This window comes from Neofelis nebulosa, chromosome X (genome assembly GCF_028018385.1).
Source record: "Neofelis nebulosa isolate mNeoNeb1 chromosome X, mNeoNeb1.pri, whole genome shotgun sequence".
Classification (NCBI taxonomy): Eukaryota; Metazoa; Chordata; class Mammalia; order Carnivora; family Felidae; genus Neofelis; species Neofelis nebulosa.
In genome coordinates this window covers 105400231-105472319 of record NC_080800.1, presented here as the reverse complement: position 1 = coordinate 105472319, position 72089 = coordinate 105400231, and the positions used below count along the sequence as shown (strand labels likewise).

The 72089-nt window shown below is 36.6% G+C and overlaps 1 pseudogene; it reads left to right on the top strand.

Moving 5' to 3' along the window:
• Window positions 1–44437: 44437 nt before the first annotated feature.
• LOC131502700 (coiled-coil domain-containing protein 50-like) lies at window positions 44438–44975 on the top strand (annotated as a pseudogene).
• The last annotated feature ends 27114 nt before the right edge of the window (window positions 44976–72089 follow it).

Genomic DNA, 72089 nt, shown 5'->3' with positions numbered 1-72089 from the left:
GAGGGGACAAAAGGACCAAAGTCAAGGTCTATTCCCCTGCCTTTTTCAGCAGTGCTCACATAAATGTTTTAGCAATGTGGATATCAATTTGTGGCATACAATGGGCTAAGTTTAGTAAAATGGCTCCCATGTATCTTAGTACAAGCCCTTCATATATCATCCATCCTTCATATGGCAGAGGCATCCATTGCTCTGTTAAACAGGAACAATATAAATGTGGAGGATTTTGGAGGCTGGCACGAAGAGTATTGCCATCTTTTTCCCAGCCTTTGGATCAAAGGAGGAGGAGTTTTAATCTTAACCCTGTGTACTTTTAAAATCCATTTATTTTAACCTTAGTCCATCCTGACCACACATAAAATTTATTTAAAAAAAAAATTTTTTTAACGTTTATTTATTTTTGAGACAAAGAGAGACAGAGCATTAACAGGGGAGGGGCAGAGAGAGAGGGAGACACAGAATCTGAAACAGGCTCCAGGCTCCGAGCTGTCAGCACAGAGCCCGACGCGGGGCTCGAACTCACGGACCGTGAGATCATGACCTGAGCCGAAGTCGGACGCTCAACCGACCAAGCCACCCAGGCGCCCCTAAAATTTATTTTTAAAGATTTTCTTTCATGAACCTTCTACAACTTTTCTTTGCATTTAGATTTTGTCCCAAACCATTTTTCTCCAACTAAACAGTCTCACTTAGGACAAAATTACTTTCTTTTACCTTTAATAAAAATATATTTCCATTTCTTATATCTTTCTTTCATATCTCCTACTTTTCTACATACAGACTTGCTATTCTTATTTTTTGTCAGTTTTAACTACATTTAGCAGAATTTTTAACTCTTAGAAACCTCTGTCTCCAGTGAAAACTAAGTAGTAACCAATTTTGAATTGTTTGTTACATCAGAAAAAAATTTAGGTGGTAGACTTATGTATCCATTAAGCATGAAGCATGTTTTTTTTTAATGGATTTAAATATTATTAGTTTTTTTTCATAAGAAGTCAGAAGCATAAATCTATGTTTAGTAAACAATGCTTCAGCATTCCATTTGATTTGGAAGAGGCCTAAATGTCCGAAGAACTTAATTTAATTTATCATTTAAGGAAAACGTTAAAGTTTTAGGTTACCAAAGACCCTGAAAGCTATCTTAACAATTACCCATGAAAACTATGAGGCAAAAAAAGTTAACCATTACTTTAAGTCATCCTTTTGCTAACAGATTGGAACAGAGATAAACATGAGCTTATTTGACCTTAAGTAAATCTTAGTAGAATGCAGTTTTATAATTTAAAAGACATGCCTATCTTAATAATGTTTCATCTGTGTTCCCTTAAAAATTTACCATTGTTAATTTTTTTTTCAAGGATCCAGTGAGGAAATCTGAAGTCCAAGAGAGTGGTTTTTGCCTTTTGATAGCGTCGGGAGGGGGAGCTGATGCTATCTGAGGCACTGAAGAGCTAGATATGCAGGCTGCACCCCAGGTGGTGTAGAAACAGGAGGGGGAAGGGAAGGCAGAAAAAGTGAGGTGCCTCAGACACAGTGAGTGTCTGAGGGCAGACAAAGGAGCAGAGGGTAGAGGAGGAGTTCACATAGTCCTAAAGCCTGTCAGCTCAGATAGATGAGCAGATACAGATTTTTGTTTTGTTATGTATTATTTGTTTTGTTTTGTTTTGTTTTCCACTAGTGGAATTAAGCAATCTATGTCAGGCCAAAGAAGACAGGGAAGTTCCCCAAAACAAAAAGAGTTTCAGCAGCTGCTTGGGAATATTCTTTAAAATCTCTATCCACAGGTAGACTAGGCAGTGACAAGTGGCTCTAAACATCATAGTTATGAATCCAGGAAATGAATGAGGGAGAAGCCTTCACATATAGTTAGAGTAACCGGAGTGCATAGGGAGAAACGGTGAGAGACAGAGAGAGAGAGAGAGAGAGAGAGAGTTAGAGTCCCCTATATTAAGGATAGACCGTGTAAAATACACCGCACTATTTTAATGCATTGTTTTACTGACAATGATTGGAAGCTGGACTCACTGCCTTGCTTGGGAATATTGCCCTGTACAAGACAGTTTTTCAAAAGACACCAGAATATCAGGAGCAAAGTTCTGCATAACACAAGCCATGCAATCATCATGAAACTCTTGGGCCCAGACAGCATACTGGGCTGGGGTCAGAATGATGTCCATAAGAGAACCCCAGTCTCAGGCACACATGGAATAAGTACCACAAATATATTTTTTTTAAAGCCGATTGTAAAAGGGCTATGATGCACATGTACCTGAACTGATTTTTGCATTTTTTTTTTTACTATTGCAAAGAGCAGGCCTTTATAAACATATTGCCCATTTTGCCTGACAACAGGCAACAACTGGAATTTACTGGCCCTGTGGGCTTCCTTTATGTACTTTTGCATTGTGGTGAGGACTTTATCAGAACTGTTCGGTGAGGTTTTTAGAGGCTGGATATCATCTCAGCCTTTTGGGGGAAGGGCAGTAACTTTTGGCTGTAAAGGCAACAAAGGCACAGTCTGACTATAGGGAGATCAAGGTTTCTCCTCCTTTTTATTTATTTTTTAATTTTATTTTTATTTTTTTAATATGAAATTTATTGTCAAATTGGTTTCCATACAACACCAAGTGCTCATCCCAAAAGGTGCCCTCCTCAATACCCATCACCCACCCTCCACTCCCTCCCACCCCCCATCAACCCTCAGTTTGTTCTCAGTTTTTAACAGTCTCTTATGCTTTGGCTCTCTCCCACTCTAACCTCCTTTTTTTTTCCTTCCCCTCCCTCATGGGTTTCTGTTAAGTTTCTCAGGATCCACATAAGAGTGAAAACATATGGTATCCGTCTTTCTCTGTATGGCTTATTTCACTTAGCATCACACTCTCCAGTTCCATCCATGTTGCTACAAAAGGCCATATTTCATTCTTTCTCATTGCCACGTAGTACTCCATTGTGTATATAAACCACAATTTCTTTATCCATTCGTCAGTTGATGGACATTTAACCTCTTTCCATAATTTGGCTACTGTTGAAAGTGCTGCTATAAAAATTGGGGTGCAAGTGCCCCTATGCATCAGCACTCCTGTATCCCTTGGGTAAATTCCTAGCAGTGCTATTGCTGGGTCATAGGGTAGATCTATTTTTAATTTTTTGAGGAACCTCCACACTTATTCTAGAGGAGCTGCACCAGTTTGCATTTCCACCAACAGTGCAAGAGGGTTCCCGTTTCTCCACATCCTCTCCAGCATCTATAGTCTCCTGACTTGTTCATTTTACATACTCTGACTGGCGTGAGGTGGTATCTCAGTGTGGTTTTGATTTGTATTTCCTGGGTAAGAAGCAACATTGAGCATCTTTTCATGTGCCTGTTGGCCGTCTGGATGTGTTCTTTAGAGAAGTGTCTATTCATGTTTTCTGCCCATTTCTTCACTGGATTATTTGTTTTTCAGGTGTGGAGTTTGGTGAGATTTTTATAGATTTTGGATACTAGCCCATTGTCCGATATGTCATTTGCAAATATCTTTTCCCATTCCGTTGGTTGCCTTTTAGTTTTGTTGATTGTTTCCTTGGCAGTGCAGAAGCTTTTTATCTTAATGAGCTACCAATAGTTCAATTTTGCTTTTAATTCCCTTGCCTTTGGGGATGTGTCAAGAAGAAATTGCTGTGGCTGAGGTCAGAGAGGTTTTCCCTGCTTTCTCCTGTAGGGTTTGGATGGTTTCCTGTCTCACATTCAGATCCTTCATCCATTTTGAGTTTCTTTTTGTGAATGGTGTAAGAAAGTGGTCTAGTTTCATCCTTCTGCATGTTGCTGTCCAGTTCTCCCAGCACCATTTGTTAGAGACTGTCTTTTTCCATTGGATATTATTTCCTGCTTTGTCAAAGATTAGTTGGCCATACTTTTGTGGGTCCAATTCTGGAGTTCCTATTGTATTCCATTAGTCTATGTGTCTGTTTTTGTGCCAATACCATGCTGTCTTGATGATTACAGCTTTGTAGTAAAGGCTAAAGCCAGGGATTGTGATACGTCCCGCTTTCGTCTTCTTCAATATTACTTTGGATATTCGGGGTCTTTTATGGTTCCTTGCAAATTTTAGGATTGCTTGTTCTGTCTTCGAGAAGAATGCTGGTGCAATTTTGATTGAGATTTCATCAAATGTGTAGATTGCTTTGAGTAGTATTGACATTTTAACAATATTTATTCTTCCAATCCATGAACACGGAATGTTTTTCCATTTATTTGTATCTTCTTCACTTTCCTTCATAAGCTTTCTATACTTTTCAGCATACAGATCTTTTACATCTTTGGTTAGATGTATTCCTAGGTATTTTATGATTCTTGGTGCAATTGTGAATGGGATCAGTTTCTTTATTTGCCTTTCTGTTGCTTCATTATTGGTGTATAAGAATGCAACTGATTTCTGTACATTGATTTTGTATCCTGCGACTTTGCTGAATTCATGTATCAGTTCTAGGAGACTTTTGGTGGAGTCTATTGGGTTTTCCATGTATAATATCATATCGTCTGCAAAAAGTGAAAGCTTGACTTCATTTCTGCCAATTTTGATGCCTTTGATTTCCTTTTGTTGTGTGATTGCTGGTGCTAGAACTTCCAACACTATGTTATCCAACAGTTGTGAGAGTGGACATGCCTGTCGTGTTCCAGATCTCACGGGGAAAGCTCTCAGTTGTTCCCAATTGAGGATGATGTTAGCTGTGGGCTTTTCATAAATGGCTTTTATGATCTTTAAGTATGTTCCTTCTATCCTGACTTTCTTGAGGGTTTTTATTAAGAAAGGATGCTGAATTTTGTCAAATGCTTTTTCTGCATCAATTGACAGGATAGTATGGTTCTTTTCTTTTCTTTTCTTTTCTTTTACTAATGTGATGTATCACGTTGATTGATTTGGGAATGTTGAACCAGCCCTGCAGCCCAGGAATAAATCCCAGTTGATCATGGTTAATAATTCTTTTTATATGCTGTTGAATTCGATTTGCTAGTATCTTCTTGAGAATTTTTGCATCCATATTCATCAGGGATATTGGCCTGTAGTTCTCTTTTTTTTTCTGGGTCTTTGTCTGGTTTAGGAATCAAAGTAATGCTGGCTTCATAGAATGAATCTGGAAGGCTTCCTTCTCTTTCTATTTTTTTTGGGACAGCTTGAGAAGGATAGGTATTATCTCCGCTTTAAACGTCTGGTAGAATTCCCCAGTGAGGCCATCTGGTCCTGGACACTTATTTGTTGGGAGATTTTTGATAACTGATTCAATTACTTTCCTGGTTATGGGTCTGTTAAAGTTTTCTGTTTCTTCCTATTTGAGTTTTGGAAGTGTGTGGGCACTTAGGAATTTGTCCACTTCTTCCAGGTTGTCCAGTTTGTTGGCATATAATTTTTCATAGTATTCCCTGATAATTGCTTGTATTTCTAATGGATTGGGTGGAATAGTTCCATTTTCATTCATGATTTTATCTATTAGGGTCATCTCCCTTTTCTTTTTGAGAAGCCTGGCTAGAGGTTTATCAATTTTATTTTTTCAAAAAAACAACTCTTGGTTTCTTTCATCTGATATATAGTTTTTTTTTTTTAGATTTTATATTGTATATTTATGCTCTGATATTTATTTCTCTTCTTCTGCTGGGTTTGGGGTGTCTTTGCTGTTCTGCTTCTAGTTCCCTTAGGTATGCTGTTAGATTTTATATTTGGGATTTTTCTAGTTTCTTGAAATAGGCCTGGATTACAATGTATTTTCCTTTCAAGACTGCCTTTGCTGCATCCCAAAGCATTGGATTGTTGTAGTTTCATTTTCATTTGTTTCCATATATTTTTTAATTTCTTCTCTAATTGCCTGTTTGACCCATTCATTCTTTAGTAGGGTGTTCTTTACCCTCCATGCTTTGAATGTATTCCAGAATTTTTTTCTGTGGCGATTTCAAGTTTCATAGCATTGTGATCTGAAAGTGTGCATGGTATGATCTCAATTATTTATAGTTATGAAGGGCTGTTTTGTGACACAGTGTGTGATCTATCTTGGAGAATGTTCCACGTGCACTCGAGAAGAAAATATATTCTGTTGCTTTGGGATGCAGAGTTCTAAATATATCTGTCAAGCCCATCTGATCCAATGTATCTTTCAAGGTCCTTGTTTCTTTATTGATCCTGTGTCTAGATGATCTATGTACCGTTGTAAGTGGAGTATTAAAGTCCCCTGCAATTACCACATTCTTATCAATAAAGTTGCTTATGTTTGTGATTAATTGTTTTATATATTTTGGGGCTTTCTTATTTGGTGCATAGACATTTATAATTGTTAGCTCTTCCTGATGGATAGACCCTGTAATTATCATAAAATGCCCCTCTTCATCTCTTGTTACAGCCTTCAATTTAAAGTCTAGTTTGTCTGATATAAGTATGGCTACTCCAGCTTTCTTTAAACTTCCAGTAGCATGACAGTTCTCCATCCCCTCGCTTTCAATATGAAGGTGTCGTCAGATCTAAATTGAGTCTCTTGTAGATAGAAAATAGATGGGTCTTTTTTTTTTTTAATCCATTCTGATAGCCTATGTCTTTTTGTTGGAGCATTTAGTCCATTTACATTCAGTGTTATTATTGAAAGATATGGATTTAGAGACATTGTGATGTCTGTAGGTTTCATGCTTGTAGTGATGTCTCTGGTACTTTGTGGTCCTCACATTTCACTCACAGAATCCCCCTTAGGATCTCTTGTAGGGCTGGTTTACTGGTGTTGAATTTCTTTAGTTTGTGTTTGTTTGGGAAGAACTTTATCTCTCCTATTCTGAATTACAGACTTGCTCGACAAAGGATTCTCAGCTGCATATTTTTTCTTTTCATCACATTGAAGATTTCCTGCCATTCCTTTCTGGCCTGCCAAGTGTCAGTAAATAGGTCTTCCACTAGTCTTATGTGTCTTCCTTTAGAAGTTAGAGCCTGTTTATCTCTAGCTGCTTTCAGAATTTTCTCTTTCTCCTGGTATTTTGCCAGTTTCACTATGATACATCATGCAGAAGATCGATTCAAGTTACGTCTGAAGGGAGTCTCTGTGCCTCTTGGATTTCAATGCCTTTTTCATTCCCCAGATCAGGGAAGTTCTCAGCTATGATTTGTTCAAGTACACCTTCAGCCCCTTTCTCTTTCTCTTCCTCTTCTGGTATTCCTATTATATGGATATTGTTCCGTTTGATTGCATCACTTAGTTCTCTAATTCTCCCCTCATACTCCTGGATTTTTTTATCTCTCTTTTTCTCAGCTTCCTCTTTTTCCAAAGTTTTATCTTCTAATTCACCTATTCTCTCCTCTGTCTCTTCAATCCTAGCTGTGGTCGCTTCCATTTTATTTTGCACCTCTTTTATAGCATTTTTTTAGTTCCTCATGACTACTTTTTACTACCTTGATCTCTGTAGCAATAGATTCTCTGCTATCTTCTATGCTTTTTTCAAGCCCAGCAATTAATTTTATTACTATTATTCTAAATTCTTCTTCCGTTATATTGCTTAAGTCGTTTTTGATCAATTCGTTAGCTGACACTACTTCCTATTGTTTCTTCTGAGGAGAGTTCTTCTGTTTCATCATTTTGGGTAGTGCCTCGGGTGGCGCCAAACTACAGGGCACTTCCCCTGTGCTGTCTTGAGTAACTTTTGTTGGTGGGCTGGCCACAGTCAGACCTGATGTCTGTCCCTAGCCCACTGCTGGGGCCATAGTCAGAGTGGTTTCTACCTTATCTTACCGTCTCCCAGGAGCAGGACTCACTGTGGAGTGGTGTTGCCCCTGTCTGGGCTACTTACACACTGCCAGGCTTGTGGTGCTGCTTTGATGGGATCTGGTGTATTAGCCAGAGTGGGTCCGCAAGGTGCACAGGGGTGGGAGGGGCAGCATTAGCTAGCTTTGTGTTGGTGGTCCCCTGGGGGAGGGGCCCTGCAGCACCAGGAGGGAGGCAGACCTGTTGGAGGGATGGATCCACAGAAGCACAGCGTTGGCTGTTTGCAAGGTGCAAGTTAGTGACAGGAACTGGTTCCCTTTGGGATTTCAGCTGGGGGATGGGAGAGGGAGATGCTGCTTGCCAGCGCCTTTGTTCCCCACCAAGCTGAGCTCTCTCTTCCAGAGCTCAACACCTCTCCCTCCCAGTGTCCTCTTGCCCTCCCACTCTCTGAGCAGAGCTGTTGACTTATAACATTCCAGATGTTAAGTCCCTCTGGCTGTCAGAACTCACAGAGTCTGGCCCCTCCACTTTTGCAAGCCAGACTCGGTGATTCTGCCTTGCTGGGTGGGCTGCCCCTCCACCACCCCGGCTCCCTGCCACCAGTCCATGTAGCATGCACTGCCTCTCCGGCCTTCCTACCCTCTTCTGTGGATCTCCTGTCTATGCTTGGCTCTGGAAAGTCCATTCTGCTAGTCTTCTGGTGGTTTTCTGGGTTATTTAGGCAGATGTGGGTGGAATCTAAGTGATCAGCAGGACGAGATGAGCCCAGCGTCCTCCTACACTGCCATCTTCTTTCCGCCCCTCTCCTCCTTTTTATATAACTCTATGTCTTCATGCACACCAGATGAGTGCAAGAGGAGACAGGCAGTGCAGACCATGGACGAGGTGAAGATTACCTCAGAGGGGACATTAGCTCCTTTATAATGTCTGTCCTTCAATGTTTTCTCTACTCATTCCCGCACGTCAAGATTATAAGTTCCTTGTTCTGGGAACCAAGGGCAATTTTGTTGGATGGCCAGTAATTTAAGGAGAGCCTTATTATTTAGAGTATTCCCTGCTGTCTCTCCTAGTGACTGAAGAATTCGAATACAGTGCTGTTGTTTAAGGGCTAGGGAGTTTCCCATGATAGATCTCTCAAAAAGTTCCATGGCAAAGAATCCTAATATAGTTTCACTTTATCCCTTACCTCATCAGGTAGAGACTATACCCAGTGCGTTTTCCTTCTTTTATTTTTTATTGAAGCTCATTAATCATTCTGTGGCATCCTGTAGTCTTTGTGTCGAACCTCCTGGCCACATCAGCTCCTTGTCCACGTCAGCCTGTAGTCCCTTTTCCTTCTATCATGTCGGGTCACCATCTGTCATAGACTGTGGGTCTAAAATTCTCTCTTGTCCAGCAAGAGAGCAGATTCAGGATTAAAATGTGAGAGGTGGCTAATGTCTGGGAGAGGACAAGAACTCTTAGTAAGAGTCCTTGATCTGTATTTATTAATATCAGAAGGCCTACAAACGTGGTGGGCATGCACAAAGAGACAATGAATCTGTGAACATTAACTCATGGGCATGAGGAAAAGGGGGTTTGGAGATACATGGTGTTAGTGGTTTGGGTCAATATAAACCAAAATCCTGGTGCCAGACAGATGAATGTTAAAGGCAGATATGAGGCACCATGTCTGTTTATCTCAGCCAGCCTAGGGGATAAGACAGATAGAGTGTGTAACCTCAGTGTCAAAGAGGCACCTTTCTTTTGCTAATCAGCTCTGCTGTGGGCAGCTCCCCACCACAGGGGACTATATCCCTATTTACCTGTTTACCTAATTTGGTCCTTCCTTCCTGTGAAAGCAGCTTTCTGCTATAGTACTAAATTGGGGGGTGTTTTCACCCTGAATATCTAATCTTGCTTATCTCATATAACTTTGTATTGTGGCCTTTGCCCCACCCTCTCTATTCTGGGGTTCTTTGCCTCCCCCTGCTATCCTGGGGGTCTTTGCCACCACCCCCCAACTCTATCCTTATATGCCTAATCTTGTTTACCCAAGCTTGGGTGTGAGCATCCTATGGCTTTGTAATTCTTTATGCCTTGTTAACCCATCAGTGCAATCTCAGGGAATTCCTAAGCTTATATCCCACATTAGGATAGTTCTATTTTTAACTTCATGAATAATCTCCATATTGTTTTCCAGAGTGCCTGCACCCATTTGCATTCCACCTACAGTGCAACATGGTTCCCCTTTCTCCACATCCTTGCCAACACTTGTTTCTTTTCTTGTTAATTTTAGCTATGCTGACAGGTGTGAGGTGGTATCTCATCATGGTTCTAATTCGCATTTCCTAATTATGGGTTATGTTAAGCACCTTTTCACGTGTCTGTTAGCCATCTGGAGGTGTTCTTTGGAAAAATGTTTACTTATGTCTTCTTCCCATTCCATAACTGGATTATTTGTTTCCTGAGTGTTGAGTTTGATAAGTTCTTTATAGATTTTACATACTAACCCTTAACCCATAGCCAAACTTATCAAAAAGAAAAGATAAAAGACCCAAATAAATAAAATCATGAATGGAAGAAAAGAGATCTCAACTAATACCATGGAAATACAAACAATTATAAGAGAATATTACAAAAGATTATATGCCAACAGACTGGGTGATTTGGAGGTAATGGACAAATTCCTTGAAACATACAAAGTACCAAATTGAAACAGGAATAAATAGATAATTTGAATAGATCCATACATGGTAGAGAAATTGAATCAATAATCAAAAATCTCCCAACAAACAAAAGTCTAGGGCCAGATGGCTTCCCAGGGGAATTCTACCAGATTTTTTTAAATTTTTTTTAATTTTATTTATTTTATTTATTTATTCATTTATTTTTTAATATATGAAATTTAGTGTCAAATTGGTTTCCATAGAACACCCAGTGCTCATCCCAAAAGGTGCCCTCCTCAATACCCATCACCCACCCTGCCCTCCCTCCCACCCCCCATCAACCCTCAGTTTGTTCTCAGTTTTTAACAGTCTCTTATGCTTTGGCTCCCTCCCTCTCTAACCTCTTTTTTTTTTCCTTCCCCTACCCCATGATCTTCTGTTAAATTTCTCATGATCCACATAAGAGTGAAAACATATGCTATCTGTCTTTCTCTCTATGACTTATTTCACTTAGCATTACACTCTCCAGTTCCATCCACGTTGCTACAAAAGGCCATATTTCATTTTTTCTCATTGCCACGTAGTATTCCATTGTGTATATAAACCACAATTTCTTTATCCATTCATCAGTTGATGGACATTTAGGCTCTTTCCATAATTTGGCTATTGTTCAGAGTGCTGCTATAAACATTGGGGTACAAGGGCCCCTATGCATCAGTACTCCTGTATGCCTTGGGTAAATTCCTAGCAGTGCTATTGCTGGGTCATAAGGTAGGTCTATTTTTAATTTTCTGAGGAACCTCCACACTGCTTTCCAGAGCGGCTGCACCAATTTGCATTCCCACCAACAGTGCAAGAGGGTTCCCGTTTCTCCACATCCTCTCCAGCATCTATAGTCTCCTGATTTGTTCATTTTGGCCACTCTGACTGGCGTGAGGTGATATCTGAGTGTGGTTTTGATTTGTATTTCCCTGATGAGGAGCAACGTTGAACATCTTTTCATGTGCCTGTTGGCCATCCGGATGTCTTCTTTAGAGAAGTGTCTATTCATGTTTTCTGCCCATTTCTTCACTGGGTTATTTGTTTTTCGGGTGTGGAGTTTGATGAGCTCTTTACAGATTTTGGATACTAGCCCTTTGTCCGATATGTCATTTGCAAATATCTTTTCCCATTCCGTTGGTTGCCTTTTAGTTTTGTTGGTTATTTCCTTTGCTGTGCAGAAGCTTTTTATCTTCATAAGGTCCCAGTAATTCACTTTTGCTTTTAATTCCCTTGCCTTTGGGGATGTGTCGAGTAAGAGATTGCTACGGCTTAGGTCAGAGAGGTCTTTTCCTGCTTTCTCCTCTAAGGTTTTGATGGTTTCCTGTCTCACATTCAGGTCCTTTATCCATTTTGAGTTTATTTTTGTGAATGGTGTGAGAAAGTGGTCTAGTTTCAACCTTCTGCATGTTGCTATCCAGTTCTCCCAGCACGATTTGTTAAAGAGACTGTCTTTTTTCCATTGGATGTTCTTTCCTGCTTTGTCAAAGATGAGTTGGCCATACGTTTGTGGGTCTAGCTCTGGGGTTTCTATTCTATTCCATTGGTCTATGTGTCTGTTTTTGTGCCAATACCATGCTGTCTTGATGATGACAGCTTTGTAGTAGAGGCTAAAGTCTGGGATTGTGATGCCTCCTGCTTTGGTCTTCTTCTTCAAAATTACTTTGGGGTCTCCGGAGCCAAGCGCAGACGAGAGGCCCACGGAAGAGGGTAGGAAGGGCGGCGAGGCGGTGCGCGCTCCACGGACTGGCGGGAGGGAGCCGGGGCGGAGGGGCGGCTCGCCGGCCAAGCAGAGCCCCCGAGTCGGGCTGGCAAAAGCGGAGGGGCCGGATGGACTGTGTTCTGACAGCAAGCGCGACTTAGCGTCTGGGAGGTCATAAGTTAACAGCTCTGCTCAGAAAGCAGGAAGGCTGGAGGACAAAGGGAGGGAGAGCTGCTGAGCCCCCAGACGGCAGAGCTCAGCTTGGTGGGGAACAAAGGCGCTCGCCAGCGCCATCTCCCCCGCCCATCCCCCAGGCAAAATCCCAAAGGGAACCAGTTCCTGCCAGGGAACTTGCTCCCTCCGCGCAAACACCCAACTCTGTGCTTCTGTGGAGCCAAACCTCCGGCAGCGGATCTGACTCCCTCCCGCTGCCACAGGGCCCCTCCTGAAGTGGATCACCTAAGGAGAAGCGAGCTAAGCCTGCCCCTCCCGCCCCCGTGCACCTTGCCTACCCACCCCAGCTAATACACCAGATCCCCAGCACCACAAGCCTGGCAGTGTGCAAGTAGCCCAGACGGGCCACGCCACCCCACAGTGAATCCCGCCCCTAGGAGAGGGGAAGAGAAGGCACTCACCAGTCTGACTGTGGCCCCAGCGGTGGGCTGGGGGCAGACATCAGGTCTGACTGCGGCCCCACCCACCAACTCCAGTTATACACCACAGCACGGGGGAAGTGCCCTGCAGGTCCTCACCACTCCAGGGACTATCCAAAATGACCAAACGGAAGAATTCCCCTCAGAAGAATCTCCAGGAAATAACAACAGCTAATGAACTGATCAAAAAGGATTTAAATAATATAACAGAAAGTGAATTTAGAATAATAGTCATAAAATTAATCGCTGGGCTTGAAAACAGTATACAGGACAGCAGAGAATCTCTTGCTACAGAGATCAAGGGACTAAGGAACAGTCACGAGGAGCTGAAAAACGCTTTAAACGAAATGCAAAACAAAATGGAAACCACCACGGCTCGGATTGAAGAGGCAGAGGAGAGAATAGGTGAACTAGAAGATAAAGTTATGGAGAAAGAGGAAGCTGAAAGAAAGAGAGATAAAAAAATCCAGGAGTATGAGGGGAAAATTAGAGAACTAAGTGATACACTAAAAAGAAATAATATACGCATAATTGGTATCCCAGAGGAGGAAGAGAGAGGGAAAGGTGCTGAAGGGGTACTTGAAGAAATTATAGGTGAGAACTTCCCTGAACTGGGGAAGGAAAAAGGCATTGAAATCCAAGAGGCACAGAGAACTCCCTTCAGACGTAACTTGAATCGATCTTCTGCATGACATATCATAGTGAAACTGGCAAAATACAAGGATAAAGAGAAAATTCTGAAAGCAGCAAGGGATAAACGTGCCCTCACATATAAAGGGAGACCTATAAGACTCGTGACTGATCTCTCCTTTGAAACTTGGCAGGCCAGAAAGGCTTGGCACGATATCTTCAGTGTGCTAAACAGAAAAAATATGCAGCTGAGAATCCTTTATCCAGCAAGTCTGTCATTTAGAATAGAAGGAGAGATAAAGGTCTTCCCAAATAAACAAAAACTGAAGGAATTTGTCACCACGAAACCAGCCCTACAAGAGATCCTAAGGGGGATCCTGTGAGACAAAGTACCAGAGACATCACTACAAGCATAAAACATACAGACATCACAATGACTCTAAACCCGTATCTTTCTATAATAACACTGAATGTAAATGGATTAAATGCGCCAACCAAAAGACATAGGGTATCAGAATGGATAAAAAAACAAGACCCATCTATTTGCTGTCTACAAGAGACTCATTTTAGATCTGAGGACACCTTTAGATTGAGAGTGAGGGGATGGAGAACTATTTATCATGCTACTGGAAGCCAAAAGAAAGCTGGAGTAGCCATGCTTATATCAGACAAACTAGACTTTAAATTAAAGGCTGTAACAAGAGATGAAGAAGGGCATTATATAATAATTACAGGGTCTATCCATCAGGAAGAGCTAACAATTATAAATGTCTATGCGCCAAATACCGGAGCCCCCAGATATATAAAACAGTTACTCATAAACATAAGCAACCTTATTGATAAGAATGTGGTCATTGCAGGGGACTTTAACACCCCACTTACAGAAATGGATAGATCATCTAGACACACAGTCAATAAAGAAACAAGGGCCCTGAATGATACATTGGATCAGATGGACTTGACAGATATATTTAGAACTCTGCATCCCAAAGAAACAGAATATACTTTCTTCTCGAGTGCACATGGAACATTCTCCAAGATAGATCATATACTGGGTCACAAAACAGCCCTTCATAAGTTTACAAGAATTGAAATTATACCATGCATACTTTCAGACCACAGTGCTATGAAGCTTGAAATCAACCACAGGAAAAAGTCTGGAAAACCTCCAAAAGCATGGAGGTTAAAGAACACCCTCCTAACGAATGAGTGGGTCAACCAGGCAATTAGAGAAGAAATTAAAAAATATATGGAAACAAACGAAAATGAAAATACAACAATCCAAACTCTTTGGGACGCAGCGAAGGCAGTCCTGAGAGGAAAATACATTGCAATCCAGGCCTATCTCAAGAAACAAGAAAAATCCCAAATACAAAATCTAACAGCACACCTAAAGGAAATAGAAGCAGAACAGCAAATACAGCCTAAACCCAGCAGAAGAAGAGAAATCATAAAGATCAGAGCAGAAATAAACAATATAGAATCTAAAAAAACTGTAGAGCAGATCAACGAAACCAAGAGTTGGTTTTTTGAAAAAATAAACAAAATTGACAAACCTCTAGCCAGGCTTCTCAAAAAGAAAAGGAAGATGACCCAAATAGATAAAATCATGAATGAAAATGGAATTATTACAACCAATCCCTCAGAGATACAAACAATTATCAGGGAATACTATGAAAAATTATATGCCAACAAATTGGACAACCTTGAAGAAATGGACAAATTCCTAAACACCCACACTCTTCCAAAACTCAATCAGGAGGAAATAGAAAGCTTGAACAGACCCATAACCAGTGAAGAAATTGAATCGGTTATCAAAAATCTCCCAAAAATAAGAGTCCAGGACCAGATGGCTTCCCAGGGGAGTTCTACCAGACGTTGAAAGCAGAGATAATACCTATCCTTCTCAAGCTATTCCAAGAAATAGAAAGGGAAGGAAAACTTCCAGACTCATTCTAGGAAGCCAGTATTACTTTGATTCCTAAACCAGACAGAGACCCAGTAAAAAAAGAGAACTACAGGCCAATATCCCTGATGAATATGGATGCAAAAATTCTCAGTAAGATACTAGCAAATCGAATTCAACAGCATATAAAAAGAATTATTCACCATGATCAAGTGGGATTCATTCCTGGGATGCAGGGCTGGTTCAACATTCGCAAATCGATCAACGTGATACATCACATTAACAAAAAAAAAAGAGAAGAACCATATGATCCTGTCAATCGATGCAGAAAAGGCCTTTGACAAAATCCAGCACCCTTTCTTAATAAAAACCCTTGAGAAAGTCGGGATAGAAGGAACATACTTAAAGATCATAAAAGCCATTTATGAAAAGCCCACAGCTAACATCATCCTCAATGGGGAAAAACTGAGAGCTTTTTCCCTGAGATCAGGAACACGACAGGGATGCCCACTCTCACCGCTGTTGTTTAATATAGTGCTGGAAGTTCTAGCATCAGCAATCAGACAACAAAAGGAAATCAAAGGCATCAAAATTGGCAAGGATGAAGTCAAGCTTTCGCTTTTTGCAGATGACATGATATTATCCATGGAAAATCCGATAGACTCCACCAAAAGTCTGCTAGAACTGATACATGAATTCAGCAAAGTTGCAGGATACAAAATCAATGTACAGAAATCAGTTGCATTCTTATACACTAACAATGAAGCAACAGAAAGACAAATAAAGAAACTGATCCCATTCACAATTGCACGAAGAAGCATAAAATACCTAGGAATAAATCTAACCAAAGATGTAAAAGATATGTATGCTGAAAACTATAGAAAGCTTATGCAGGTAATTGAAGAAGATATAAAGAAATGGAAAGACATTCCGTGCTCATGGATTGGAAGAATAAATATTGTCAAAATGTCAATACTACCCAAAGCTATCTACACATTCAATGCAATCCCAATCAAAATTGCACCAGCATTCTTCTTGAAACTAGAACAAGCAATCCTAAAATTCATATGGAACCACAAAAGGCCCCGAATAGCCAAAGTAATTTTGAAGAAGAAGACCAAAGCAGGAGGCATCACAATCCCAGACTTTAGCCTCTACTACAAAGCTGTCATCATCAAGACAGCATGGTATTGGCACAAAAACAGACACATAGACCAATGGAATAGAATAGAAACCCCAGAACTAGACCCACAAACGTATGGCCAACTCATTTTTGACAAAGCAGGAAAGAACATCCAATGGAAAAAAGACAGTCTCTTTAACAAATGGTGCTGGGAGAACTGGACAGCAACATGTAGAAGGTTGAAACTAGACCACTTTCTCACACCATTCACAAAAATAAACTCAAAATGGATAAAGGACCTGAATGTGAGACAGGAAACCATCAAAACCTTAGAGGAGAAAGCAGGAAAAGACCTCTCTGACCTCAGCCGTAGCAATCTCTTACTCGGCACATCCCCAAAGGCAAGGGAATTAAAAGCAAAAGTGAATTACTGGGACCTTATGAAGATAAAAAGCTTCTGCACAGCAAAGGAAACAACCAACAAAACTAAAAGGCAACCAACGGAATGGGAAAAGATATTTGCAAATGACACATTGGACAAAGGGCTAGTATCCAAAATCTATAAAGACCTCATCAAACTCCACACCCGAAAAACAAATAACCCAGTGAAGAAATGGGCAGAAAACATGAATAGACACTTCTCTAAAGAAGACATCCGGATGGCCAACAGGCACATGAAAAGATGTTCAACGTCGCTCCTCATCAGGGAAATACAAATCAAAACCACACTCAGATACCACCTCACGCCAGTCAGAGTGGCCAAAATGAAGAAATCAGGAGACTATAGATGCTGGAGAGGATGTGGAGAGACGGGAACCCTCTTGCACTGTTGGTGGGAATGCAAATTGGTGCAGCCGCTCTGGAAAGCAGTGTGGAGGTTCCTCAGAAAATTAAGAATAGACCTACCCTATGACCCAGCAATAGCACTGCTAGGAATTTATCCAAGGGATACAGGAGTACTGATGCATAGGGGCACTTGTACCCCAATGTTTATAGCAGCACTCTCAACAATAGCCAAATTATGGAAAGAGCCTAAATGTCCATCAACTGATGAATGGGTAAAGAAATTGTGGTTTATATACACAATGGAATACTACGTGGCAATGAGAAAAAATGAAATATGGCCTTTTGTAGCAACGTGGATGGAACTGGAGAGTGTGATGCTAAGTGAAATAAGCCATACAGAGAAAGACAGATACCATATGGTTTCACTCTTATGTGGATCCTGAGAAACGTAACAGAAACCCATGGGGGAGGGGAAGGGAAAAAAAAAAAAAAGAGGTTAGAGTGGGAGAGAGCCAAAGCATAAGAGACTGTTAAAAACTGAGAACAAACTGAGGGTTGATGGGGGGTGGGAGGGAGGGCAGGGTGGGTGATGGGTATTGAGGAGGGCACCTTTTGGGATGAGCACTGGGTGTTGTATGGAAACCAATTTGACAGTAAATTTCATATATTAAAAAATAAATAAATAAAAAATAAATAAAAAAAAACTTTACTGAAAAAAAAAAAACAAAATTACTTTGGCTATTCGGGGCCTTTTGTGGTTCCATATGAATTTTAGGATTGCTTGTTCTAGTTTCGAGAAGAATGCTGGTGCAGTTTTGATTGGGATTGCATTGAATATGTAGATAGCTTTGGGTAGTATTGACATTTTGACAATATTTATTCTTCCAATCCATGAGCAGGGAATGTCTTTCCATTTCTTTAAATCTTCTTCAATTACCTTCATAAGCTTTCTGTAGTTTTCAGCATACAGATCTTTTACATCTTTGGTTAGATTTATTCCTAGGTATTTTATGCTTCTTGGTGCAATTGTGAATGGGATCAGTTTCTTTATTTGTCTTTCTGTTGCTTCATTGTTAGTGTATAAGAATGCAACTGATTTCTGTACATTGATTTTGTATCCTGCCACTTTGCTGAATTCATGTATCAGTTCTAGCAGACTTTTGGTGGAGTCTATCGGATTTTCCATGGATAATATCATGTCATCTGCAAAAAGCGAAAGCTTGACTTCATCTTTGCCAATTTTGATGCCTTTGATTTCCTTTTGTTGTCTGATTGCTGATGCTAGAACTTCCAGCACTATATTAAACAACAGCGGTGAGAGTGGGCATCCCTGTTGTGTTCCTGATATCAGGGAAAAAGCTCTCAGTTTTTCCCCGTTGAGGATGATGTTAGCTATGGGCTTTTCATAAATGGCTTTTATGATGTGTAAGTATGTTCCTTCTATCCCGACTTTCTCAAGGGTTTTTATTAAGAAAGGGTGCTGGATTTTGTCAAAGGCCTTTTCTGCATCGATTGACAGGATCATATGGTTCTTCTCTTTTTTTTTGTTACTGTGATGTATCACGTTGATTGATTTGTGAATGTTGAACCAGCCCTGCATCCCAGGAATGAATCCCACTTGATCATGGTGAAGAATTCTTTGTATATGCCGTTGAATTCAATTTGCTAGTATCTTATTGAGAATTTTTGCATCCATATTCATCAGGGATATTGGCCTGTAGTTCTCCTTTTTTACTGGGTCTCTGTCTGGTTTAGGAATCAAAGTAATACTGGCTTCCTAGAATGAGTCTGGAAGTTTTCCTTCCCTTTCTATTTCTTGGAATAGCTTGAGAAGGATAGGTATTATCTCTGCTTTCAACGTCTGGTAGAACTCCCCTGGGAAGCCATCTGGTCCTGGACTCTTATTTGTTGGGAGATTTTTGATAACCGATTCAATTTCTTCGCTGGTTATGGGTCTGTTCAAGCTTTCTATTTCCTCCTGATTGAGTGTTGGAAGAGTGTGGGTGTTTAGGAATTTGTCCATTTCTTCAAGGTTGTCCAATTTGTTGGCATATAATTTTTCATAGTATTCCCTGATAATTGTTTGTATCTCTGAGGGATTGGTTGTAATAATTCCATTTTCATTCATGATCTTATCTATTTGGGTCATCTCCCTTTTCTTTTTGAGAAGCCTGGCTAGAGGTTTGTCAATTTTGTTTATTTTTTCAAAAAACCAACTCTTGGTTTCGTTGATCTGCTCTACAGTTTTTTTAGATTCTATATTGTTTATTTCTGCTCTGATCTTTATGATTTCTCTTCTTCTGCTGGGTTTGGGGTGTCTTTGCTGTTCTGCTTCTATTTCCTTTAGGTGTGCTATTAGATTTTGTATTTGGGATTTTTCTTGTTTCTTGAGATAGGCCTGGATTGCAATGTATTTTCCTCTCAGGACTGCCTTCACTGCGTCCCAAAGCGTTTGGATTGTTGTATTTTCATTTTCGTTTGTTTCCATATATTTTTTAATTTCTTCTCTAATTGCCTGGTTGACCCACTCATTCTTTAGTAGGGTCTTCTTTAACCTCCATGCTTTTGGAGGTTTTCCAGACTTTTTCCTGTGGTTGATTTCAAGCTTCATAGCACTGTGGTCTGAAAGTATGCATGGTATAATTTCAATTCTTGTAAACTTATGAAGGGCTGTTTTGTGACCCAGTATATGATCTATCTTGGAGAATGTTCCATGTGCACTCGAGAAGAAAATATATTCTGTTGCTTTGGGATGCAGAGTTCTAAATATATCTGTCAAGTCCATCTGATCCAATGTATCATTCAGGGTCCTTGTTTCTTTATTGATCGTGTGTCTAGATGATCTATCCATTTCTGTAAGTGGGGTGTTAAAGTCCCCTGCAATTACCACATTTTATCAATAAGGTTGCTTACGTTATGAGTAATTGTTTTATATATATTGGGGCTCCAGTATTCGGTGCATAGACATTTATAATTGTTAGCTCTTCTTGTATTTTGCCAGTTTCACTATAATATGTTGTGCAGAAGATCGATTCAAGTTATGTCTGAAGGGAGTTCTCTGTGCCTCTTGGATTTCAATGCCTTTTTCCTTCCCCAGTTCAGGGAAGTTCTCACCTATAATTTCTTCAAGTACCCCTTCAGCACCTTTCCCTCTCTCTTCCTCCTCTGGGATACCAATTATGCGTATATTATTTCTTTTTAGTGTATCACTTAGTTCTCTAATTTTCCCCTCATACTCCTGGATTTTTTTATCTCTCTTTCTCTCAGCTTCCTCTTTCTCCATAACTTTATCTTCTAGTTCACCTATTCTCTCCTCTGCCTCTTCAATCCGAGCCGTCGTGGTTTCCATTTTGTTTTGCATTTCGTTTAAAGCGTTTTTCAGCTCCTCGTGACTGTTCCTTAGTCCCTTGATCTCTGTGGCAAGAGATTCTCTGCTGTCCTGTATACTATTTTCAAGCCCAGCGATTAATTTTATGACTATTATTCTAAATTCACTTTCTGTTATATTATTTAAATCCTTTTTGATCAGTTCATTAGCTGTTGTTATTTCCTGGAGATTCTTCTGAGTGGAATTCTTCCGTTTGGTCATTTTGGATAGTCCCTGGAGTGGTGAGGACCTGCAGGGCACTTCCCTGTGCTGTGGTGTATAACTGGAGTTGGTGGGCAGGTCCGCAGTCGGACCTGATGTCTGCCCCCAGCCCACCGCTGGGGCCACAGTCAGACTGGTGTGTGCCTTCTCTTCCCCTCTCCTAGGGGCGGGATTCACTGTGGGGTGGCGTGGCCCGTCTGGGCTACTTGCACACTGCCAGGCTTGTGGTGCTGGAGATCTGGTGTATTAGCTGGAGTGGGGAGGCAAGGTGCACGGGGGCAGGAGGAGCAGGCTTAGCTCACTTCTCCTTAGGTGATCCACTTCAGAAGGGGCCCTGTGGCAGCGGGAGGGAGTCAGATCCGCTGCAGGAGGTTTGGCTTCGCAGAAGCACAGAGTTGGGTGTTTGCGCGGAGTGAGCAATTTCCCTGGCAGGAACTGGTTTCCTTTGGGATTTTGGGTGGAGGAGGGGGGGGAGATGGCGCTGGTGAGCGCCTTTGTTCCCCACCAAACTGAGCTCTGTCGTCCGGGGGCTCAGCAGCTCTCCCTCCCTTTGTCCTCCAGCCTTCCCGCTTTCTGAGCAGAGCTGTTAACTTATGACCTCCCAGATGCTAAGTCGTGCTTGCTGTTGGAACACAGTCCGTCAGCCCCCTCCGCTTTTGCCTGCCAGACTCGGGGGCTCTGTTTGGCCGGCGAGCTGCCCCTCCACCCCGGCTCCCTCCCGCCAGTCCGTGGAACGCGCACTGCTTCGCCGCCCTTCCTACCCTCTTCCGTGGGCTTCTCGTCTGAGCTTGGCTCCGGAGACTCTGTTCTGCTAATCCTCTGGCGGTTTTCTGGGTTATTTAGGCAGGCGTAGGTGGAATCTAAGTGATCAGCAGGGCGCGCAGTGAGCCCAGCGTCCTCCTACACCGCCATCTTCCCCTCTCTCTCACCAGATTTTTAAAGATGATTTAATGTCTATCCTTTTCAAACTGTTTCAGAAAAATAGAAATGTAAATAAAACATCCAAACTCATTCTATGAGGCCAGCATTACCTTGATTCCAAATCAGAAAAGACCCCACTGTAATGGAGAATTACAGGCCAATATTCCTGATGAATAAGAATGCAAAAATTCTAAACAAGATACTAGCAAATTGAATCCAACAGTACATTAAAATAATTACTCACTATGATCAATTGGGATTTATTCCTGGGCTGCTGAGTTGGTTTAATATTTGCAAATCAATCAACATGTTCCGCCACATTAATTAAAAAAAGGATAAAAACTATAAGGTCCTCTCAATCAATACAGAAAAACCATTTGATAAAACAAAGCATCCATTTTTTATAAAAACCCTCAACAAAATAGTAATAGAAAGAACATACCTCAACATCATTTAGGCCATACATGAAAGACCCACGGCTAATAACATCCTTAATGGGGAAGAATTGAAAGCTTTTCTACTATGATCAGGAACAAAACAGGGATGTTTGCTCTTGCCATTACTCTTTAACATAGTACTGGAAGTCTTAGCCTTAGCAATCAGACAAGAAAAAGAAATAAAAGGCATCCAAATTGGCAAGGAAGAAATCAAAATTTCACTATTTGCAGACAATATGATACCCTGTGTAGAAAACCCAAAAGATTCCACTAAAAAATTGCTACAACTAATATTTTAATTCAACAAATTTGCAGGATAAAAAATAAACATACAGAAATCTGTTGCATTTTTATACATCAATAATGAAGCAGCAGAAAAAGAAATCAAGGAATCAGTCCCATTTACAATTGCACTAAAAACCATAAGATACATAGGAACAAAACTAACCAAAGTGGTGAAAGATCTATACTCTGAAAACTATAAAATATTTATGAAAGAAATTAAATAGGACACAAAGAAATGTAAAAAACATTCCATGCTCATGGATTGGAAAACATTGTTAAAATGTTTATATTACCCAAAGCAATCTACATATTTAATGAAATCCCTATCAAAATAACACCAACATTTTTTTTGACAGAGGTAACAACAAAAAATTTTAAAATTAATATGGAAACAGGAAAGACCCAGATAGTCATAGCAATCCTGAAAAAGGAAAGCCAAATTGGAGGCATCATGATTCCAGACTTCAAGCTACATTACAAAGCTATAGTCATCAAGACAATATGGCGCTGACACAAAAACAGACACATTGATCAATGTACCAGAAAAGAAAACCAAAAAATGTATCACAACTATATCGTCAACCAGTCTTTTACAAAGCAGGAAAGAATATCCAATGGACTAAAGACAGTCTCCAACAAATGGTGTTGGGAAAACTGGACAGCAACATGAAGAAGAATGACTGGACCACTTTCTTACACCATGCACAAAAATAAATTCACAATGCACAAAAGACCTAAATGTGAGTCAGGAATCCATCAAAATCCTAGAGGATCCAGTAACCTCTTTGACATCAGCCATAGCAGGTTATTAGTAGTCATGTCACCAAATGTAAGAGAAAAAAAAGCAAACATGAAGTATTGGGACTTCATCAAGATAAAAAGCTTCTGAACAGCAAAAAAAAACATCAACAAAACTAAAAGGTAGGCTACAGAATGGGAGAATATATTTGCAAATAACACATATTTTCTATATATATTGTATCTTATAGGACTGTATTATATTGATTGATACTATAATTTTGTATCGTCTGTTTACAAGATGAATCATCTGTCAGTATTTATATCAATATTGATACAAAATACTCTAACATTAGATATAAAGTACAAAGGTAATGTGAAAAAAAAATTCAAATTTATTTACAGATATAACAATTCCTGCACTGAGAATGAAGAAGCAGCAATATGACTGCTTTATGGTATCCTAGAGTAATCAATAAAATTACTTCATAGTAGCCTAGTCTATACACTAATGAATTAATCATTATAAAATTTTTATTGCTTAAAATATTATAGTCATATTCATAATACAGTATTAGAAACACTGTTAATGTTTTTAAAAACATGATGTTTTTAAAACATGTTTTAAAACATGATGTTTTAAAAACAACATGTTCCACATGATGTTCTGTATGATGAATAGTTAGGCGATGATGATTTTGATGACATAAAAACATCTCATGCAGTTCTTGCCACATGGCTATCATATGTGCGCATGAAGACATACACAACAGATACATTTGTTAACTGCATGGAATCGTGATTATTGAATATTCATTCACTGGAAGTGGATCATCATAAATGTCTTTATATTCATCTTCACATTTTTTTTTAATTTTTTTTCAACGTTTTTTATTTATTTTTGGGACAGAGAGAGACAGAGCATGAACGGGGGAGGGGCAGAGAGAGAGGGAGACACAGAATCGGAAACAGGCTCCAGGCTCCTAGCCATCAGCCCAGAGCCTGACGCGGGGCTCGAACTCACGGACCGCGAGATCGTGACCTGGGTGAAGTCGGACGCTTAACCGACTGCGCCACCCAGGCGCCCCGATCATCTTCACATTTTCTAAGCTAAGGAGGAAGAGGAAGAAAAACTGTTTTGCTGTCTCAGGAGTGGCAGAGCCAGAAGAGGTGGAAGAGTTGGAAGGGGAGGAAGGAAAGACAGGTACACTAAGTGTAAACTTGTTGAAATACAGCACAATTTCTGTATGATGTTTTTGCTTTTTCATTTCTTTAAAAACATTTCTGTATAGTGCCAGTACTTCTTACACTATTTGCTTTAGTTTCAGTTCCCATATCAAAGAAGGGTCCATGATATAAAATAAGTTAAAAGCTCTCTTGAATAATCAGAACTCTTCTGCCAGATTGTTTAATATTAATTTGGTTTCTGGGACTGCTTCTTCAATATCCTCTTTCTCCTTCTCATCATCTAGCACTGATTCAGAATTACACAACTCCATCAAATAATCTGTTAATTCCTCTGGTGTGGTATGTATTAGCTCTTGAAATTCTCTAAGATTCAAATCTTAAATCCCTTTAGCACCACTTTTGTGCTATATCCACAATTTCTTTCATGATTTCCTTGATTGGTTCTGTCGTAAATCCTGTGAAGTCATACACAACAGCTGGACATGATTTTCTCCACGGAATTTGTTTTGGACTTGATGGTTTTCACTGCATTTTCTATAACAATGATATCCTCTTCAGTGGTGTAATCCTTCCAGACTTTCGTGACCTCTCTACTGGGATTTTATTCCACAGCATTGACATAGTATTGACTTGATATAAGGTACTGTGCATAATAAACGTTAAAGGTCCTTATGACCCCCTGATCTGGAGGCTGAATTACAGATATGTTTGGAGGAAAGCAGACCACTTTGATGTTTTCAGTGTTGAACTCATGGAATTTGGGGTGGTCAGGAGCATTTCCCAATATCAAAAGAACTTCAAAAGGTATTCCATGTCAAGGTACTTCCTGACTTCAGGGACAAAACATCAATGAAAGCAATCTGAAGAAAGGATTCTCATTGTCCAGACCTTCTTGTACAATGAAAAAATTGGCATGGAGTGTTTACCTTTTCTCTTCAAGGTTCAGAGGTTAGTAGCTTTAGAGATAAAAGCAGTCCTCATCATAAACCTGACTGCATTTGCACAAACCAGTAGAGTTAGCCCATTTTTTCTTGCCTTAAATCTTGGTGTTTGCTTTTCTTTCTTACAACTAAATGTCCATTGTGGTGTTTTTCTCTCAGCATAGAGCATTTATGTCTTCATTAAAAACCAATTCAGACATATATCCTTTCTCCTCAATAATTTTGTTAATGGCATCTGGAAACTTGTGTGTTGCCTCTTGGCTGACAGAAGCTGTTTTTCTTGTTATCTTGATATTTTTTAAGCCAAAACTTTTTCTAACATTATCAAATCATCTTTTGCTGCCAATAAATTATCCAGCTTTATCTCCGTTATCTTCCTTTTGCTTTAACTTGTCATATAATGACTTCACTTTTTCTAGAATCATATTAAGGTCTATAAATACGCCTTTCTTATAGCAATGTTGCACTCACATAAAGCTGCATTTTCAGTATGAGATTAAAAGCCATTTTGCAAAAAGTGCAAAATGACTTCTGGCATAGGTGCAGTGGTGGCTTCATTATTTTTCTTTCATTACAACGGTCTTTATGCTGGATTCATTTATCCTGCAATGGTGGGCAACTACAGCTACAGACATCAAGCTATAGTATATACCAATAAATTCAACATTTCTTTGGTAATGTCATGACTTTTCTCTGCTTCTTGGGAGCACTTCCAGCAGTATGAGTAGCACTTCATATGGGTCTCATGGTGTTATTCAAGGTTTATTGTATGGCATTAAACACAATGAAAAATATGCAAGAACCATGAGATCACTTCTTACTGTTATATACAATTTCTGCAGAAACAAACTATGCATGTTGAGATGATTTAGCATCACAAGATATTTTAAGCTTAATACTTGCAACACTTGAGTTCACCTCAATTAGCGACAAGAGGTGACTACAAAATTATTACAGTACTACAGTATTACAGTCAATTTTATGCAGTTATTATTTAATAATGCATCTTTACATTTTTTTTACATTTCTCTTGACTGCTAATGACACCTTGTATGGCCTGTATTTGTGTGTAATTTTTGATAAATTTTAACTTTTTGTAATAGATTTGTTTATATTTTATGGTAGTAATAAAATATATTAGAATATACATATATTTTATTCATTCATGGTATCTCTAAATTTTTAAATTTTTTTCAATATTTCTAGCATATGTGATTTGTCTGTTTTTTCAAGTGGTTGCAAATCTCCAAAAAATTTTCCAGTATATTTATTGAAAAAAATTCATGTGTAAATGGATCCATGCAGTGTAAACCCATTTTATTCAAAGGTCATTTATATACAATAATATAGATAGACACATGTAAAAATCGTACATACATATAGATATATACATGTATGTGTATGTGTACATACAGAAAGGAAATAAAAAATGTACAACAGAATATTGACCAGAATTACCTCCAAGAAGAGTGGGAGCAGTTTGCAGTAGGTGGTAGTAGCACAATGGGAATAGCTCAAATTTATTGTACTTCTTTTTTATCTTTTTTGAAACAGAAAGAAACAGAATGTGGGTGGGGGAGGGTCAGAGAGAGAGAGAGAGGGAGACAGAATCTGAAGCGGTCTCCAGGCTCTGAGCTGTCAGCACAGAGTCCGACGGTGGGGCTCAAACTCACAAACCATGAGATCATGACCAGAGCCAAAGTGGGATGCTTAATAGACTGAGCCACCCATGTGCCGCTTTTCTTTTATTTAGTTTTAATTTTTTAATGTTTATTTATTTTTGAAGGAGAGAGAGACAGAATTTGAGCAGGGAAGGGGCAGACAGGGGAGACACAGAATCCAAAATGGGCTCCAGGCTCTGAGATGCCAGCACAGAGCCCAAGGTGGGGCTCAAACTCTTGAGCCATCAGATCATGACCTGAGATGAAGTCGCACGCTTGACTGACTGATCCACCGGGGCACCCCGGAATTTAATGTACTTCTGTGTACAAATGACTATTGTTTAAATTTGTCCATTGAGAATATTTTAATAAAGTTATTAGTTAACAAAAATAAATGATAATGTGGATTTTATTGTAACAGATTCTTATTTACGTTTATACTAAGATTTTAATAAGAGCCTTTGAACTCTTGAGTGATGAGTGCTTAAATACAAAGTGATACATCAATGACCCTTTAAAGCAGTTCAGTTTGGAAAATAGAAGATATGGATGATAGTCACTTGGCTTATAATTAATAACCTCCTTAAAATTTCATTGAAATACTTGAATCTAATGAAAATTCCCATCTTTATTTTATTACAGTTGTATCACACCATTAGTCCGCTAAAGAATTTCTCAGACTTAACTCTGCTTCTTTGTCTTTTTGAAAGAGAAAAAAAAAAAAAACTTTGTGAAAGGCAAAGATTATAGAAACTGTCATGCTACCAATTTAAATGCAGAGTTGAATTTTTCTGGGGTTAATTTTATTTTACCATTGCAGTATCACATATGCATTGAAAACTATCTGATGGAACATGTATAAAATGTTTGATATTAGGCAAAACATTTGGAATTGTAGTAATTAAGTTTTTTGATGACAGTGCAGTTATATTTTTATGGCTATTCAAATAATTTTCAGAAATAGCTGAAAATTACATTTATAGATACAGGTATAAAGTAATGCCCAAATCATGGATAATAACCCACTTAACTTGTGTTTCAGAGTTTTCAAGTAAATTTCTGATCATTCATATGTATAAATTGTGAATAAGAAAAAAATATATATATATATAAATTTATTTAAAATAACTTGTCTATTAAGATGAAACAAGTAGCATTATATTTTAAAAGATTAACACCCTAAAGTATTCATTGTTTCTAAAATGGTTGACTATTATTCATAATATTAAGTTAAAATAGTTTTAAAATGTTGAATTATTTCTATGTGTAAGTTACCATTTCGAGCACTGTGTAAAATAGGAGATAGTATCTCCTCCCAGAAGACCCTATTAGAATAAGAAGGTAGAAAATAAATATGAAAAAATAAATAATCATACTATTGAGTTAAGATAGCTTAGGGTTTTTTTTTTCAGAAAGCAAACAACTAAGATATCCAGCAAAGATTTGATAAGTCACAATTTTAAGTGAATTTTAGATGATTTTTGGAAACATTATCCATGAGGATGGTAAAGAAAGAAGGAATAGCATGAATGAAGTCACAGACAACTAATGAAGTATATTTAAGGAAAAACAAATGTCATTATATATATGTCCTGTAGTATGTGATTGTGTGCTTGTGTGCGTTAGTGTGTGGTATGTAATTTCATGTAGGAAGTGGAAAGTGTGTTACCAGAATGTGAGGAAGAAAATACAGTAAAATGGGACATCTGGGTGGCTCAGTTGGTTAAACGTCTGACTCTTGATTTCTGTTCAGGTCATGATCTCACAGTTCATGGGTTCAAGCCCACATCAGGCTCTGCACTGACAGTACAGAGCCTGCTTGCAATTCTCTCTCTATCCCTCTCTCTCTGCCCCTCCCTTGCTCACACTTTTCCTCTATGTCAAAATAAATAAACAAAAATTTTAAAAAAATATATAAATATAGTGAAATTGTGTTGTTCTTGTTGTTTATACCATGCTAAGAGAAAAAATATATATAGGAAAAAATGGTGAAGTGTTTCAACTATAGATTGTTACAATAATGAATTTGGGATTTAGAAGGAATACTGATGGCAGAAAAGAAAACAGATTTATAATGGCATTCTTTTAGTTAAGAAGACCAGTTTGAGGTCTACTCCAAAAACCAAAGCAAGAGTTTAAAAGAGAGGGTACATATGGAGTTATATGTGAGAAAAATTAATAGGGCATGGTACTTTGAAATTCCAAAATTATTTTTTAATAATTCCATATTACTATGATGAGGAATTCTTGGGAATAGTAAATAAAAGACAAGAACATTAAATGACTGCCCATGAGTTCATTTTTAAACTTATTTTTTAAATTTTTTATTTGAGTATATTTGATGCACAATGTTACATTAGTTTCAGGTGTACAACATAGTGATTCAACAAGTTTATACATTATGATATGCTCACCACAAATGTCACCATACACCACTACTACAATATCATTGACTATATTCCTTATGCTGTGCCTTTTATTTACATGATTTATTCATTCCATTACTATAAACCCATATCTCTCACTCTCCTTTACACATTTTATCTTCCCACTCCCCTCTCCTCTGTCAACCTCAGTTTTTTTCTATTTATGGGTCTGATTCTGTTTTTGTTTGTTTATTCATTTTTAAGGTTCCACATATAAGTAAAATCATATGGTAATTGTCCTCTGACTTATAATAACCTGTAAGTTCACCCATGTTTTCTCAAGTGGCACTCTCTCATCCTTTTTTATGGCTGTGTAATATTTTATGGCTGTGCAATATTTATCACATTCTTATCTATTTTTCTATCAATGGACACTTTGATTGCTTCCATATCTTGGTTATTATAAATAATGTTGAATTGAATGTAGGGATGCATACACCTTTCTGAATCAGTGTTTTTATTTTTTGGGGGGGGTAAATACTCATTAGGTGAATTATTGAATAATATGTTATTTCTATTTTTAATTGTTTGGGGAACTTCCATACTGTTTTCCACATTGGCCTTAGCAACATTTTTCTATGTATGCCTCCTAAGGCAAGGGAAACAAAAGCAAAAATAAATTATTGGGAATACATCAAAACAAAAAATTACAACTTTGCACAAAAAAGGAAATCATCGACAAAACAAAAAGGCAATCTACGAAATGGAAGAAGATATTTGCAAATGATATACCTGTTAAAGAATTAATATCTGAAATATACACACTTAAGAAAAGAAAAAACTTATACAACTAAATTTTAAAAATATGAGTTAAAAAATTGTTAGAGATCCTGAACAGATATTTTTCCAAAGAAGACCTACAGATTGCCAACAGACACATGAAAAGATGGTCATCACTAATCATCAGGGAAATGCAAATCAAAACTACAATGAGATATCACCTCACACCTGTCAGAATGGTTAAAATAAAAATTACAGATCAGAAATAACTCTTGGTGAGCATGGGTTCATTTTTTTAAGCACAGAATTACAAGTAACAAAAAGTATAAACTTAAGTCATTTTTTTCATTTGTTTATAATTAATAGACTTCATATTCTAAAGTAGTTTTTAGTTTACAGAAAACATACAGAGTCCCAGTATACTCTCATTTCTACCTCCCAAAACTAATTTTGCATTAGTGTAATTAACATTATTGAGCTGACAATATGTAACTAAAGTCTATAGTTTACATTAGAATTTACTCTATGTGTTGTGCATTCTATTAGTTTTGAAAAATGTATAAGATGTATGCTCCAATACAGTATCATACAGAATGGTTTCACTGCCCTAAAAATCTCTTGTTCACCAACTACTCATTCCTTCCTTTCTCTCCCCACCTCCAACATCTAGCAACCACTGATCTTATTACTGTCTCAATAGTTTCTCCTTTCCCAGAATGTCATGTAGTTGGAATCATATAGTATGTAGCCTTCTTTCATATTGGATTCTTTCACTAGAAATATGGATTTATGGATCCTCCATATCTATTCATAGCTTGATAACCACTTCTTTTTAGCTATGAGTAATATTCTATTTCCTAGATGTATCACTGTGTGTTTATTCATTCATCTAATGAAGGGCATTTTGATGACTTCCAAATTTTGACAATTATGAGTGAAGTTGCTATAGACATTTGTGTGCAGGTTTGTGTGTGTATATGTAAGGTTTCATCTCATTGGGTAAATATCAAGTAGTGCAATTGCTGGATTGAGTGGTATGGATATATTTCATTTTGTAAAAAGCTGTCAAACTGTCCTCCAAAGTGGCTGTACCATTTTGCATTCCCAATAGCAATGAATGAACATCTTTGTTGTCTTGCATTCTAAACAGCATTTGGTATTGTCAGTGTTTGGGATTTTAGCCATCCTAATGGGTTTGTAGTTGTATCTTATTGTTATTTCAGCTTGAAATTTCTTGAGGTCCCTTGACATTGAACATCTTCTCATATGCTTATTTGCCATCCATATCTTCTTTGTTGAGGGAAGTTTCATATCTTTTGCCCATTTCTAAACAAGATGTTTGTTTTCTTAAGTTTTGTGAGTTTTTTTTTGTATGTCAGGAGAATATAAAAGAGCACCTGTTTAGTCTTGATGTATTCAAGATTTCTGACTCAAACTAATAACATAATTAATTTACGTCACCAAACCTGCCAACAAATCTTGTCATTACGAAGTATATGAAAGGGGTTAGAAGGCTTAATATGAAAAAATGGTCCTAATTTTCATGAAAAGGAAACTGTATTTTGGTGATATGTCTCTTGATTTTAGTAAAATTACAAAAATAGATTATTAAATAAGTTGTTGATAATTACAAAATGAGACAAATGAGCACTAACCAATACAATCATTTGTAGTTTGACTGGGATGTTAGACTAATACATCAGGAACTATACCAGTAGATATAGTATGTCTATTTTATCAAGTCTCATTGTGTCCTTCTTGGAAAAAAAAATGGAAAGATCTGGGCTAGCTGATAATAAAGTTAGGCTGAACTCTAACTAGTTGAACAACTTCACACAGTGCTGATTTTTGAGTATCTATCAACCTAGAGTATATTCACTGTTATCATTCCATAGACATCTCTCCTGTTAATAATATATAGATCTTAAGAAGAATATTGATTGCATTCAGTTATAATGTGTAACAGGATGAAAAGAAGCCTTAGTATGTTAGAATCAAAAATGTCTTTTCATAGACTAGAGCATTAGGTGACTGTAACCAAATGAATTATTAGATGTATATGTAAAGTCCTAAGTTATATCAATAATTTTTATTTGTATGGTTGAAATCATAGTTGAAAACCTGATTATATTTTATCTAAAAATAAAATGCTGTTGGAGTACACATTTTGCTGATTCACATATTTGAAAAATATTGTTGAGTACCTAAAGATATAAATGGCCAGGGACATAAATTATGCTTAAAAAGAAGAAATATCTATCAATTAGAGCTACTTTAAATTGGACTAAGCTACTTTGAATAGCTGTGTGTTCAGCAAAATGGGCAGTATTAAAGCAGAAGCTAGAAAACCATCTATTATTGTATTTGCAGGAATTTCAATTATTCAATGGGGGATTCAATTAACCATTAAAGTATCTTTTGACTGCAATTGACTTGACAATATTTTTAAAGTATGCAATTTTCTGTTGGAAAATCTACTCAAAATACTGTGCAATCATAACATGTAAAATCTTACCCACTTTGTTCTCATCACTGGTTTCTTACTATATCTCCATAGTTGCGTATTAACCACAAACTGGAATAGTCAGGCAAAATCAGTTCCTTGTTATTCTCTAGTAGAAAAAAATACTTTATTAATATTATAGTATTTTCTTTTCATTGTTTGTCCCAGTATTTTTATGTCGTACAATGATTAATTGCCTGGCTGTTTTATTTTGTATTAGACATTGCTGTTTAGTAATATAATGGCTTACACTTTAACAATTACAATCTTATTCATTGGGATGGAAATACATTTGCATGCTGACACTAAAGGAAGGACAAACAAGTTTGTTTAAAGGCTGAACTGGAAACAAACAGTAAGTGTAAAGTCAATAATTAGAATTATTACTTCCATGCCATGAGGAATTATTTTTATTGACAGTAGCTCTAGACCTAGTTGATGATTCTTAGAAAAATAATTTTCAATTTTCTGAGACACATATTGTCATAATTTACCTTGGCAACCTCTTAATCCTCTAGGAACCACAGATTAAAACCCATTAGTGAAAAACTGTGCCTATATTGATATCAACTGAATAGTACATTTAACTGATGGCTGATGTCTTATTTGTGAGTATTAGCAAATTATAAAATTAGATATAATTTTTAAAAGAAGGGTATTATGCTTGTGCCTATGTATTTTCTTTCTCAAATTTATAAAATATTATTTGTTGTTCTGTTAATCCTATATGATGACTAAGAATATGATGAAATTTCAAATTAAAGCTGCAAAATTTTATTTAATTTTTTTTAGATTATGACTTATAATAATGTGCTTGGCTATTGGTGCATTTTTAATGCTTCCATTAAAGTAATTTCTACTCACACTGAAAAGCATGGTGTAAGGACTGTCAGCATTTATCATGTTTATTTCTAATCTAGCTAAATACGTCTACTTTTTTGTCCAGTCTGGAATGACCATAGTCTCCATCCAGGTTCTTCACTCAACAAAAAATATGTTGGAAAAATATACTGGAAAAAATTCTTCAGTGTACATTAAACTTCTGTTCCCACCGATGATGCTATTGTTGAACCTGCTTGCTTGGATTATGATTTCTTATGTCCCAGTCTAATTGCTTATATCCTGATATACTTCACTTTTGTATATGACCCAACTCTAACTCTGATCTATGACACTTTCAGGTCTTACTTCCTCAACCATGTGTATTAATTTTCTATTGTCTCTGAAACAAACTACCACAAAGTTGGTCAGTTAAAACAATGCAAATATATTATCTTACAGTCTGTACTTCAAAAGTCTGCTATGGGTCTCACTCAACTAAAATCTAGATTTTGGCAAGGATGCATTCCTTTCTGGAGGTTCTAAGGCAAATCTACATTCTTCCCTTTTCCATCTGCTAGAGGCTTCCTGCATTCCATGTCTCATGGCTGTTTTCCTCCATCCTCAAAGGTAGGCACAATGGGTGGAATCCTTCTCATATCACATCACCAATCTTAATTGCCCCTTAATATGTAACATAACAAATTCACAGGTCCTGGGGATTAGGATATGGGCATCTTTGTGGGCTATTATTTTGCCTACCAGTTAAAATAAATATCTGGATTTTCCTTTCTGTAAAGATTGAATAATAGAAACTGGACTTACCTTCCCACCTGTAACAATTAAAAATTTAGACCAAATATATGAAACAATACTTGTCAGGTGGTCAAGTAGTACAGGACAGTAATTCCTAAGAAAGAAGAAACAGGCAAGATGAGCCCTGTAATTGTTCCAGCTTACTTTCTAGAAAAAGTTTACAGCTTTCAGTGCAGGGATCAGGAGCCCAGAGCCTGAGATCTCTTGGAGTTAAGGAGATAGAGTTGCAAGTATAGGAAGACTAACACAGCTAAAGTTCACAAGACAGAATAACAGAGTGCTGCATAGGCAGACAGATCCCAATATAAGAAGATAGTCTCCCTCAACTCTTTCTGCTGAATACTGTTTAATACATGCACGTGAGGAATGTACCTGAGGCCAAAGAAACAAACAGCCAAAAAGAGGAACAAAAAGAGCCCAAAAAGGGAAAAGATACTATTAACTCAGCTTCAGGAATAATTCATGTTCCCACAAGCCAGAGTTGGAAACCTCATAATGTGTGGGGCATCAGAAAGAATACTCAGGAGGGTATTGTTTCAGTAGGGAGGCAAAATTATTCCTATAATAAAGACTACTCTGGTCTTATCTAATAAACTTAAATCAAATCCCCAAATGATAAACTATTTCCAAGTAAAATCACTGTGCCAAAAAACCTTAAACAATATTTATGGGAATACAATGGTATCCAGGATTCAACAGCAAAGCAAAATCAGAGTGTCTGACATTCAATAAAAAGTTACAATGCATAAATAGAAACAGGAAGATATTATACCAAAAAGAGAAAAACAACTTAGTAGAAACAGTCTAAGAAAGGTGGAAATGATATAATTAATATATAAAAACATTAAAATGATTAGCATGACTATATTCCCTATGTTCAAGAAGTTAGGGGAAAATTGAATGTGTTAAGTAGATACATGAATTATATAAAAGTACCCAAATAAAACTTCAAAAATGACAATTATAATGTATTAAATAAAAAAATAATTATATGGGATTATGCAGTTTAGAATACAAATGAAACAGGAGCACCTGGGTGGTTCAGTCGGTTAAGTATCGACTTTGGCTCAGGTCATGATCTCATGGTTCATGAGTTCGAGCCCCGAGTCAGGCTCTGTGCTGTCAGCTCAGAGCCTGAAGCCTGCTTTAGATTCTGTGTCTCCCTCTCTCTCTGCCTTTCCCCCACTCACACTCTGTCTCTCTATCTCTAAAAAATAAATTTAAAAAATTAATTAAAAAATTTTTAGAATACAAATGAAACAAAAATTAGTGAACTTAAAGATATAGCAATTAAAACAATTCAAAATGAAACAGCAAGACATCAAACTATATTATAGTTTGGTTTCAAACTATATTATAAAGCTATAGTAATCAAAAAGTATGAAACTAGCATAAACATTAACACATGAACAAATGGAATAGAATTGAAAGCCCAGAAATAAACCCATGCATATATATTTGAAAAGAGAGCCAAGAACACTCATTAAAGAAAAGACAGACTCTTCAATAAATGGAGGGAGGGAAACTAGATATTCACATGTAAAAGAAAAGAACCATACCCCTATTTTACAATACTCACAAAAACTGACTCAAAATGGATTGAAGATTTCAATGTAAGATCTGAAACCATAAGATTCCTAGAAGAAAGCATAGGTGGTAAGCTCCTTAAAATGGGACTTGGCAATGATATTTTGGATATGACACCAAAAGCAAAGGCAACAAAAGTATAAATAAGTGGAACCACATCAAATTAAAACACTTTTGCATAGCAAAAGAAATTATCAATAAAGAGAAAAGACAACCTATGAAATGGGATAAAGTATTTGAAAATCATATATCTAATAAAGAGTTAATACACAAAATATATACATAGCTCATACCACTTAATAACTATAAAAAACAATTAAAAATGGGCAAAGGACCCAAATTGACACTTTTCCAAATAATATATTCAAACGTCAAACAGATACATGAAAAGGTGCCCCAAATCACTCATCATCAGGGAAATGCAATAAAAAACCACAATGAGATATCACTTCAGGCCTGTTAGAATTAGATTTATCAAAAAGACAGGAGATAACAAATGCAAGCAAAGAAGTGGAGAAAAGGGAATCTCTTATACATGGTTTGTGGGAGTGAAAATTGATACAGCCACTCTACAGTATGGAGGTTTCTCAAAAAATTGAAAATAGAACTGCCATATGATTCAGCAATTAATCTTGTGGGTATATACTGAAGGAAAAGAAATTACTATGTTGGAAAGATATCTGCATCCTTATGCTTATAGTAGCATTATTTATAGTAGTGAAGAAATGGGAAAAATCTAAGTATCCATCAATAGATGAATGGATAAAGATAATGTGAGACACACTACACACACACACACACACTCAAACACACACACTGAAATACTATTCATCTATAAAAAGAAGGAAATCCTGCCATTTTGGACAACATAGATGGACTTTGAAGGCATTATGCTAGGTGAAATAAGCCAGACAGAAAGAAGATGCTTTTAATAGCAAGGAGAATGTGTAAAATTACCATTTTAGATCTTGCAGAAATTTACTAGAAAAAAATGTGGTGTGTTTTCTAGGGGAATGTTGAAGGCTCCCTTGAAGTCTGTGTTCTTTTTAGACAAGTGTCTTGAGACTCCATATTTTTTATAACTATATATACTAGTTCCTGATAGCTTTCATAACAAATTAACACATTTTTAAAACAATAAAAATATATCATAGTTCTGGAGTTCAGAAATCAAAATGGGTCAAAATGGGCTTAAATTATTATTTAAGAGACCTGCATTGTTCTGCGGATGACTTATGGGATTAGATTTCTAAGACTGCATAACAAACTACTAGCAATTTAGTGGATAAAAAAAAAACAACTCAGAAATTTATCTTCTTACATTCTGGAAACTAGAAGTCCAAAATCAACGTGTCAAATGCAACACTCGCTTTGGAGGCTCTAAAGGAGAATCCTTCCTTGCCTCTTCCATCTTCTGGTACCTTCACATGTTTTTTGGCTTGTTTCTATATCACTTCAATCTCTTCCTTCATCTTTACATTGCTTTGTCCTTTCTTCTTCTTCTCTTTTGTCTGTCACAAAGTTTCTTGTTTCTTTATTTTGTAAGAACATTTGTCATTGGGTTTGGTACTCACTCAAATAATCCAAGATGGTCTCATCTCAGGATCCGTGGCTTAATTACCTTTGAAAAGCTCCTTTTTCCAAATAAGGTAACATTCAGTTTCCACATTATCCAGGGATTTTACATAGACACCTCTTGGGGGGCTAACACCAAAACATTTTAGAGACAATCTATTTTCTCATTTTCAGCTTCCAGTGGATACCTGCATTCTTTGTTTCATGGTTCATTTCCACCTTCAATGTAAGCAATGGTCAGTTGAGTCTTCCTCACATTATATTGCTCTGACTCTGACTTTCTAGCTTCCCACCTTTGCAAGTAAGGACCTTTGTGGTTACATTGCCCCATTTAGATAATCCAGTACAATATTCCCCTCTCAAGGTCAGTTGATTAACAATCTTAATTCCACCTGCAGCTTTAATTACCTAATTTACTTATAGGCTCAAGGGAGTGGAAATTGGACATTTTAGGGGAACAATCATACTCCCTACCACACTATAGAAAATATGCCCTTCGTTTATCAGAAATAAACATTTCCCATTTTTTTTAACTTTAGAGAGAGAGAAAGGACAAGCAAGAGAGAGGGGAAAGGGGGGAGATGGAGAGAGAGAGAGAGAGAGAGAGAGAGAGAGAGAATCTCAAGCAGGCTCCTTGCTCAGCAGAGCCTAATATGGAGCTCCATCCCACGACCCTGGGATCATGACCTGAGCCAAAATCAACAGTCATACACTCAACTGACTGAACCACTTAAGTGTCCCACCCTCATATTTTAAGAAACCTTTTCCATGTCCATAATAAAATAATCAGACATATTTAATTTCTAAATTATTTTCCAATATAATTCTAAAATGATGGCACAAAGTTGATGTCATTCTCTCCTTAAGAAAGCTATAGCTAAAGAATGTTTATAAGTTTAATCACATGTGGATTTCATCATATATAACTTTGTGCTCAACTTTGTTAATATTTATTCATATATGATTTTTGTTTTTATCCTTTGAAATGACAATAAATCAGATGTTGACTGAATTACATTCATTTAATGACATTATTTTTACTATAGCCAAATAAAAGTTTTCAAATAATAATTCAGAAGACATATCAGGGGTTTTAACTATAAAATGTCCTGCAAATGAAAAGTGAAGTTTTGTTTTATCTTGGGCTACGGAAATGGAAATATGCTGAGCTTTGTTTATTTTGTTTGTTTTCATACTCTCATTAATGACCTGTTGTATTTAAGAAAATATAATCACTACTGACATTACTGTTGATTCATCATAACATTATAGCATATACCATAGTGATCTTTTTAAAGTAAAATTTGCAAATCTTCTGTACTAGGTTTACTTTAGTAGGTATGGAGGTTTTATATTCTTATTATAACATAATGGGAAATATTCAAAATTTATGCTCTGAAATATTTTTTATTAAGTCATTTCATGCCTTTACCAATCAAACTATAAATTACACTAATATTAACACTTTAACAATAATCTAAAAAAGACGTGTACAAATCAGATATCCCTATGAACAATTGCATTGAAAGCATGACAATAAAAATAGACAGCTTTAAGATGTCGATTTATCAATAAAGGCACATTCCATGCCTTAATGATATCATTCCAATATGCTGGGTATCAAGTAAGTTATAAATCTGAGAAAAATTAAGTCACAACATAATGTATGTTATTAAATATAAAGCATATAGAGAAGAAAATAATAAAATAACTACAGTGTTAGAATTATTCAGAAATGTATTCAATAAACATATCTGGAGTATGTTATGTGTGATAGATGCTCTAATAGATCAAACAATCAAATGAATCTAATGCAGTTTGGTAAATGACACTATAAGAGGCATGCAAGTTCATATATGAGGAGCTCTAATTCCTAGAACATGAAAATACTGTAGAAGATATAACCCTCCAATTTTTTTCTCAGATAATTTATACATATTAAAGAAATTATATATTAACATAGTAGCACACTAACACAACAATAAGAACTCAGAGACTGTAAAGGATTCAGAATATAAATGCTATAGTAATTTAGAAAAGCAAAGATCATTTATGCAGTGAGATAATGGAGGAGATGGAATTTGAGCAGGGTACTGCCAAAAAAGTTAGCCTTTGGTCAGTGAAATTATAGTGTAAGAATATTATAGCCGATGAGTACAACATACAATACAGAAGCAGTAATTAAAAATAGCAGTTAAGGAGATGGGGAATAAGAGAAAGACATAGTAAACACTGAAGCAACAATTCTGTGGTAGGAAGTAGTAAATGATAAGCTTTATAAAAAGAAGTGGGCTAAGATTGTGAGTGTTGGGGATTTGGGATTGTCTGGGTTATTTATAATGAGCTTTTGTGGTGACCAAAGAAATGCAGCCCTCAGATCTGATGCAGGGAGTGTAACTGACAGATGACCCCAGGTGCTATGTTTTAAATCCATCACCATGTTTGCACAAGGCTAGGCTTCCCAAGGGCTGCTGCCAGCAAATGACAAAGCTACAGTAATATTAAGGCAGATCTATTCCTATAAGATATAGGACTAATCTCACAGGACAACTTTAGTCTCAGGACTCCATATCAGTCATGACCTAAATTTTCTTAAAACTGTACTGCAGTCTGACACTCTTCCTAGGTAATTCTTTTCTTACAGAGGCCAGACCTGCAGAATGGGATAATGGCACTTTCCTTCTTCTCTAGCTTCCTGTCCTTTGTTTTACCTCACAGGATTTTCTGGTAATAAAATTTCTTACCTTTATAATAACACAACCCTTATAAATTCCTGAGCTGAAAAGTGCAAGGATGAAAACAAGATTTTATTGGAACTGTGATTGTGATGGTATATATAATGAAATAAAAAAATAAAGTCCCAGAAGTATACAAACAAATTGAGGTGGCATGGATTTATTTAATACCTATGTGATAATAGTATGGAACTCAGAGTTGGTAGCAAATATAGCAAGAAAATGATAGAACATGTATGATGGAGAATTGTGTAGTACACCAATTTTTGCTCTGAATAAAAAAGCGACACATATATATAAGAAATTACTTTCTTTGAAACATATAATGAACCCTTTCAAATAAGTGTAATAAGATTAATAATCTAACTTGAACATATTTTTCCCTATATGTGATTCCAAATCTTCAGCAAATATATTAACATGTACTCAGCATCAAGTAGTCACCAGGAATGCTAGTTAAAATTATATTGAGATAGTATTAAATACCCATCATAATAGCCAAATTTTATTTTCATTTTTTTTTGAGTTTATTTATTCATTTTGAGAGAGATAGCACGAGCAAGGAAGGGACACAGAGAGAGAAACTCACACAGGCTCTGTGCTGTCAGTGCAGAGCCCAATGTGGGGCTCCATCCTACAAACCATGAGATCATGACCTGAGTCACAATCAAGAGACAATTAACCCAATGAGCCACCCAGGTGCCTCAATAGCTCATTTTTTAAAATCATATTATACCAAGTTTTGGGGAGGGTATAAAACAACCTGACTTCTAATGTAAGTCTGATGGGAGAATAAACTGGTACATCCACTTCAGAAAAGAGTTTGGCAATAGCTACTATAGTTTACCACATGAATACTCAATAGCCACAGACTTCCATTTCATTCATATGGTGTTTATTCTCATTGTTGTATAGTTTTCATTATTTGAATATACTAAAGCTAAGTATCCATTCTACTATATGTATATAAGTGTAAATTAAGTTTAAAACCAAGAACTAATTTGTGTTGCTAAAAGTCAGGATAGTGATCATCCTTGGGTGAACATACTTCAGTGATGCTAAAAATATATTTCTTGGACCAAATGATGGTTATACATATATACACTTTGTGAAAATTAATCTACTGTATATTTATTATTTGTATATCAACTAAATATTGTATATTGTGTATACAGATTGTACTTAAATATTAAGAGAATTTTTTTATGGAGGTTCCTCAAAAAATTAAAAATACAACTACCCTACGACCCAGCAATTGCACTACTAGGTATTTATCCAAGGGATACAGGTATGCTGTTTCAAAGGGCACATGCACCCCATGTTTATAGCAGCACTATCAACAATAGCCAAAGTATGGAAAGAGCCCAAACGTCCATCAATGGATGAATGGATAAATGGGATGTGGGATATATACATATATATATATATATATATATATATATATATATATATATATAGTATTACTCAGCAATCAAAAAGGATGAAATTTTGTCATTCACAACTATGTGGATGGAACTAGAGGGTATTATGCTAAATGAAATTAGTCAGAGAAAGACAAATAATATATGACTTCACTCATATGAGGACTTTAATATACAAAACAGGTGAACGTAAGGGAAGGGAGCCAACAGTAATATAAAAACAAGGAGGGTGACAAAACATAAGAGAATTAAATATGGAGAACAAAAAAAAAAGGTTACTGGAGAGGTTGTGGGAGGGGGGATGGGCTAAATGGGTAAGGGGCATTAAGAAATCTACTTCTGAAATCTTTGTTGCACTATATGCTAACTAACTTGGATGTAAATTTTAAAAAATAAATTAAATAAAATGATAGAAATATAAATTTTTAAATAAAAAATTCTTAAAATTTTTACACATCTCGTTCTATTGATCTTACTGTATATGCCTTTACTGTTAAGAATTGATTTGTTGAATGTTTATCATTTTCTAAATTTATCAGTTTAGATAAGACTTAACTCTCCCATTAGGTAGTAAAACCTTAAGCATTAGGAATATTTCTTTTTTAATGTTTACTTTTTTTTTTTATTTTGAGAGATACAGAGAGTGAACCAGGGAGGGGCAAGAAAGGGAGGGAGAGAGAGAATCCAAAGGAGACTTTGCAGACCCCAACATGGGGATCCATCTCACAAACCCGTGAGATCATGACCTGAGCCAAAATCAAAACCAACTGAGCCACCCAGGCACCCTTAAGACTATTTTTGATCTTTGTATCCACTCATGGATCTCCCCTTAAACATAAGATATGTTATTGCTAAAACCTTAGGTCATGGCTCTAATATCTCTATTTTTGTGTTAAAGATATGTGTATATATGCATGAGTGTGTGTGATAAGTTGAAAATGTTATTTATTTTTTAACTTCCTGATATTATCTTCTTATCACCTTAAATTTCTATGATTATGTCTTCATTATTAAGATATTTTTGTATATTGTGCTGTTCTTGTAGTGAGTACAGTATCTAGAGACTGGCACTGTTGATTAAGAATGTGGTCTAAAAAAAAGTAGCTAATGGATGAAAATAGTAGCTTCCCCCCCCTCCAACTGGACTGCTTATGTTTATTGCAGTACTAGTGGAAGATATTCTGTATCCTCTTGGGCAATAATACCTATCACAAGAAAGCATGGACTGCAGCATGTGATCATAATGAAACGCTGTTATAGGAATTAGTAAACAGTATTTCCCAAGATTAGAGCATTACGTAAATTAAATTCTATAGTCATCTGCTTTATTTTAGTTGTTTCTGAGAAAGGGAATAAACTTGAAATATAAAACTGAAGCACACACACACTTTTTTTCCCCTGTGTTTTGGTTTGAGGAAACTGGGCAGTAATGCACTATGTTTTCTTCAGTGTACTGAGGTGTAAGTGAAAATATGAAACAATACAACACTGTCTATTTGGGTACAACTCTGTAAGACTTTAAATATTTACCCACAGAAAGCTTACTTCCAGACATCGTATGCAGAATATTATTGGAAGGTATTCATTGAACAGGAGAATAATAGCTACTCTAGAATTTTCCTAAAAAGCCTGCTCATATTCAAAAATAATTTTCAGCATAAGTAAATTCTATTCATTTAATTAACCTGGAGAAATGCCGAGTTTAAATTTTATTTCTGTAATCTTTTATTTTTGAAAGCACAACCAGAGTTATGGCAGATGAAAGTAAGGTGATGTTATATTTTCTCATACCATTATTATAAAGACTATCAGAACCTGTTTGGAAATAACAGTGAACAAACATACAAATTACATAAAAATGATAAAGTATTTTTATATGTATCAAATACAACTGCAGTGGAATTAAGATCATTAGATGTTCATGTAATTTAATGGCCTTCCAGTTTGCAATAGACATAATAGATGAAGACATAATATACAAATAGAATTGACTGAGGAATTACCAGTGATATATCTTCATTACTGGAATGGTAAGACCAAAAGACACCTTTTTTTAATGAAAGATTTTTTTCTTTTTCTGTAAGAAAAATCTTATATAGTCACTAGTTTGCTGAGAAAACCAGTAACTAGAATTTACATATGTTCATCTAACAAATGACATAGTTCAGGGAGAAAATTAAAGATAATATGTGACTGAGAGTAGTAGAAAGGATTGAGTGAAAGAGATCTGAAGCTTCTATTTAGTGTTTAGTAAAACTACAGGAAAAGATCCTGCTATTTTCCTTGCTTCAAATTTAAGGGTTGTTACACAGTTGTCATTACATTATTATTCAAGGAATGGCAATTGGCACTAAGGAACCATTTTCACATTTTTGCCATTAGGTGTTTTTTTTTTTGTTTTGTTTTTTGTTTTTTTGTTTTTTTTGTTTTTGTTTTTTTGTTTTGTTTTGTTTTTTTGTTTTTTTCGGGTTTTTTTTTGAGAAAGAGAGAGAAGGGCACCTGGGTGGCTCAATTGATTAAGCACTCGACTCTTGGTCTCAGCTCTGGTCATGATCTCACCATTAGGTTCATGGATTCGAGCCTCACATTGGGTTTTGTGTTGGGAGTGTGGAGCCTGCTTGGGATTCTCTCTCCCCCTCTCTCTCTGGCCCTCCCACGCTCTCTAAACAAATAAGTAAATAAATAAATAAATAAATAAATTAAATAAATAAATATTGATACTGGATTTACAAGATATGACTAATTTCTTTTTTATTTCAATAACTTAACCATTTTTTCACTTGCTATGTTGCCAAAGCCTCACTTACAGTTTATTGAGTGATTTTCTGCTGTTGAGTAAACTATGTGAAAGGGGAGTTTTTGCTGGGCAGTTTTGGGAATGAAGCCAAGAGGGATGAAAGAGGCTGCCTCTCTACTCCATCATGAGTGATCCACAGGGATCCGGAGTGGTATGATGCTGAAATTGCCAGAAAACTGCTAGAAGAAGAAAATTTGGCTACCCGGGTGGACATGAGAGCAGCTCAAATAGCCCAGGATGAGGAAATTGCTAGATTTCTCATAGCTGAAGAAAAGAAAGCTTACAGGGAAGCCAAGGAGCAGGATAAATCATCTCTGGATAAAAGAAAGCATGACCCTGATTGGAAGCCAAAAACTACTAAATTGGAACTCTCAAAGTGAAAAGAGAGTGATGATCTTCACTGTTCTAAGAATAATAAGCCAGTACAGCCACCACCACCTATCATGACAGAGGCTGAGTATTTGAATTACACTCATTTTACAAACCAGCATAATTCCACATGTCATTTCTCAAAATCAGAATCCTCTCATACAGGTTTCCATTAAAAGCAGTAAAAACCCAAGAATTTGCCTTGAAAATGGACTCACTGTAGCAAGTATTACTGGATGATACAGAATGTATCCCATGGTCATTTTTATCCTCCTATGTTTGTATTCCTGGGATTTACCTTCAAGTGTTTTTCTGAGCATAAATAATTTTAATTCATTTAAAATGTTTTGATTATTCCTGATCACTTGGGCAATACATGAAAATCTAGCTTTTGAATGTTGGCCACCTCTCCTGGGATATAGTATCTAAAAGCTCTGTAAAATGTCATTTTTTTTAGGTATGAAGTACTAGTATCTAGACACTAGACTTTATTTAACAATTAGAATTTTGTAGGGATAATGATCAGAGTAAAACATAATGTTTGGATGCAATGCAGAATAAAATAATATACCAAATTTTTAAAAATAACAAAAACTAAAACTAAAAATCCCTAAAATCTATCTGTGACAGTGAATCTGAAAGCCACTGGTACTTCACAACTGACTACCAAACCTATCAATGGTTTTAAGAACTTAATTTCCTGCATTAAATCCCATTTTTAAAAAATACCTAGAATGATGTTTATGTCTCATATCATATGTTGATATAGCCTCATTCTTATAATGTTTGAGGGGATGGCTACTTTTGGAAAACATAACTAATCCAATTTTATCTTCTTAATTATTCAATTTAGGAATTACATGTGCTTTTATTGTTTCTTAAAGTTTATTTTTCCTCAAATTGAATAGGGACATATGAACCCTTGCATCAGTTGATGGTAGGGTACATTTCATTCACCAGCAATTATTTATCAACTACCTCCTATCTTTAGTTACCTACTATCCTTACAACTTTCTACTATCTACTGTATTATTATCTACTATCACTGTACAATGTCCTGGTGTTATAAGAATGTTGTGTAACATGCTTTATGCTTACAATCTTACATGAGGAACTGCAATCCCCAATCTTTAGTAACTATGAGTTCTGTTGTAATAATGATACTTGGATTAGGTAGAAGATTATTTTATTTTATTATACGTAATAGTATATCATATAATGAGAATTGATTTTATTATAAACTTTATAGTTTGTTTAATACTCATAATTTCCTTCTACATACAACAATCTACATTTTTTTGCAGAGTGATAAGATGAATACGTTGTGGTCAATTTTCCAATGTGTTCACAATCTAGTGACTAGTGCAAGCATGGGCATGACAAACTACATTAAGTTTAGATTATTATGCATTCAACTATTCAACATAGAAGAATAAACCAGACACTATGATATCACAAGCAAAGGGTTTTAGTTTTGATCAATAAGTTGAATAAAACTTAACATATGAATAGAAATGCTGTCTGCTCCTAATTTGAATTTGATCAAGGCTAAAAAGGTAAAAGGACGTTTTGTACAAACAGAACAGATAGAAAATAACATAAATGCATGACAGTAAATGGGCTATTAGGTAATTTAAAAAATATATCATTTTATTTGAGTATAAACTGCATCCTATCAGGATGAGTTTGAACTTTTTCTCTAGGCAGTCAGGACCCAACAAAAGAGAGTTAGCAGTGGAATACATGATCAAAATTGGTTTCAGAGAGAACTTAAGTGGCAATGGGAATTATGGAATAGAGGGGAGAATGTCAGGTGTCCTGAAAATACCAATGCCCTTCTTTTGCGTTGTATTTAATGCCTATTCTTCAAAGGTGACATTACTGCATTGGTATAACTGCTGGGGTATAAGTGCTTGACATTAAGCTTTTTTATTGTAATGTTAGTGCCTGATATTAAGCTTTTGACTGCCAAGGCATCCATTTCAAAGACAACTATCTTGAATAAACATATTGCCAGCTTTGTGGCACAGCTACTAATAAAACGGCTAGATAAACCAGGCTGCTTCACCCTCGTGGTACCCCTTTTTTAGTAAGTCCTGGGTAACCTAGATAGCTGACTGCTTGAGTCACCTTGTTTTTCCCATCTTGTGCCCTAATTTTCACTTGTATGCTTTAAGTTCAGCAATAAAGAGTGAACCTGTGAAACCCTAGGTTCCCTTCCTTTGGACCCCAGTAAAGGCAGACCCCCCCAAATCCATTCACTATTCTCTCTCTCTCTCTCTCTCTATCCCCAGGGACTTGGCCAAATGGGCTTTGGGTGTACCATGTATCCTCTGGCATCTGTAAGTAACAGATCATTTTTTATTCAAAACTCTGTGTGTGTGTTTCCTGATGTGTGCCTTGTAATCACACTACAAACCACAAGGGCATTTTCAGCCACGGCACTGACTCTGGTTAGGAATATGCCTGTGGGGGAAGCCACAGATGAGTGCTTCAGGCATTCCTAATCAATAGCATCACTATTGATAGACTAAGATAAACACAAAACAACTACTTTATAAGAAAGATGGGTTATTTAACAACTGAAGTTCCTCAGACAAAAGTCCAAAGCCTATCTTTCAAAAAGAGTATGGGGGGGAGGGATTCTGCTATGTATAATGAAATACATCAATGTATTACTTTATGATCTTATATGTGATTAGTTATATTAAATTATTTATTAGAGTCTTAATATTTATATTCTTCCTAAAGAGCATAACCATAATTTGTGTAATTGAAACACATTATATTCTTCTTATACGTTGTCTAGTGATAGCCTTGATGAATTTACTCTTTCTGAATGAATTTTTACTATGACTAAATCCCCAGTGAGCTGTAAGAACTGAGAAATTCTGCAGGTTTAAGTGGAACATAGGAGATAGAGTCTTAAACCTAAAATGGTTTACAATAGACCATTTTATATAGACCATTTTATATTTAAGAAAATCGACATAAAAATGTATACATTGTCACTACGTGGCAATGAGAAAGAATGAAATATGGCCCTTTGTAGCAACGTGGATGGAAATGGAAAGTGTGAAGCTAAGTGAAATAAGCCATACAGAGAAAGACAAATACCATATGTTTTCACTCTTATGTGGATCCTGAGAAACGTAACATAAACCCATGGGGGAAGGGAAGGAAAAAAAAGGTTAGAGTAGGAGAGAGCCAAAGCATAAGAGACTCTTAAAAACCGAGAACAAACTGAGGGTTAATGGGGGGTGGGAGGGAGGGGAGGGGAGGTGATGGGCATTGAAGAGGGCATCTTTTGGGATGAGCACTGGGTGTTGTATGGAAACCATTTTGAGAATAAATTTCATATATTAAAAAAAATGTATACATTGTCATCTAGCCCAGTAAAAGATAACCCATTACCTACATTTCTGCAATTTTTCAAGGACAAATGTAGCTTCTCTGATTTTGTCCTTTTATTCTCCCTTTTGCTGTCATTTTTGTCTTTGAACACACTTTTTCTGGGACCTAAAGGACCAAAAATGTCTTTTTGAGATATTTATAAGTTGTAATTAGTCTCAGGAACTGATTTTTAGTGAAAAAAATTGAGGTTCTATTATAGTTCAGATTTGCCCTTATGGATAAAAATGTTAAGATCATATTTCATTAGGTCCTTGTTTTATTGTCATTTTTAAGAAAAAAATTCAACTATTTAATCACTGTATCTTTTTGCTTAAGGGAATAATAGAATTATGATATTATTGTCTGTTTTTTATTATCCATTTCCTGGTGTTCTATTATTAATAATAGAATGACAGACTTGAAAATAATGTCTTTTGTTCAACGTTTCTGAGTGGTTTTGATGTCACGCTTTTGATCCACACTGAAGAATACTCAGGATTTATTATATAAAAAAAATAGGAAAAATATTTATGCAAAAATATTTAAAAATTTCTACTTCCTCAAATAACCTTGGATTGACTAATGACTAAAATAACATGTTCTTGACTTACTGGGTTTCAATTCACCATCAGAGTTATCTCCAGAGAATTGCATTTCTACATCTAGGGAGAGTTCTCTTGCTTGTCATTCTTAATTGTAAGCAGCAGTCCAAGTCACATACCAGCACAAAGACCATGAGTAAAAATGTCACATCAAAATGAATTAAAGCAAATGGATTTACTAGCTATCAGTGCATCTGTCAGGACATTACTAATCTTGACTCTCACATATAATAGGTATGAACTGTTTATCATAGATAATTTTTCTTGCTGCAACAATTATAACAATTGCCTACACAATGTAAAATCAGTTGGCATAAAACTATATAAAAATTGTGACATACCAGTGTAAGTATGAGCATACAGAGTAATTGAACAAAATAACAATTATAGAGGGATAAAGAGAAGATAATTATTTAGTATGTAATAAATAGAGCATATCAAATTAGAATGGAAAAGAGCTATTATTCAGTCAAGTATATTAAAATCAATAGTCATTTATAATATATATATTTCACATTTTATACATTTATATATATATATTTCATATTTTATACTTAAATGTATTCTATGTATACTAAAGTCATAGTTTAAAGCCAGGAGATAATGGGATCCTGGGAAGATGGCGGCATAGGAGGACGCTGGGCTCACCATGCGTCCTGCTGATCACTTAGATTCCACCTACACCTGCCTAAATAACCCAGAAAACCGCCAGAAGACTAGCAGAAAGGAGTCGCCACAGCTGAGTGCAGATGAGAGGCCCACGGAAGAGGGTAGGAAGGATGGCCAGGCTGTGCACACTACATGGACTGGTGGGAGGGAGCCGGGGTGGAGGGGTGGCCCGCCGGCCAAGCAGAGCCCCTGAGTCTGGCTTGCAAAAGCGGAGGGGCCGGAAGGAATGTGTTCCAACAGCAAGAGGGACTTGACATCTGGAAGGTTATAAGCTAACAGCTCTGCTCGGAGAAAGGGGGAGCGAAGGACAACAGGAGGGAGAGTTTTTGAGCCCCGGACGACAGAGCTCAGGTTGGCCGGGAACAAAGGCACTCCCAGCGCCATCTCCCTCGCCCATCCACCAGCCAAAATCCCAAAGGGAACCAGTTCCTGCCAGGAAACTTGCTTGCACTGTGCAAACACCCCATGCTGTGCTTCTGTGGATCCATCCCTCTGGCAGGTCTGACTCCCTCCAGATACCGCAGGGCCCCTCCCAAAGCAGATCTCCGAAGGAAAAGCGAGCTGAGCCTGCCCCTCCCACCCCTGTGCACTTTGCCTATCCACTGAAGCTAATAGGCCAGATCCCCAGCACCACAAGCCTGGCAGTGTGCAAGTAGCCCAGACGGACCACACCACCCCACAGTGAATCCTGCCCCTAGGAGAGGGGAAGAGAAGGCACACACCAGTCTGACTGTGGCCCCAGCGGTGGGCTGGGGCCAGACATCAGGTCTGAATGAGGGCCCGCCCACCAACACAAGTTATTAAAGACAGCACAGGGGAGTGCCCCACAGTCCCACACCACTCCAGGGACTATCCAAAATGACCAAACGGAAGAATTCCCCTCAGAAGAACGTCCAGGAAATAACAATAGCTAACGAACTGATCAAAAATGATTTAAACACTATAACAAAAAGTGAATTTAGAGAAATAGTCATAAAATTAATCGCTGGGATTGAAAACAGTATAAAAGACAGCAGAGAATCTCTTGCTACAGAGATCAAGGGACTAAGGAACAGCCAGGAGAGCTAAAAAATGCTATCAATGAGTTGCAAAATAAAATGGAGACAACTACAATTCGGATTGAAGAGGCAGAGGAGAGAATAGGTTAACTAGAAGATAAAATTATGGAATAAGAAGAAGCTGAGAAAAAGAGAGATAAAGACATCCAGGAGTATGAGGGGAAAATTAGAGAACTAAGTGATGCACTAAAGAGAAATAATATACGCATAATTGGTATTCCAGAAGAGGAAGAGAGAGGGAAAGGTGCTGAAGGGGTACTTGAAGGAATAATAGCTGAGAACTTCCCAGATCTGGGGAAGGAAAAAGGCATTGAAATCCAAGAGGCAAAGAGAACTCCCTTCAGACATAACTTGAATCAATCTTCTGCATGACATATCATAGTGAAACTGGCAAATACAAGGATAAAGAGAAAATTCTGAAAGTAGCTAGAGATAAACGTGCTCCAACATATAAAGGGAGACCTATAAGACTCGTGACTGATCTCTCCACTGAAACTTGGCAGGCCAGAAAGGAATGGCAGGAGATCTTCAATGTGATGAACAGAAAAAAAAATATGCAGCCGAGGATCCTTTATCCAGCAAGTCTGTCATTTAGAATAGAAGGAGAGATAAAGGTCTTCCCAAACAAACAAAAACTGAAGGAATTTGTCACCACTAAACCAGCCCTACAAGAGATCCTAAGGGGGATCCTGTGAGACAAAGTACCAGAGACATCGCTACAAGCATGAAACCTACGGACATCACAATGACTCTAAACCCGTATCTTTCTATAATAACACTGAATGTAAATGGATTAAATGCTCCAACCAAAAGACATAGGGTATCAGAATGGATAAAAAAAAAGACCCATCTATTTGCTGTCTACAAGAGACTCATTTTAGACCTGAGGACAACTTTAGATTGAGAGTGAGGGGATGGAGAACTACTTATCATGCCACTGGAAGCCAAAAGAAAGCTGGAGTAACCATACTTATATCAGACAAACTAGACTTTAAATTAAAGGCTGTAACAAGAGATGAAAAAGGGCATTATATAATAATCACAGGGTCTATCCATCAGGAAGAGCTAACAATTATAAATGTCTATGCGCCGAATACAGGAGCCCCCAAATACATAAAACAATTACTCACACACATAAGCAAACTTATTGATAAGAATGTGGTAATTGCAGGGGACTTTAACACTCCACTTACAGAAATTGATAGATCATCTAGACACACAGTCAATAAAGAAACAAGGGCCCTGAATGATACATTAGAATAGATGGACTTGACAGATTTTTTTAGAACTCTGCATCCCAAAGCAACAGAATATATTTTCTTCTCGAGTGCACATGGAACATTCTCCAAGACAGATCATATACTGGGTCACAAAACAGCCCTTCATAACTATACAAGAATTGAAATCATACCATGCATACTTTCAGACCACAATGCTATGAAGCTTGAAATCTACCACAGGAAAAACTCTGCAAAACCTCCAAAGGCATGGAGGTTAAAGAACACCCTACTAAAGAATGAATGGGTTGGGGCGCCTGGGTGGCGCAGTCGGTTGAGCGTCCGACTTCAGCCAGGTCACGATCTCGCGCTCCGTGAGTTCGAGCCCCGCGTCAGGCTCTGGGCTGATGGCTCGGAGCCTGGAGCCTGTTTCCGATTCTGTGTCTCCCTCTCTCTCTGCCCCTCCCCCGTTCGTGCTCTGTCTCTCTCTGTCCCAAAAATAAATAAAAAACGTTGAAAAAAAAAATTTAAAAAAAAAAAAAAAAAGAATGAATGGGTCAACCAGGAAATTAGAGAAGAAACTAAAAACTATATAAAACAAACGAAAATGAAAATACAACAATCCAAACGCTTTGGGAGGCAGCGAAGGCAGTCCTGAGAGGAAAATACGTTGCAATCCAGGCCTATCTCAAGAAACAAGAAAAATCCCAAATACAAAATCTAACAGCACACCTACAGGAAATAGAAGCAGAACAGCAAAGATAGCCTAAACCCAGTAGAAGAAAAATAATAAAGATCAGAACAGAAATAAATAATATAGAATCTAAAAAAACTGTAGAGCAGATCAACGAAACCAAGAATTGGTTTTTTGAAAAAATAAACAAAACTGATAAACCTCTAGCCAGGCTTCTCAAAAAGAAAAGGGAGATGACCCAAATAGATAAAATCATGAATGAAAATGGAATTATTACAACCAATCCCTCAGAGATACAAGCAATTATCAGGAAATACTATGAAAAATTATATGCCAACAAACTGGACAACCTGGAAGAAATGGACAAATTCCTAAACACCCACACTCTTCCAAAAGTCAATCCGGAAGAAATAGAAAGCTTGAACAGACCCATAATCAGCGAAGAAATTGAATCAGTTATCAAAAATCTCCCAACAAATAAGAGTCCAGGACCAGATGGCTTCCCAGGGGAGTTCTACTAGACGTTTAAAGCAGAGATAATACCTATCCTTCTCAAGCTATTCCAAGAAATAGAAAGGGAAGGAAAACTTCCAGACTCATTCTATGAAGCCAGTGTTACTTTGATTCCTAAACCATACAGAGACCCAGCAAAAAAAGAGAACTACAGGCCAATATCCCTGATGAATATGGATGCAAAAATTCTCAATAAGATATTAGCAAATCAAACTCAACAGCATATCAAAAGAATTCTTCACCATGATCAAGTGGGATTCATTCCTGGGATGCAGGGCTGGTTCAACATTCGCAAATTAATCAATGTGATACATCACATTAGTAAAAGAAAAGATAAGAACCATATGATCCTGTCAATCGATGCAGAAAAATGCCTTTGACAAAATTCAGCAATCTTTCTTAATAAAAACCCTCGAGAAAGTCGGGATAGAAGGAACATACTTAAAGATCATAAGAGCCATTTATGAAAAGCCCACAGCTAATATCATCCTCAATGGGGAAAAACTGAGAGCTTTTTCCCTGAGATCAGGAACACGACAGGGATGCCCACTCTCACTGCTGTTGTTTAACATAGTGTTGGAAGTTCTAGCATCAGCAATCAGACAACAAAAGGAAATCAAATGCATCAAAATTGGCAAAGATGAAGTCAAGCTTTCGCTTTTTGCAGATGACATGATATTATACATGGAAAATCCGATAGACTCCACCAGAATTCTGCTAGAACTGATACATAAATTTAGCAAAGTGGCAGGATACAAAATCAATGTACAGAAATCAGTTGCATTCTTATACACTAATAATGAAGCAACAGAAAGACAAATAAAGAAACTGATCCCATTCACAACTGCACCAAGAAGTATAAAATACCTAGGAATAAATCTAACCAAATATGTAAAAGATCTGTATGCTGAAAACTATAGAAAGCTTATGAAGGAAATTGAAGAAGATATAAAGAAATGGAAAGACATTCCGTGCTCATGGATTGGAAGAATAAATATTGTCAAAATGTCAATACTACCCAAAGCTATCTACACATTCAATGCAATCCCAATCAAAATTGCACCAGCATTCTTCTCAAAACTAGAACAAGCAATCCTAAAATTCATATGGAACCACAAAAGGCCCCGAATAGCCAAAGTAATTTTGAAGAAGGCCAAAGCAGAAGGCATCACAATCCCAGACTTTAGCTTCTACTACAAAGCTGTAATCATCAAGACAGCATGGTATTGGCACAAAAACAGACACATAGGCCAATGGAATAGAATAGAAACCCCAGAACTAGACCTACAAACGTATGGCCAACTAATCTTTGACAAAGCGGGAAAGAATATCCAGTGGAAAAAAGACAGTCTCTTTAACAAATGGTGCTGGGAGAACTGGACAGCAACATGCAGAAGGTTGAAACTAGACCACTTTCTCACACCATTCACAAAAATAAACTCAAAATGGGTAAAGGACCTGAATGTAAGACAGGAAACCATCAAAACCCTAGAGAAGAAAGCAGGCAAAGACCTCTCTGACCTCAGCCGTAGCAATTTCTTACTTGACAAATCCCCAAAGGCAAGGGAATTAAAAGCAAAAGTGAACTACTGGGACCTTATGAAGATAAAAAACTTCTGCACAGCTAAGGAAATAACCAACAAAACTAAAAGGCAACCAACGGAATGAGAAAAGACATTTGCAAATGACATATCGGACAAAGGGCTAGTATCCAAAATCTATAAAGAGCTCACCAAACTCCACACCTGAAAAACAAATAACCCAGTGAAGAAATGGGCAGAAAACATGAATAGACAGTTCTCTAAAGAACACATCCGGATGGCCAACAGGCACATGAAAAGATGCTCAACGTCGCTCCTCATCAGGGAAATACAAATTAAAACCACACTTAGATATCACCTCACGCCATTCAGAGTGGCCAAAATGAACAAATCAGGAGACTATAGATGCTGGAGAGGATGTGGAGAAACGCGAACCCTCTTGCACTGTTGGTGGGAATGCAAATTGGTGCAGCCACTCTGGAAAACTGTGTGGAGATTCCTCAAAAAATTAAAAATAAACCTGCCCTATGAACCAGCAATAGTACTGCTAGGAATTTACCCAAGGGATACAGGAGTACTGATGCATAGGGGCACTTGTACCCCAATATTTATATAGCAGCACTCTCAACAATAGCCAAATCATGGAAAGAGCCTAAATGTCCATCAACTGATGCATGGATAAAGAAATTGTGGTTTATATACACAATGGAGTACTACATGGCAATGAGAAAGAATGAAATATGGCCCTTTGTAGCAATGTGGATGGAACTGGAGAGTGTGATGCTAAGTGAAATAAGCCATACAGAGAAAGACAGATACCATATGGTTTCACTCTTAGGTGGATCCTGAGAAACTTAACAGAAACCCATGGGGGAGGGGAAGGAAAAAAAAAGAGGTTAGAGTGGAAGAGAGCCAAAGCGTAAGAGACTCTTAAAAAGTGAGAATAAACTGAGGGTTGATAGGGGGTGGGAGGGAGTGGAGGGTGGGTGATGGGTATTGAGGAGGGCACCTTTTGGGATGAGCACTGGGTGTTGTATGGTAACCAATTTGACAATAAACTGCATATATTGAAAAAAAAATAAAAAATAAAAATGTGAAAAAAAAATCCAGGAGATACACATCAGAATTTTTTTCAGCTCTCTCAAAATATACATTACAGCTATACTGGAACTAACTAAAAATCAAAATTGATAATAACATATCAAAAATAGTTTAGTTAAATAATAGTACATCAAATCAAAGTACTTTTATGAAAGACACATATAAGATTAGCATCTCATTTTATTCACATTAAAAACACCATAATACAATATTGAGATTATTCACCAGAAAACAGAATTTCATTTATGGTATGCCAGGGGTGAGGAGTAAAAGAGAGAGAAGGATTAGAGAAAATATACTATAAAAATTGTGTATCCCTGGATGTTGGAATTAAAATAAGTTTTTCCTAGGTTTCTTTTGCTTATCTGTATTTTCAATACTGTCTTCCATTAACACATATTACTTTTACATTAAAGATATTATAAAGTTAGATAAAAGACTGAGGTAGATATTATAGATATAGTTATATATATATGTGTATATACAATTTTATATAAATATTTTATATAATTATATCTATTATGTGTAATTATATATATAATTTCTGTAACCAGTTGTTTATCACCTGACATAATTATTTTTACTGATTTTTCTTTTTGGTGTGTCAGTATGATATAAATACAACCTGTTGAAAAGTGAAAATTGAAAATCCATTCAACTGTGTCACTTTCCATCATATTTTTTTTTCTGTGAACTGAACTAGCTGAAAGTTTGGACGACTTATAGAAATAATAATATAATACACTAAATAGTAAGTGAAAAATACATCTATCAATTTATAATTATCATAGTATTTTAGAAATGCAAAGACTTTAGAAATAAGATAATATAACCCTATCTTCCTCAAGGTGAGGAAACTGTGTAAAAAACAGTCTTTTTTTAATGTGGGTATTAAATATATATTTCTTTAAAAAAGCTTACAGGAAAATTAGAAACAACCACAACAAAAGCCAAACAACTTAGGAAGAAAAACAGTGAGGCACCAAAATTATCAAGCAATATCTTATGGTCATTCTTTCTAGGGCTGTGTAATTTGATATTCAACTAAAATCCTTGTGGAGAAGTAAAAATCAGACCCAAAGAGTTATTGTTTTCAAAAGGAAGGGCTGATTTGATTGTAGATCACAGTGATATTTTTGGTCTCCTGAAGTTAGTGTCACTTCAGAGACAGTGTCCAGTAGTCCCTGAAATTCTGATTGTTTCATTTTCCCTAATGCACAGTCTTTCTGGTAAAAAGCTGTAAGTCTTTTTAGGGAAGAGTGGGATAAAAGTCAACAGCATAAATTTTTGATAGTGCGTTGGAGTCTTTCTTCAAGGGGAGTCAACTTCTCCTCTTTCAGGGGTCTTCTAGGATTTCAGTCTAATTAAAGGTAATGGGCAAAGGGTGGTGGGAGTGGATACTAAGGAAAATTTGCCTCAAGAGAAACTAGTATAGTTTCTTCAGGTAATGCAGGGTTAATCTCAGATGGATATTACTTTTACTTGCATAGAAGTCTCTTCAGAATTTAAAGGGCTTAGTGTCCCCAGATTCATCAAAATCTTCTCACATGTCATTATTCCAACTTTCATATCATTCCCTCCCAAGTAATGCCTTAATTTCAAAAGTACACATGCTGTAAGTCAGATAGTTTAATTTGCACTTCAATTCAGCCCCAGACAAAATGTAGTGTGTTTGATTTTCAGAAATCTCAGATCTGCCATTACTGAAGACAAGAGTCTCTTTTTATTTTAAGGACAAATATAGAAGCTCTCAGGTCATTTATGTGGCCCTTGAGGTGTAAATTCAAGCCCCTGAGGTCATGCTTTTCTTTACCCACTTTGTCCAGGGACATTTGGAACAAGAAGCCAATCTCGTTATACTCCTTAGTTTGACCAAAATGTTGGAGATATCATATACATGGCCACCAAGATCCTTGACTCATAATTGTTTGGGAATATTAAATGGTGATATTTTGTTTGTCCTTATTGCCACATCATGACAGAGACTATCAGTGCTCTCTTTACTACTTAAAATACCATTAGTCTTTTAATTTAATCAAATTAGAGAGCTGATTCTAGAAAATCCAGAGAAAATTCAGAAATTTTATTTTTTAAGATTATTTTCCTCTAGAACCACTTCTGGTAACAAAACCTATATTAGTAAGGTTCTCCAGAGAAACAGAAATATTATCTCTATCTATCTATCTATCTATCTAACTATTTATTAGTCTATACCTACCTATATTGATATCTACATCATTTATATCTATATCTAGTTTGCCTGTATTGAGAGAAAGAGACAGAGACCGGGGGGAGAGAGAGATTTATTATGAGAAAATGGCATACACAATTATAGAGAATGAGAAGCCCCATCTTCTGCCATATGCAAGCTGAAGACATAAGAACATTGGTTGAGTAATTCAGTCCATGTCTAAGGGACTGAGAATCAGAGGATCCAATGGTATAATCCCAGTCTGAACACAGGAGAAAATGAGACAAGATGTCCCAACTCAAACAGTGACACAGGATAAAGAAACAAATCATCCTTCCTCTACTTTTTGTTGTACTCGGGCCCTCTATGGATTGTTTGATGCTCATCCACATTGGGGGAGCCAATTGACTTTACTGAGCCCATAGATTCAAATGTTAATCTAATCCTGAAACACTATCACAGACACATCCAGAGATAGTAACCTGGGCATCCTGTAGCCAGTCATGTAAATACATAAAATTAACCATCACAAATCCACACTTGTCAACATGACACTCATATACATCCCTTTAAACTATATACTTAGTCTCCAAATAAAGACAATAACAATGTCATAAGTCCACCTAACATGATTCAACTATACTGCATACAAATGAAAACGCACTGTTTCCCCAGAAGAGGTAAAGTCCTTAAATGATGTTTACTTTCTTTGATATATTATAACTTCATACTATGATATAAAATTAACAATACTTAAATGTTGTAATATAAAAGCAATATATTTTATGTTCTATAAGTGGATAGGCAAGGAAAGACAATGAATACACGCATACACCATAGAAAACTCAAGGGTAAATATCATAATAATTACAGTTCTCATTCTGTAAGTCATGATGTGGTTATAGCCAGTATTTTAATTACCTTCTTCTACTATGCATCCTGTATTTCATTTTCCTTCAATATGCACCTCATTTGGTCATGGTTCTTTACCTGCTGGGATAACCCAAACTTTCACCTTTCAGAGTTTTGAACCATTAGTAGTTCTGCCTAGATGGAATTGTTTTAGTTTTCCATTGACCTAAATGACAGGGCATGGTAATACTAAGAGTGTCCTGGGAGATCTTCTGTATTCCTGACACACTCCTTACCTCAGTTGTGGAGTAGCCATCCAATTTCCCCTTGGTAGTCAGGATCAATCACTCAACCAACACTATAACTCCTCTATTTGCCTGTTGATTCAGATGCATGAGAAGCTCAACATAGCTATTATAAATGGGAATTCACTTATAGGAGGTATTTTAAATAATCAAACTCATAGAGACATATAATATAATGGTGATTGTCAAGGTCTGGAGACTGTACATATTATAAGATGCTATGTAACAAGTATAAAGTTCTAGTTACACAAAAAGAATAAGTTCTAGAGATCTGCTGTACAGCATAGTGCCTATATTTAACAATATCGTATCACACAGTTAAAGATTTAAGAAGATAGATATCATGTTAAGTGTTCTTAATACAATAAAATAAAATTTTAATCATGTATCAAGGAAACAAAAAAATTGTAACTGCTATGTATAAGTAGTAAATGATTTTTAAATATACTGTATTGTAGAGTGAATATTTTTTTTTGTTTTTCATGTTTGCATTTTAATAAAATTCTAGCTTGAGATGATCACTCATGGTGTTACAGAATACCTTTATGCAATATTCCACATGATAAATTCCTTCTTGAATTTAATTACAAGAAATTATTGTTTCTGAGTTTCTGGTTCAATTTAGTAATATAATAGGCTTCTGATTTCACCTTCTCCCATGGACACACAGAATCAGTAACTTCATACAGAACAGTTACCTTTTATAAAACCATCCATACTAGCTGAGTAACTTTTACATATTGAGTGAACTAAAAAAAATCTATATTGAATTGGGTAGAAGAGGTTGAGATAAAATCTTGTCAGAAAGCCTACCCACAGGACAGTGACACACACTTGGGAGGAAAATAACAACTCTCAGATTCTCTCCAAGGAGTAAAAATGATTGGGCCAAAACATCTAGCATCCCATCTTTTGAGACATCCACCTGAGAGGCTCCCCAAACAGGTAGCTCTGAAAGCCAATGGGGCTTGTGTACATGAGACCCACAAGGCTACAATGAACAAGGAAACAGTTCTTAATGGTCTAATAGGACTCACCATGGCTATCCTCTCCCATCCCAACCCAGCATAGAGTCAGGAGACCTAAATAGTTTTTCTATGAAATAGGCATATTAGGATATGTTAAAAGCTGTTGCTTGAGGCTTCTTTAGGATATACTTAAGGGCCAATTTCAATGCTCTCCAAAGACTGGTGAGGTCAGTAGATGCCATCTCTCAGCTCTCTCTCTCTCTCTTTCTGTACTACACCAGGTCACTGGTGTCTCCATAAAAGGAGCTTGTACATATGTCTAGTGCCCTGGATTTTATGGGTGCTTCCCAGAGCACACATCCTTTGATATACTGGTTCTGATAGCCAAGGAGACTTGTGTTCATGAGTTTACCTGGATGGTAGCAAAAAACTATCTGTAACTGTTGTCTCCCCAGGGATCAGTGCAGAAGACAAAAATCATCATTCCCAGTCTTCCTGAAAGATGTATATTGTGTACTTTAAAAGCCACTGCCTGAGGGTCTGCCTTCCAACCAGCCTGCATTTAGGTACTGACTGAGATCCTCTCCTTTGGGACACTGACAAGGCTTGGCACATTCTCAAATGTTTGGAGCCACTAAAAACAAAGAAGTCTGGTAGGACAGTCACAAATGTTTGAGAGACAACCAACAGCTAGAACAGGTGTTGCAGACTTTGAGCCTTTGAGTTCTCTCTTGTCCAGGAAGAGATCAGACTCAGAATTGAATATGAGAGAGGCTAATGCCCAGGAGTAGACAAGAGTCCCAAGTAAGGGTCCTTGCTCCATATTTATTAGGATCATAAGGCTTAGAAATGTGATGGACGTGCAGAAAGAGACAATGAAACAGTGATCATCAACTGAAGAGTGTGAGAGAAAGGGGGTTTCAAAGATATGCGGTGTTAGGGGTTTGGATCAATACAAAACAAAATCCCCAGGCTGAGCAGATGGCTGTTTATGGCAGGCACCAGGCGCTGTGTCTGTTTACCTTAACTTACCTAGGGGATAAGACAGAGCATGCTACCTCAGGGTCAACAAGGCACTTTTTTTTTTGGTAATTAGCTCCAGGCAATTTCATCCTGCTGTGGTGGTCTACTGCCCTATTTACCTGATTACCTCTTCTTGGAAGCTTTTTTCCTGTGGCTGCTTTCCACTCTAAGCATTGTTAACCTATTGGTATAAGCTCAGGGAATTCCTAAACTTATTCCCCACAGGCAGGATTGAATAATAAGGTTTATCTCATACACATGACCACTCCTTTAAGACTAGGAGCGGTGGCTGTTTTATCTAATGCACAGAATGCAACACAGAAAGTCAAGAAAAATGAAGAAAAAAAAAGTATTGTATTCCAATTGGAAGAACAAGATAAAGCCTCAGAAAAAGACCATAATAAAATGGAGATAAGTGACTTACCTGATAAAGAGTTCAACATACTGGTCATAAAGATGATCACCAATGTCAGGAGAACAGTGGATAAACAAGATGGAGATTTCAACAAAGAGATGGAAAATCTAAGTAAGTAGTATAAAACAGAAGTTATAGAGTTGAATACAACAACTGAAATAAAAATTTCAGGTTTTTTTAAAGTTAATTTATTTATTTTTGAGAGAGAAAGAGAAAGGAAGGGCAGAGAAAGGAGAGAGAGAATGCTAGCAGACTCTGTGTGATGCAGTATTGAACTCACGAACCATGAGATCATGACTAGAGCTGAAACCAAGAGTAGATCCTTAACTGACTGAGCTACCAGGCACCCCAAAAATTTCAGTTTTAATAGCATACCACATGAAGCAGAAGAAAGGATCAGCAAAAGAAAGGATCAGCAAATTCAAACATAGGGTAGTGGAATTCATCCACTCAGAGGAGCAAAACAAACAAACAAAAGAGTAAAGATAGCTTAACAATGTTAAGCAGATAAATATTCACATCATAGGGGTCCTAGAAGGAGAAGAAAAGAGAGAATGAAGCAGAAAGCTTATTTGAAGAAATAATAGCTGAAAACTTCCTTAACCTAGAGGAAAACAGATATACAGATCCAAGAAGCCCATAGATTCCAAATCAGATGAATTAATAGGAACCAACTCAGAGACAAGTTATGATTAAATTGTCAAAAGTTAAAGAAAAAGAGAGAATCTTAAAAGTAGCAAGAGGGGCGCCTGGGTGGCGCAGTCGGTTAAGCGTCCGACTTCAGCCAGGTCACGATCTCGCGGTCCGTGAGTTCGAGCCCCGCGTCAGGCTCTGGGCCGATGGCTCGGAGCCTGGAGCCTGTTTCCGATTCTGTGTCTCCCTCTCTCTCTGCCCCTCCCCCGTTCATGCTCTGTCTCTCTCTGTCCCAAAAATAAATAAAAAAAATGTTGAAAAAAAAAAAAATTTAAAAAAAAAAAATAAAATAAAATAAAAGTAGCAAGAAAAAACAAGTTGTTACATACAAGGGAACCCCCATAAGATACTAGCAGATGTTTCAGCAGAAACTTTGAAGGGGTAAATTATATATTCATTGCTGAAAGGAAAAAAAAACAAACCTTGTAAACCAGGAATACTTTACCCAGCAAAGTTGTCCTTCAGAAACTAAGAAAAAATAAAGAGTTTTCCAAACAAACAAAAGCTGAAGGATTTCATCACCACTAGTCCAGCCTTACAAGAAATGTTTTTAAGAGTATTTATTTATTTATATATTTATTTTAGAAAGAGAGCTGAACAGGGGAACAGGGCAGAGGGAGAGAGACAGAATATTAAGCAGGCTCCACAGTCAGCACTGAGTGCAAAGCCTGACACTGGGCTCAATCCCACCACCCTGGGATCATGATCTGAGCCAAAATCAAGAGGTGGATGCTTAACTGACTGAGCTTCCCAGTCATCCCCAGCCTTACAAGAAATGTTAAGAGAACTTCTTTAATCTGAAATGAAAGGTCATTTATTAGCAATAGGAAAACTTGAAAACATAAACTCATTTGCAAAATTAATATATAATTAAATTTAGAATAATCTAAAGTTGTAATGGTGGTATGTTAATCACTTATGAATATAGTATGAAAGTTAAAAGACAAAAGTAGTAAAAATACTTATAATACTTTGTTAATGGATACAAAAGCTAACCAGATGCAAATTATGACATCCAAAATATAAAACATTATGGGAGAGTAAAAATGGAGAGATTTATAATGCATTTAAATTTAAGTTGGTATTAGAACTTTTTAAAAAAACTGTTAGTGCTATGTTTTATGTAAGCCTCATGGTATGTACAACTCAAAAAACTTATAGTAGATAAACAAAAAAGAAAGGAATCTAAGCATACCATTAGAGAAAATTATAAAATCACAAAGAAAAAGAACAAGAGAAGAAAGGAGTAAATGAATTGCAAAAAATCCAGAAGAGAATTATAAAAATGATAATAGTAAATCCATACACATCAATAATTATTTTAAGTGTAGATGGGCTGAATTCTCCAAAGAAAAGCCAAAGAGTAGCTAAATAAATTAAAACCAAAAATAAATAAATAAGCAAGACCCAAATATATGTTGCCTACAAGAGATGTAAGGGCACACACTGAAGGTGAAAGGATGGAAAGAGACATTTCAGGTAATGGAAACAAACAAACAAACAAACAAAAAAAGCAAGGGTATATACACTTATATCAGACAAAAAACACACTTTAAAATAAAGACAGTAATGAGAGACCAAAAAGGGCATTACATAATGATAAGCAGGGCACTCTAACAAGAGGATATAACATTTATAAATATTTATGCACCCAACATAAATACACCTAAATATATAAAGCAAATTTGGGGGCACCTGGGTGGCTCAGTCGGTTAAGTGTCCAACTTTGGCTCAGGCCATGATCTCACAGTTCGTGGGTTCAAGCCCCACATCAGGCTCTGTGCTGACAGCTCAGAGCCAGGAGCCTGTTTCAGATTCTGCATCTCCCTCTCTCTCTGCCCCTCCCCTGCTCACGCTCTGTCTCTGTCTCAAAAATAAGTAAATATTAAAAAAAATTTAAATACATAAAACAAATTTTAACAGACCTAAAGGGAAAAATAGACAATACAATAATAGGCAGAGGCTTAATTTATCCACTTTCATCTATAAATAAATCATCCAAATAGAAGATCAACACAGAAAAATTGGAAATAAACTACATGATACACCAGATGGACTTAATAGATATTTCAACAATGTCCCATCCAAATGCAGCAGAGTACATATTCTTCTCAAGTACTCATGGTACATTTTCCAGAATAGATAATATGTTAGGCCACAAAATAAATATTAATAAATTTAAGAAAATTGAAATAATATCAAGCATATTTTCTGGCCACAGTGATGTGAAAGTAGAAATAAATTATAAGAAAAAAAGTGGAAAATTCACAAATATATTGAGATTAAACCATATGTTACTGAACAACCAATGTTTCAAAGAAGAGATCAAAGAGAAATAAAAATAATGTTCAGAGAAATAAAAATGAAAACATAATGTAACAAAATTTATAAAAGACAGAAAAATCAGTTCCGAGAGGGAAATTCATAGTAATAAACATTCACATTAAGAAAAGGAAAAGAAAGATCACAAATAAACAACTTTATCCCTCAAGGATATGGGAAATAGAGGAAAAACAAGATAAAAGTTAGAAGAAGGAAGGGAATAAGAAAAAACAGAGTGGAAACAAACAAAATAGAAACAAGAAAAAAACAATAGAAAGTATCAATGAAGCTAAGAGCTTGTTTTTTTAAAAAAACATAAACAAAACTGACAAACCTATATCCTGACTCAACAAAAGAAGAGGAGGAAGATTCAAAATTAGAAATTAAAGAGCCATTACACTTGATCACTTAAATACAAAGGATCTTAAGAAACTACTATGAATAATTATCCACCAACAAATTGGACAATCAAGAAGAAATGCGAATTTTTTTCTAAAAACATGATCTATGAAGACTAAATAATGAAGAAATATAAAATGTGAACAGTTTGATTACTAGTAAGAAGATTTATTGAATCAGTAGTCAAAAACCTCCAACAAACAAAGGTCTAGGACCATATGCTTTCAACAGTGAATTCTAGCAAATATTTAGAGAATTAATATCAATCTTTTTCAGACTGTTCCCAAAAATATGAGGAGGAAACACAATCCCATTTTACGAAGCCGACATTTTCCTGATAAAAACCAGACAGATACTATAAGAAAAGAAAATGACAGGCCAATATGCCTGGTAAACATAGATGTTAAAATTCTCAATAAAATATTAGCAAGCTAAATCCAACAATGCATTAAAAAGATTATATCCCATGATCCCAAGACCAAAGGGGTTTATTCTAGAGATACGAGGATGGTTCAACATCAACATCAATCAATATAATACAACACATTAATAAAATTAAGGATAAAAATAATATGATCATCTCAAAAATGTATTAAAATATTTTTAAACATTCAACATCTATTCAGGATAAATACGTTCAAAGGAGTAGGTATAGAAGGAACACACTTAAAGAGGCTTAAGGCCACATATGCCATATATTGACAAAACCAAAGTTATCATTGTACCCAACAGTGAAAAACTCAAGGCTTTTCCTCTAATATTAGGAACAAGGCAAGAATATCCACTCTCATCACTTTTATTTAACATAGTACTTGAAATCTTAGCCAAAGCAATTAGACAAGAAAAAGAAACAAAAGCCATCTCAAGGAAGGAAATAATAAACATTAGGGAAGAAATTTTAAAAAATAGAAAATAAAAACACAATAGAACAGTTAAATTAAACCAGGAGGAGCTGGTTTTTTAAAATATTGACAAAGAAGATAAATGTATAGCTAGGCTCATAAAAAGAGAGGGGGGGGGAGAATGTGGGCTCAAACAAAGTCAGAAATGAAAGAGAAGAAATGACAACCCAAACCATAGAAATACAAATTTATCAGAGAATATTATTAAAATACTATATGCCAACAAATTGGACAACAAAGATCTCACAGTATACATTCCTAGAAACATATGAACTTCCAAAACTGAATCATGAGGAAATAGAAAATTTGAATAAACTGAATGCATGGAATGAAATTTAATCAGTAATCAAAAAACTCCCAACAAATGAAAGTTCAGGACCAGACGGCTTCACAGGTGATTTTTACCAAATATTTAAAGAAAAGTTAATACCTATTCTTCTTAAACTATCTCAAAAAATAGAAAAAGAAGGAAATTTCCAAATTAATTCTATGAAGCCAGCATTAACCTGACACCCAAACAAGATGAAGACACTACAAATAAAACAAAACAAAACAAGAAAAAAAAAAACTATAGGCCAATACCTCTGGTGAATGCTCAATGCTCAATAAAATATTAGCAAATGAAATCCAGCAATACATTAAAAAATCATTCACCATGACCAAGTAGGATTTATTCCTATGTGGAAGAGTGGTTCAATATTTGCAAATGAATCAATGTGATGCATAATATCAATAAGAGTAAAAAAAACGATCATTTCAATAGATGCAGGAAAAAAATTTGACAAAGTACAATAAACATTTACAATAAAAACTCTCAACAAAGTAGGTTTAGAGGGAATATACCTCAACATAATAAAGGCCATATATGAAAAGCCCACAGCTGAAACCATACTCAATGGTGAAAGACTGAGAGCTTTCCTCCCATGTTCAGGAACAAAACAAAAATGTCCACTCTCATCACTTTTATTTAACACAGTACTAGAAGGCACAACCACAAAAATCAGATAACAAAAAGAAAGAAAATGCATCCAAATTGTTTATGAAATAAAATGTTCCCTATTTGCAAATGGCATAATACTATATATAGAACACCATAAAGACCCCACCAAAAAAAAAAAAAACCCACGAGGACTGATACATTAATTCAGTAAGACATAGGATACAAAGTCAATATGCAGAAATCTGTTGCATTTCTACATACTAATAATGATGCAGCAGAAAGAGAAATTGAGAAAGCAATTCCATTTACAATTGCACCAAAATAATAAAATACCTAGAAATAAACTTAACCAAGGAGTTAAAAAGGAATTGTGTTGTGAAAACTATTAAAAATTGATGAAAAAGGGGCACCTGGGTGGCTCAGTTGGTTAAGCGTCCAACTTCACCTCAGGTCATGATCTCACAGTTCATGGGTTCAAGCCCCGCATCGGGCTCTGTGCTGACAGCTCAGAACCTGAAGCCTGCTTCGGATTCTGTGTTTCTCTCTCTCTCTCTGCCCCTCCCCTGCTCACACTCTGTCTCTCTCTGTCTCTCAAAAATAAATAAATGTAAAAAAATTTAAAAAAATAAACATTGATGAAAGAAATTAAAGATGACACAAATAAATGGCAAGATACTCCATGCTCATGCATTGGAAGAAAAAATATTGTTAAAATTTCCATACTACCCAAAGCAATCTACAGACTTAATATAATGTCTATCAAAATAACAACAGTGTTTTTCACAGAACTGGAACCAACTAAAAAAAAATTTGTATGTAACTACAGAAGACCCCAAATAGCCAAAGCTATCATTAAACACACACACACACACACACACACACAGCCAGAGGCATCAAAGCTCCTGATTTCAAACTATATTACAAAGTTATTATATTCAAAACACTATGGTGTTTACATAAAAATAGAGAACCAGAATAGAGAACCCAGAAATAAAACATCCATATATGACAAATTAATTTATAATGTAGGATCCAAGAATATACAATGAGGGAAGAACAGTCTGTTCAATAAATTTTGCTGGAAAAATTTGAAAACTACACAAAAAAGGCTGAAACTAGGCCACACTCTTACATCATAAACAAAAATAAACTCAAAATGGATGAAAGAATTAACAGAAGACCTGAAATCATAAAATTTCTAAACAAAAACCTAAGTGTTAAGTTCCTTGTCATCAGTCTTGGTAATTATTTTTTTTAACTTTATGACAAAAGAAAAGGCAACAAAAGCAAACATAAACAAGTGTGACTACATCAAACTAAATAGCTTCTGTACTGCAAAGGAAACAAATGAAAAGGCAACCTACAGAATGCAAGGAAATATTTGCAAGTGATATATCTTTAAGGTATTATTGGAAAGTATATACAGGACTTATACAACACAATAGATAAAAAAACAGTCTGATAAAAAATGGGCAAAGGATCTGAATAGACATTTTTCCAAAGAAAACATAAAGATGGCCTACTGGTATGTGAAAAGGTGCTCAACATCACTAATCATCAGGGAAATTCAAACCAAAACCACAACGATATATTCCTTCACACTAGTTGGAATGTTTATTATCACAAGACAAGAAATAACTTGCTGACAAGGATGTGGGAAAAGGAGGCCATTTCATATTATACGTGGGAATGTACATTGGTGCAGCCATTAAAGGAAAATAGCAAGGAGGTGCCTCAAAAAATTAAAACTAGAACTACCATGTGGCCCATCAACCACCAATTTCACTTCTGAATATTGATGTGAAGGAAATAAAATCACTGTTGAAAATACATTTGTACCTTCATGTGTGGTTTTTTTGCAGCTATTAGTATTGCAGCATTATTTCAAATAGCTAAGAAATGTAAACAACCTAATTATCCATTGATAGGTGAATGGATAAAGAAAATTTGCTCTGTGCAGCTGAACCAAGTGTGGCTGAGCCAAGATGGAAGAACAGCATGGAAGTTTTTTTTGTGTCTTGCATCCATGAAATACAGCCAGATCAACACTAAACCATCCTACACACCTAGAAAACTGATTTGAGGATTAAGACAACAATCTGCACAACCTGAATAACATATCTCAGTAGTTACGTGGCATGGAGAGGTGACCTGGGGGAGAGAGAAGATGCAGAGGGTAGGGAGCTGTTTTTGCTTGTAGAAAGAGGACAGAGATGGGGGGGCAAGTATGGGAAAAGCACAACTCCCCCCAAAGCAGCTGGAGAGAAAGTGGAAAAGTGGAAACAGCTGCAGAGACTGAACTAAAAAGGGAGAAAGGAGGACAGGGTATAAATTCCATTAAGACTCTTTAAACAGGGGGAGCACAGAGTCCGAAACTGTGCAACTCAATACCTGGCAGTGCTCTGGTGGGAAGGACGAATCCCTAGGAGCAGAGTGGGGTCTAGGAGGTCCTTGAGCCACATAGGGAGAAGCGGTTCCACTGCTGGAAGGACATTTGGTAGAGGCTGTGCAGCCACCCAGTCCCAGCAGACCCCAGAGAACAACCACATTCGCTGGTGCTGGAACAAGGATGTTAAGGGGGAAGCCTGGTGCCAGATGTGTGTTGTGATTTTCCATAATCCCTGAAATGCTGCTGCTACACAATTGTGTGAACTTTTTTCTGGGGTGGGCTGGCGCCCAGCCGCAGTCTCTGGGCTTCAGCAGTAGCACGGTCCCACAAACACTCCTGGGTGTGGTCGGCACCTGGCCATTGCTCGATGAGACCTTTCCCTAGAGTATCTGAGTGGGTCAAAGCAACAGTCCCACAGAAGTGAGGGGTTGGGAAACACAGTCGCATCTGAGATAAAACTCAGGAGGGAGGTGCCACCTGTCAACCTGACAGCTTGATCACAGTGTAAAAGAGGGGAGTGGACAGAAGCCACAGACAAAGGACAGGTATGCAATTGCTGGTCGGGGAGAGCACAGAGTTCCAATACTAGAGACTGGGTAGCTGAGTGAAGCCACTTTCACCCTTCCCATGCATGCATATACGCAACTACAGGAGCAACAACAATCCACTCCAGTAAGCTAAGTGGCGCCATCTAGTGGAGAACGGAGCCATTACAGAAGCCCCGCCCAACTGGGCCAACCTTGCTCTTCAGGAACACCAAAAATCTCTTTGCCTGCTTAGTTTAAGAACTGTAAAGTGCTTCATAGTTTGACTTCTAGGAGAAAATGATGTAATTTCAATCATATTTCAGGATGCTCGGTGGTTCATCCATTCAATTTTTTTCATCTCTTTTCTTTTTCTTGAATACAGAAAGAGAAAAAAATATTTTTGTTTTCAATTTTTATTAAAAATATTTTTCTTAATTTTTCTACTATATTTTTTTTACTTTTTTTGTAAATTTTTCAAATTCTATTTTACTTCCATCATGTCATTTTATTCTATTTCATTGTATTCATTTTCTCAAATTTTCAAAAGTTTTCCTTTTTTTCTTTTTTTTTTCTTTTTTTTTCTTTCCTCCCCCCACCTTTTCTTTAATCTATCAAGCTCTTTTCAATAACCAGACCAAACACATCTAGGATCCGGCATCATTTATTTGATTTTTTTGTGTGTATGTGTGTTGTTTTAAATTTTTAATTTTAATTTTTTTACCTTATTAATTCCTTTTCTTCCTTCAAAATGATGAAATGAAGAAAATCACCCCAAAAGAAACAGCAGGAAGAAACGACAGCCAGGGAATTCACACAGATACAGGCAAGAATCTGAAACAGAATTTAGAATCATGATAATAAGAATACTAGCTGGGGTTAAATATAGATTAGAATCCCTCTTAGCTGGGGTCAGAAAGAGATTAGAATCCTTCTCTGCAGAGATAAAAGGAGGAAAAGCTAGTCAGGATGAAATAAAAAAATGCTATAACTGAGCTGCAATCTCAAATGGTTCCCACAGGGGCAAGTATGGATGAGGCAGAACAAAGAGTCAGCAATATAGAGGACAAACTTATAGAGAAAAATGAAGCAGAAAAAGAGGGAGACTAAGGCAAAAGAGCACGATTTAAGAATTAGAAAAATCAGTAATTCATTAAAAAGTAACAACATCAGAATCATAGGGCTCTCAGAAGATGAAGAGAGAGAAAAAGGGGTAAAAGGATTATGTGAGCAAATCATAGCAGAAAACTTTCCTAACCTGGGGAAAGACAGACATCAAAATCCAGGAAGCACAGAGGACTCCCATAAGATTCAACTAAAACTGACCATCAACAAGGCATATCATAGTCAAATTCACAAAATAGTCAGGCAAGGAGAGAATCATGAAAACAGAAAGGGAAAAAAAAAAAAGTCCTTAACCTACAAGGGAAGAAAGATCAGGTTTGCAGCAGACCTATCCACAGAAACTTGGGAGGCCAGAAAGGAGTGGCAGGATATATTCAATGTGCTGAATCAGAAAAATATGCAGCCAAGAATTCTTTATCCAGCAAGGCTGTCATTCAAAATGGGAGAGATTAAAATTTTCCCCCAAAAAATGTAAAGGAGTCCATGACCACTAAACCAGCCCTGCAAGAAATTTTAAGGGGGACTCTCTAAGGGGAGAAAAGAAGGAAAAAAAACAAAAAGACCAAAAAACAATAAAGATTAGAAAGGACCAGAGAAAACCACCAGAAACTCCAACTCTACAAGCAACATAATGGCAATAAATTCATATCTTTCAGTACTCATCTAAAGGTCATTGAACTAAATGCCCCAATCAAAAGGCATAGGGTAACAGAATAGATAAGAAAACAAATCCAACTTTATGGTGTTTACAAGCATATAGACCCACTTTAGACCTAAAGACACCTTCAGATTGAAAGTAAGGGGATAGAGAACCATCTATCATGCTAATAGTCGACAAAAGAAAGCTAGAGTAGCCATATGTATATCAGAAAATCCAGGCTTTAAAATGAAGACTGTAACAAGACATGAAGAAGGGCATTATATCATAATTAAGGGGTCTATCCACCAAGAAGTCCTAACAATTCTAAACATTTTTGCTCCAAATGTGAGAGCACCCAAATATATAAATCAACTAATAACAAACATAAAGAAACTCTTTGATAATAATACCATAATAGTAGGGGACTTCAACAACCCACTCACAGAAATGGACAGCTCATTTAAACAGAAAATCAACAAGGAAACATTGGCTTTGAAAGACACACAGGACCAGATGGACTTAACAGATATATTCAGAACGTTTCATCCTAAAGCAGCAGAATATACATTCTTCTCAAGTGCACATGGAACGTTCTCCAGAATAGATCACATATTGAGACCAAATCAGCCCTCAACAAGTACAAAAAGATCAAGATCATACCATGCATATTTTCAGAACACAATGCTGTGAAACTTGAAATCAACCACAAGAAAAAAATTTGGAAAGATAACAAATACTTGGAAACTAAAGAATATCTTACTAAAGAATGAATGGGCTAACCAAGAATTTAAAGAGGAAATTAAAAATTACATGGAAGCCAATGAAAAAGATAACACGACAGCCCATAACCTCTGGGACTCAACAAAGGCAGTCATAAGAGGGAAGTAT